Source organism: Mercenaria mercenaria, unplaced genomic scaffold, assembly GCF_021730395.1.
Source record: "Mercenaria mercenaria strain notata unplaced genomic scaffold, MADL_Memer_1 contig_794, whole genome shotgun sequence".
Lineage (NCBI taxonomy): Eukaryota > Metazoa > Mollusca > Bivalvia > Venerida > Veneridae > Mercenaria > Mercenaria mercenaria.
Window position 1 is genome coordinate 16,993 of NW_026463697.1, and position 60,972 is coordinate 77,964.

Sequence of the window (60,972 nt, forward strand, 5' to 3'; positions counted from 1 at the left end):
ATTGGGTTTTCTGCAATTTAAATTGCGTAAATACACAAATACGCAGCTTATCTGGAGCTCTTAAGTCATTCTTAAATTTTTCATTCTTGTATCCTTTGACCTCTAAGTGTGACCTTGACCTTAGACCTAGGGACCTGGTTCTTGTGCATGACACTCCGTCTCATGATGATGAACAATTGTGCCAACTTTCATCAAAATCCCTCCATGCATGAAGAAGATATGCTCCGGACAAAGTCATTCTAGAATTTGACCTTTGACCTCTAAGTGTAATCTTGACCTTAGACCTAGGGACCTGGTTCTTGCGCGTGACACTCCGTCTCATGATGGTGAACAACTGTGCCAAGTTTCATCAAAATCCCTCCATGCAGGTAGGAGATATGCTCCGGACAAAGTCTGTGGACGCCACTCCCCAGGGGCGTTCCCATAATACGTCCAGTTTTTCAAACGGGCGTATAAAAAATATTTGGAAGTTTGTTCAGATGTGGATTTTAAACTAGAAATGGAAAAAATGACCAAAGCTGTCCTGTACACCCTAAATCGACGCATATGTAAACAATGGCATGGAGAGTAAAAACACTTGAATTTCTACTAAAAGCTGAATGTTTTGAAAAATATAGCTGTTTTCTGTCCGAAATACAGAAAAAAACTACTAAGTTTCATTTCTATGAATTGGAAAACTGGAAAAATTAGTTAGCTATCCGCTATACCCTAAAGCACTGTAGGCCTAGTCATGACTGTTTATTGCCATCTACAAAATGTTGTAATGAAAATAAGAAAAACTCCAATATAATATGAGGTCATTTCCAAACGTAATCAGTCAAGTAGTTCTGAATTTATAATTTGGCCAAATGTGATTTCTTGGCAGTTTCAACAAAGTATTTCACCTGGTGACTCCTTTTTCTTATGTGAAAACGATATGCCATATGTGATTTCATCATGTCCATAGTCTATTACTATCATTTCAGATACAAAAGACTGCTAGAATACCAACCATTTATTTTTAGTACAAGAGGGTCATGATGACCCTGGATCGCTCACCTGAGTAATATGAGCTACATGTTTCAAATGTCAAACTGATGATAAAATATTAAGAAAGTCAGTAAGTCACATTCATGGTCAATGAAATTCAGTTTTACGATTTGTGTACAAAACTGTGTATGTCATCAAAATTTCAAGGCTGTATCTTAAAAAACAAGAAAGTAGGTCAGTAGGTCAAGGTCACAGTCAAATGACATCATATTACTTGGGGTCATCAGGTAATTATAATTAAACAGTCTTGGAAACAGGATCAGATGATTTTTAAGTATTTTTTCCTATATAACTCACATAATAACTAAGTGACCCCAGGGCGGGGCCTCTTTAACCCCAGGGGCATAATTTGAACAATTTTGGTAGAGAACTACTAAACAATGCATCATACCAAATATCAAAAGCCTAGGTCGCATAGTTTCAGACAAGAAAATTTTTAAAGCTTTTTCCTGTATAAGTCTATGTAAAACTTTGGACCCCCAGGGCAGGCCTCTTTTCACCCCACGGGTACAATTTGAACAATTGTGGTTGACGACCTAAGACAATGCTACATTACAAATATCAAAGGTCTAAGTGTTGTGGTTTCAGACAAGAAGATTTTTAAACTTTTTTTCCTATATGTCCTATATGTCTATATAAAACTTGGGACCCCCGGGGCGGGGCCATATTTGACCCTAGGGGAATAATTTGAATAATCTTGGTAGAGGACCACTAGATGATGCTACATACCAATTATCAAAGCCCTAGGCCATATGGTTCTGTACAAAAAGATTTTCAAAGTTTTCCCTATATAAGTCTATTCTGATTCTGAACCTCACTTGCGATTTTACGCGATCTATCTGTACCATGTCTTGGGAGTATTTCCAAAGATGCTTTACATTTCTTGGGGGAAGAAATTTATTATTTAAAGCATTTTTTGTTTATTTTCAGGCAAAATGGAAGAATTCAGCTGCATTAAATGCAAGTTCCGGACAACAAACTTTGGCGAAATCATTTTTCACAATTTGGAAACCCATGAAGTAAACAATCTAAAGATCAAAATTTCAAAATTCGACTTAAAAAGAAAGGAAATTATTACATACTCAAAAGACTTCAAAGGTATTGCAAAACAATTTAAAACACTCTAAAAGGACTTTAATTCCAAATGATGACACAAAAACAGTGAGAGTTTCAAAGCTAGAAGACGTTTCTCCCATTAAAAAGCTCCAAAACCAAAAACACCAGAGAAAGATGTTCACAAATTGCTGGAAGAATCTGAGGATATTGAGAGTTCAAGTGAAGATGAAGATACTATGCAGCCTGCTTTCCAGAATATGACTTTGCTAGAATCCACATCTTCAACGCAAACAAACCCTTGCTTTGTCCTGAGCACATGCGAAGAATCTGATATGTTCACCATTGAAAATATTATTCAACAGATCCCTGATGTTTTAGACTACCTTAAATCAGAAAATCAAATGGAAATGGTACATAAAATTTACAACATTACTCGCGGTACGGAAGATTCCTTCATCGACCAGAAGATTCTGTCATTACTTTCGCTGTGCCATCACTGACTTGTCTAGAAAAATATCTCATTTGGCTGAAAAAATGAAACAAAGTCGTCCAAACAAAGCCTGCAGTAGTCTTTAATATATGAACCTGAAAGCAATCCTCGGATAAATATTTTATAACTGCAAAAAGCGGGGTGATTCAGTAAATATGCCTGACAAAGTTATGTTTCTTAATGGTATGTCACTGCCCTTCGATTGTTTCAACGATTTACCTTCAATAGTACTGAAGACATGAAGTGGCACGCAAAACTTTAACCAGTATTTCTATGTACAAAGGTGATCAGTCAATCAAATGCTGGAGTTATGGTCCTTGATGGCAAGATACTGTTGACCCCAAAGACATGTGCATAGTTTCTACCAAAAACCTTCAGTTTTCTTGGAGAGATAAAGTTCCATGCAAAAAGTAAGCAAAGCATTACGCCGGCGTCAACACCAACGACGATGCATGAACACGTGAGTTGAATAGCTTAGACTATTCATTGAACCGTCGAATCAAAGAACAAAAGAACAATTGTTGCAAACGCAGAGGAGACATGTTACTAGTAGTTATTATATCGTATCAAGATATAATTCCTCTTTCCATAATTAATTATCAGCTTCATGTAAATATTTTTGTTTCCAGGTAGGTATGTGTTTAGGCAATAACCAGTCATTCTTTGTGCAGCTAATGCTTAACATTACTTATAGTACGTATAGTACCCGAAAACACTTTAGATGCGCCATATAATTGTTGTGGACACAGGAACTTCACATTCGGAGCGATAAAAGACAAAAGGTGAATATAAAGGCAATGGAAGTCCCCAACGTGACTCGCAAGATATGGTTCAGTGAACTCGCAAGTGATGTACAGATCATTAGATTGATATTTGCAAGACGGGTTCAGTATTCAAACAGTTGCCTTGTTTACCTTCCATAATTTTCTACATAACAAACATGGCCTGGTAGGTATATGTCGCCTGTTCAGTGAAGGAAATACATTAAACAATACCTTAAACACGAGTATTGGTATAGATAAAACGATTTTATGCATAAAATTCCTTGTTAATCGGCGAGTGTTGAAATAAACGTAACACGTTGAGAAGAGTACAGCGTATTATCGGCAGTTATAGGAGGAAAGCTGGCAAAGACTGAATTTATCCGGAAGGATAAAGTATTTCTTGATATGATACAATCATTTACATACCGCCTCAGCATCATTGCAACAAGTTGTTTATAATTATTTAGATAGTCCCACCTATTTTCGTCAGTTGGATCCTGAAATATGCTCGCAAGATCCGGTTGGGGTTCAGTTCGTTTATATACTGTGATAAGGTGTCCAAAGTGGTACAAAAAGTGCTGGTACATAAAGTGTCTGGTACATAAAGTGACACATTCACTAGCGTCACTATCAAAGTCAGTACTCAAAGTAGTGTCCGACAAATCAATTGCCCGGAGCCCGCGGGCTACCAGAAATTTTCGTCGGGCTACCAAAAAAATACTGGCGGAAGCCCGCCGGGCAACCATAAATTTGAAGCATCAGTAGCCCGGTAATTGTATATTTTACAAAACTCCCCAACAAAATCATCAACATCCGGTCGTTTACTCGATTGTAACTTGCAATAAACAACTTTCCATGTGTACTGATTAACGGGTCGTAAACCGTCCTATTAGTTTAACCCCGCCCATTTATCGATAAGGTAGCAGGGTACACTTTCGAATTTTGGCCCCCGTCAACATTTTTTATAAAGAGAACATCGTGATTTTGGATGTCTGTAAATTAAGGTGAGAGATAATGATTATTAATTCTTTAGAAAATTTATACAGCCGATACATGTAAAATTCTGATGTCAGTCGGAAAACTAACTGCTGGTAGCTTTGTATGATCAATGAGACTCCATTTCGCGGAAAAATTCAATTCACGGAAGGGTTCTGTGCTTGTTGATTGATACTCAGGAACATTTTCGTTATTTTCCGAAAAAACGAGCTGGATGGGCCCCCATTCCGTTTATGTCCTGACGTTCAGTAAGGACTATTAAATTAAGAAATGCAATAAAATTGGACAGTGTTCTTGCAGCGGGATCATTGTAGACTGTTGAAAAGGTGCAAAATTGATGATTCTGGCACGCTATTTTTCATGGATGATGTAAACCTTTCGCTTTGATAACTTTCTTTATTCTTGTATAAGAATCCTGATCTTGCCATTAATTAAAAGCACAAAACATGCACGCAATTTATAAAATAGCCACCCAAATTTTGCTCATAGGGGAAGTGCAATATTGCGACTCGCTACATGTAAGACCGTCCGTGCCCAAAATTTTCGCATCTAAGTGTACCTTGCTACCTTAAGGAAAATCTGCCAAAATTAAATTTTGAAAGAACTCTTAAATTTGTGCGGTTTCAAATAGTTTAGAACCTCTTCTTCAATATTCTAAACTTTCTGGGCACTTAAAACGCTACCTGACGGCACAGCAGCTCAAAAATTTACGGTGAGGACACATAAAAGCATAAAAGTCAATATACACGCATACGATTTTTTGGATTCTAGCTCCAGTAACAAGGTTCTGGTACAGTAAAAACATCATTTTTATCGTTATAACCCACACAGCGCATATCTGGCCCACCAGCTATGCAGTTCGTCAATCAGGGGATGGTCGGACGGTGGGGACCCCATGAAGTAAGAAAATAAGGGGTGGAGACATTTTATTTTCGCAAAATGGTGCAGAATTGCCCTTATATCATTCCCAATGACAAAATACGTTAAATCATGTCAGAAAATGGTAAAAAAAGATGTATTGTACGTTCTTTGTCTCGTAGCGACGACTTGTAAATTTTGGCTAAATTTGTGCATTAGGGGTGGGGCAAGTTTTAGAGTCTCTTATACAGACTTCTTTTCATGCTATTGAAAACATTTTATTGGTTGAATTGGCGAAAGACATATAAAAGTTCAGAACAAGTAAAACCCTCTTTTGTTCATTAACTGAAAAATCTTAAGGTAGCAGGTACACTTTCGAATTTGGCCCCCGTCAACATTTTTTATAAAGAGAACATCGTGATTTTGGATGTCTGTAAATTAAGGTGAGAGATAATGATTATTAATTCTTTAGAAAATTTATACAGCCGATACATGTAAAATTCTGATGTCAGTCGGAAAACTAACTGCTGGTAGCTTTGTATGATCAATGAGACTCCATTTCGCGGAAAAATTCAATTCACGGAAGGTTCTGTGCTTGTTGATTGATACTCAGGAACATTTTCGTTATTTTCCGAAAAAACGAGCTGGATGGGCCCCCATTCCGTTTATGTCCTGACGTTCAGTAAGGACTATTAAATTAAGAAATGCAATAAAATTGGACAGTGTTCTTGCAGCGGGATCATTGTAGACTGTTGAAAAGGTGCAAAATTGATGATTCTGGCACGCTATTTTTCATGGATGATGTAAACCTTTCGCTTTGATAACTTTCTTTATTCTTGTATAAGAATCCTGATCTTGCCATTAATTAAAAGCACAAAACATGCACGCAATTTATAAAATAGCCACCCAAATTTTGCTCATAGGGGAAGTGCAATATTGCGACTCGCTACATGTAAGACCGTCCGTGCCCAAAATTTTCGCATCTAAGTGTACCTTGCTACCTTAAGGAAAATCTGCCAAAATTAAATTTTGAAAGAACTCTTAAATTTGTGCGGTTTCAAATAGTTTAGAACCTCTTCTTCAATATTCTAAACTTTCTGGGCACTTAAAACGCTACCTGACGGCACAGCAGCTCAAAAATGTTACGGTGAGGACACATAAAAGCATAAAAGTCAATATACACGCATACGATTTTTTTGGATTCTAGCTCCAGTAACAAGGTTCTGGTACAGTAAAAACATCATTTTATCGTTATTAACCCACACAGCGCATATCTGGCCCACCAGCTATGCAGTTCGTCAATCAGGGGGATGGTCGGACGGTGGGGACCCCATGAAGTAAGAAAATAAGGGTGGAGACATTTTATTTTCGCAAAATGGTGCAGAATTGCCCTTATATCATTCCTCATGACAAAATACGTTAAATCATGTCAGAAAATGGTAAAAACGGATGTATTGTACGTTCTTTGTCTCGTAGCGACGACTTGTAAATTTTGGCTAAATTTGTGCATTAGGGGTGGGCAAGTTTTAGAGTCTCTTATACAGACTTCTTTTCATGCTATTGAAAACATTTTATTTGGTTGAATTGGCGAAAGACATATAAAAGTTCAGAACAAGTAAAACCCTCTTTTGTTCATTAACTGAAAAATCTTAAGGTAGCAGGGTACACTTTCGAATTTTGGCCCCCGTCAACATTTTTTATAAAGAGAACATCGTGATTTTGGATGTCTGTAAATTAAGGTGAGAGATAATGATTATTAATTCTTTAGAAAATTTATACAGCCGATACATGTAAAATTCTGATGTCAGTCGGAAAACTAACTGCTGGTAGCTTTGTATGATCAATGAGACTCCATTTCGCGGAAAAATTCAATTCACGGAAGGGTTCTGTGCTTGTTGATTGATACTCAGGAACATTTTCGTTATTTTCCGAAAAAACGAGCTGGATGGGCCCCCATTCCGTTTATGTCCTGACGTTCAGTAAGGACTATTAAATTAAGAAATGCAATAAAATTGGACAGTGTTCTTGCAGCGGGATCATTGTAGACTGTTGAAAAGGTGCAAAATTGATGATTCTGGCACGCTATTTTTCATGGATGATGTAAACCTTTCGCTTTGATAACTTTCTTTATTCTTGTATAAGAATCCTGATCTTGCCATTAATTAAAAGCACAAAACATGCACGCAATTTATAAAATAGCCACCCAAATTTTGCTCATAGGGGAAGTGCAATATTGCGACTCGCTACATGTAAGACCGTCCGTGCCCAAAATTTTCGCATCTAAGTGTACCTTGCTACCTTAAGGAAAATCTGCCAAAATTAAATTTTGAAAGAACTCTTAAATTTGTGCGGTTTCAAATAGTTTAGAACCTCTTCTTCAATATTCTAAACTTTCTTGGCACTTAAAACGCTACCTGACGGCACAGCAGCTCAAAAATGTTACGGTGAGGACACATAAAAGCATAAAAGTCAATATACACGCATACGATTTTTTTGGATTCTAGCTCCAGTAACAAGGTTCTGGTACAGTAAAAACATCATTTTTATCGTTATTAACCCACACAGCGCATATCTGGCCCACCAGCTATGCAGTTCGTCAATCAGGGGGATGGTCGGACGGTGGGGACCCCATGAAGTAAGAAAATAAGGGGTGGAGACATTTTATTTTCGCAAAATGGTGCAGAATTGCCCTTATATCATTCCTCATGACAAAATACGTTAAATCATGTCAGAAAATGGTAAAAACGGATGTATTGTACGTTCTTTGTCTCGTAGCGACGACTTGTAAATTTTGGCTAAATTTGTGCATTAGGGGTGGGCAAGTTTTAGAGTCTCTTATACAGACTTCTTTTCATGCTATTGAAAACATTTTATTTGGTTGAATTGGCGAAAGACATATAAAAGTTCAGAACAAGTAAAACCCTCTTTTGTTCATTAACTGAAAAATCTTAAGGTAGCAGGGTACACTTTCGAATTTTGGCCCCCGTCAACATTTTTTATAAAGAGAACATCGTGATTTTGGATGTCTGTAAATTAAGGTGAGAGATAATGATTATTAATTCTTTAGAAAATTTATACAGCCGATACATGTAAAATTCTGATGTCAGTCGGAAAACTAACTGCTGGTAGCTTTGTATGATCAATGAGACTCCATTTCGCGGAAAAATTCAATTCACGGAAGGGTTCTGTGCTTGTTGATTGATACTCAGGAACATTTTCGTTATTTTCCGAAAAAACGAGCTGGATGGGCCCCCATTCCGTTTATGTCCTGACGTTCAGTAAGGACTATTAAATTAAGAAATGCAATAAAATTGGACAGTGTTCTTGCAGCGGGATCATTGTAGACTGTTGAAAAGGTGCAAAATTGATGATTCTGGCACGCTATTTTTCATGGATGATGTAAACCTTTCGCTTTGATAACTTTCTTTATTCTTCTATGAGAATCCTGATCTTGCCATTAATCAAAAGCACAAAACATGGACGCAATTTATAAAATAGCCACCCAAATTTTGCTCATAGGGGAAGTGCAATATTGCGACTCGCTACATGTAAGACCGTCCGTGCCCAAAATTTTCGCATCTAAGTGTACCTTGCTACCTAATTTCAACGGTGGCTGCTGAAGCAGTCTCCGCCTACGAATATCAAATATGCAAACTATCGTGGACTGGTCTCCGCTCGACTAATCAATGTCGACCGATTTAACGATAGTTAAATATGACCGATGTACCAGTCAAAATCTCTAAATTCAATCGAATCCTCTCGTACATTACCGACGACTGATTATGATAGGTACCACGCTTTCACTGCTTCGACAGTTCAAAGGCTGGGAACCAGCGTAAAATGAGTTTTTTTAGTAACATGTCTGTCAGCATGTGCGAAAAACACGTAAAACATAAAAACTGTCAATTTACTACACGAGTCTTTTGTATAATGCCGATTTCTTTGGTCAATACCATTTCATGATTATGTGAACATTTAACTAGAGATTATAGAATGTTTATAGAATGTACACGTATTCAAGTTGATCTCAATATTGACACAGGTGGCAGTATCATTGATTGGCCACCCCTTCACCACCATAAGACCCCTGATACCACCCTGAAAAAAATTCTGACATTCTCAGGTGTTCCTTAGTATTCCCACCCTACAAGACCCCTGATACAATCCTGAAAAAAAAAATTCAACTATCAAAACAGTAGTTTGATAGTTGAAAAAAAAATTGCAGGGTTGTATCAGGGGTCTTGTAGGGTGGGGATATTTAGGAACACCTGAGAATGTCAGAATTTTTTTCCGGGTTGTATCAGGGGTCTTAGGGTGGGGAAGGGGTGACCAATCAATGATACTGCCACCTGTGAATATTGACAGTGACTTGCAATTTAAATACATTTTGTGAACATTATTTGTGATTACTGGTATAGAAAGTATAAATACTCAAGTTGATCTCAATACTGACAGAAATTTACAATTTTAAGACTTTTAAATTGTAAACTAAGAGATACTTGTGTGAAAATGTTTCTTTAATAAGATGTTGTATTAACTTCAACTTGTACTTCTATATTATGATTAAAGAGAATGAAATGTTTATCTTTGTGTTTTTAGATTTCTGTTATTAACAAAATATTGTTAAAGACCAATCTTATTCTCACATCTCAGTAAGTCGGATACGGATAGAGCAAGTTAGTACTTTCATGGTTAATTTTCTGGGCAACTACAAGAAAATGCTGGGCTATCAGAAAAAAATTCTGGTAGCCCAGTGGGCTACCAGTCAAATTATAAATTTGTCGGACACTGTAATAAAGTACATGTTACACATGTACTCCCATCCTCCCCATCTTCCTAGGCTAGGCTGCTAAGTCCAACAGGTTGGGAAGGTATCAAAATTAGCTAATTTAGCTATTTATAGCTAATATAGCTAACAAGAGATCACAGAGTGATCTTGGCGCCCACCAATGTGCCATTTTTGAGTGTTCCAAATTTCAAGACTTATTGACTACCTCAAGGTCAAATTTCATTTCCGTACACAACACTGTGCATGTGGTCCAAATTCGAAAGCTGTAGCTTGAGAAATGTGGAAGTAGGTCACTAGGTCAGTGTCAAGGTCAAAGTTTGTTTCGGTACACAATCCTATGCATGTGGTCCAAATTTAAAGCCTGTAGCTACAGAAATGTGAAAGTAGGTCACTAGGTCAATCTTAAGGTCAAAGTTAATTTCGGTACACAAAACTATGCAAGTGGTCCAAATTTGAAGGCTGTAGCTTGAGAAATGTAAAAGTAGGTCACTAGGTCAAAATCAAGTTCAAGTTCTATTTCGGAATACAAAACTATGCATGTGGTCCAAATTTGAAGCCTGTACCTTCAAAAATGTGAAAGTAGGTCACTAGGTCAATGTAAAGATCAAAGTTCATTTCGGTACACAAAACTATGCAAGTGGTCCAAATTTGAAGGCTATAGCTTGAGAAATGTAAAAGCAGGTCACTAGGTCAAAATCAAGGTCAAATTTTATTTCGGAATACAAAACTATGCATGTGGTCCAAATTTGAAGCCTGTACCTTAAAAATGTGAAAGTAGGTCACTAGGTCAATCTTAAGGTCAAAGTTCATTTCGGTACACAAAACTATGCAAGTGGTCCAAATTTGAAGGCTGTAGCTTGAGAAATGTAAAAGTAGGTCACTAGGTCAAAATCATGGTCAAATTTTATTTCGGAATACAGAACTATGCATGTGGTCCAAATTTGAAGCCTGTACCTTAAAAATGTGAAAGTAGGTCACTAGGTCAATGTGAAGGTCAAAGTTTTTTTCGGTACACAAAACTATGCATGTGGTCCAAATTTGAAGGCTGTAGCTTGAGAAATGTGAAAGTAGGTCACTAGGTCAAAATCAATGTCAAATTTCATTTTGAAACATGGAACTATGCATATGGTCCAAATTTGACGCCTGTACCTTCAAAAATGTGAAAGTAGGTCACTAGGTCAAAATCAAGGTCAAAGATTTTTCCAGTGCACAAAACTATGCATGTGGTCCAAATTTGAAGACTGTAGCTACAGAAATGTGAAAGTAGGTCACTAGGTCAAAATCAAGGTCAACTCATGTCAAGGTTCATCTTGCCACTCAAAAATACACATGTGGTCCAAATTTGAAGGCTGTAGCTACAGAAATGTGAAAGTAGGTCACTAGGTCAAAATCAAGGTCAACTCATGTCAAGGTTCATCTTGCCACTCAAAAATATACATGTGGTCCAAATTTGAAGGCTGTAGCTACAGAAATGTGAAAGTAGGTCACAAGGTCAAAATCAAGGTCAACTCATGTCAAGGTTCATCTTGCCACTCAAAAATATACATGTGGTCCAAATTTGAATGTTGTAGTTATTGACAAGAACATTTTAAAAGCTTTTCCCTATATAAGTCTATATGAACAATGTGACCCCTGGGGCGGGGCCATTTTTGACCCTAGGGCGATAATTTGAACAAACTTGGTAGAGAACTTCTAGATGATGCTACATTACAAGTATCAAAGCCTTAGGCTTTGTGGTTTGGACAAGAAGATTTTCAAAGTTTTTCCTTATGTAAGTCTATGTAAACCATATGACCCCCAGGGTGGGGCCATATTTGACCCTAGGGGTATAATATGAACAATCTTAGTTGAAGACCACTAGATGATGTCACATACAAAATATCAACGCCCTGGGCCCTGTGGTTTTGGACAAGGGGTTATTCAAAGTTTTTCCCTATATAAGTCATTATAAACTATGTGACCCCCAGGGCGGGGCCATATTTGACCCCAGAAAAATAATTTGAATCATCTTGGTAGAGGACCACTAGATGATGCTTCAAACCAAATATCAAAGCCCTAGGCTCTGTGGTATTGGATAAGAAGGTTTTCAAAGTTTTTCCTTATATAAATCTATGTAAAATATTGAAATAAACAAAGGACCATAACTCACTCATAAATTGTTGAACCAGTCTGATTTTCAGGGGGACACAACTAGGGTACCAATACATCATTCTGACAAAGTTTGGTCAAAATCCCCCCAGTAGTTTCTGAGGAGATGCGATAACGAGAAATTGTTAACGGACGGACGGACGGAATGACGGACGGACCATGGACGCAGAGTGATTTGAATAGCCCACCATCTGATGATGGTGGGCTAAAAATTGAACAAAAGAACTGCACGTTTCCATTAATTGCTCTTAAACTGTAGATAGGTGCATATTAGTTACTTGCATATTAACTGAAGTTGGCATCTGTAACATTTTAGAGAAATAAAATAAAATATTTACCGATGTGTTTTTTCAGAAATAATTTCAATTTATCCTTGCATCACACAAAGCAAATTATCTGATAAGTACACAAAACAAACATTATTTTTCTCAATTTTGCTAATTTTCAGCTCTTCTTTCCTAAGCACTCTTAACACATCTATGAAAATATGTTCCTAAAGTTGTGCTTTGTGAAAGATCTGTGATATCACACATCATGTTTTATAGCTGGCATGTATAATGTGTAATCAATCCAAGGGAGGTGAAAAGAATTGAATGAAGATTTAAACTTGCATATTTTTCATGAAAATTCCATGCAATAATACAGTTACACATGATTTCCTCCTACCAGCTTAATGTCATATATAAACACTGCATGGTCATCACATTGTTGTTAGGCTAAGACAAGTTGTTTTTGTGTTCAGTGTTTGTGTCAACAATAATTAACTGACATTAGTTGCAATTAAACAAAATTGTGCATACTTGTAGCATAAGATAAACGATCAAAATTTTAAGTAATATCACAATACTTTGAAATATATCTAGTAATGGGCAGAAAACTACCATTCAGGGGATGTTAAACTTTCATTCAATATACATTGGCCTTAAAGTCACTCTAGGTGTTTAATACAGGCTATTGTGGTTACTGGCACAACTGGGCTTAATTCTCCAATTAAACAAAGCAATTAACAATAACTGCATCGGTAAATGTTGTACTTGATTGATCAGTTCTGTGTAGAAAATTGTGTGAAATAGATGGACACAGTGACAGGATGCTCGTGTCAAAAATATGAGCAAGGGTGAGAAAAATATACATTTCTTTTGTTCACTTTTAGCCATATGTAGCTATATTAGCTATAAATAGCTAAATTTAATACCTTCCCCAACCTGTCCAAGAGAATCCAGATCAGGCACAACGTTAATCCTGAAAAGATCGGAAGTGTCTACGGGTACGGATCTGTACCTCTAGAATCTGATTCTAGAGGTACGGATCCGTACTTCTAGACAATCCTGTTAGGGGTTTTCTAGAGGTACGGACCTCCTTTTTCTAGAGATTTAGGGTTATATATATCTTAAATTCTGTTGAAAATAAAATAAAGAATAAGACTTAACCAATGTTCACTTAAAACTTGGATCTAAATGGTTTACAAATACCAGCGTTCACCAGATTGTTTACCTTCTCTTTCAAAACCTAAGTAACCGAGGAACGCCAAATGAATACACCGTTCCATGCCGATTAGTTTGTTGTAAAATAAACTGTTGATAACAGATATATGAGTGCATATTACCCTTAAACATGTTAAATGAAATTCAGCAGAAAAAATAATAAATTAAGCATAATAATATGCACCTATTAATTTTGGTGCCCGCCCGCTTAGCTCAGTAGGTAGAGCATGGATCACGGGTCGTGAGTTCGATCCTCGGGCGGGGCGTATGTTCTCCGTGACTATTTGATAAACGACATTGTGTCTGAAATCGTTAGTCCTCCACCACTGATTCATGTGGGGAAGTTGGCAGTTACTTGCGGAGAACAGGTTTGTACTGGTACAGAATCCAGGAACACTGGTTAGGTTAACTGCCCGCCGTTACATGACTGAAATACTGTTGAAAAACGGCGTTAAACCCAAAACAAACAAACAAACAAAACCTATTAATTTTGTTTTTTTAACAAGATATAATGATAATCGGCATGGAACTGATTGTTTAATAACCAATTAACCGACATAAAGTAAAAGAAACTGTTTGTGAAAACGTCCCTTGTATCTTGTAATGGCTACCAAATGTGTGGAAAACATAAATACCCTTATGGGTTAATTATCATTAAAAAATAGTTGTTCCCCAATATATTTAACATTATTTCGTTTAAGCTTTATATTTTTCTGCCAGTTCGAATCCTCATGATTTATTTGGTGTCCCTCGGTTATTTCGAAAGAAAATGTAACAAATCGGGTAAACGGTGTTATCTGTAAACAACTTACATGTAGATCCAAGTTTTAAGTGAATTCTGATGAAGTCTCATTTGTTATTTCATTTTCAACAAAATTTGAAATGTAAATGACCCTTAATTTCTAGAAAATCGGAGGTCCGTACCCCTAGAAAACCCCTAACAGGCTTGTCTAGAGGTACGGATCCGTACCTCTAGAATCAGGGAATGTCAGACGGTTTGACCCCTTGACACCTTGACCCCTTAAAATTTTTCACCAAAGATGACACCTTGACCCCTTAGTGACAACTTGACCCCTATTTTTTTTAATATGACACTTTGACTCCTTAGATTTTTTTGTGGTTAGGGGCATATTTTTCTGAAGTTTAATTTCTTAATGTGCATGTAAGTCATTGATAAAAGCTATATCGATGAACTTCTACAAGTTCTAGGCTATGAGTAGGTGACAAAGTATGGTCTACTGGTACTGATGATAAACCCTGAAAGAAAATGAGTTTTTTTACCTGTAACTTTTTTATTTCTGCAAATTGTTAACAATGGTTGGTATCAAAATAAAGCTTAACATTTGCTGAAAACTTTACATAATTCAAATTTATATTTAGTGAGCAAACTTGCATGAAGTGAGGCCCTGAAAGGGGTATGTAAAACGGGAACTGTACCAACGTTGACTGATGAAAAAAATCTATCACTTTGTCATTTACAAAATTGTCCTGATAGTATTATATTGAAACTTTCCCAAAAATGCTGCAACAGTCATTCCGGATAAATAATGAAAAGTGAGCCAATGTCAGGCCTTTATGTGTTGAAAGTGAGCATGCGTATAAAAACACCCTCTTCCCCAGTAATTTTGGATAAATATTTTGTTATATAGATAAATGTAAGTCATTTATTTATACAGACTATTTACCAATTTTGTTTTTGTTTACACCAGTTGGTGTTGTAAGTCGTTGCTATTAGATGGTGTGTTCAATTATATAAATAACCAATTGCAGTTGAATAATTCCAGGGTGGTCGGCTTTATCATCTGTTCAGGTTTATCATCAGTACCAGTATGGGTGTAGATTTATTCATGTTGATATTATTAACAATGATGTTTCACACACCTTTGCAATTATTTAAGAAATAATTTAGATGAAATTTCTAATCATGTTAGTAATTTTACATTTACTAATTGAACTAATAAAATAACTCTCTGTTTGAAACTTCACATTTATTAATAAACTACTTTATTCATAAATGTACATTTTATCTTCTATATCTATATATGTTAACTTTATATCATGCTAATAAAAAGATAAATAAATAAATACAAGTAGCGTTGAATCTAAATGTTTTTCTTTTCATTCATTTTTTCTTTCACTCATTTTTTCTCTCTTTTCATTCTCACATTTCTTTCATACAGTTAAATAGTTCAATAATCTAAAATTTATCAGTTTCTTTAATTATTTATTGAACATAAAACATAAAACAAGAAAGCATTTACAGAATATACATACTTGTATGATTACAATAAGGTAAATCAATACAACAGAACAGGTTAGACATCTCAATATGAAAATTTATTAATGAACTTCAAGAAAGATAAAAATAAAAATAAACAAGCACAATACAAGACAAAGGACATATTTTTTCATTCATTCATTTCTTTCACTCATTCTTTCTTAAGGTGTTAAAGGCCCTGTAACTAGAATTTTATTGTAAATTGTACCATATAAATTTTACTTTTTTAAACGATATAGATTACATTAATGTTGAACTTCATTATTTGATGACATAGTATTATTATGTGGTAGGCTCTGTCATACCACTTTCTGTGTGACTTGGTACTCCGTCAGTGATAAGGCAAATATGTGATTTTGCAAATATCATGTGATAGAACATGTAAAGATAATACGGCATTGCATTCTAAGACATCTCCGTTTACTGACTATTTGCTTTGAATACGTCTGAAGCATGTTAATAGAACCTTTAGCTGACACTTAACGGTTTCAACAGGCTATGTAATTGTAATGTTTTGGTAAATACCTCATTTCTGAAATTCTGTGATATCAGGAAGGTCTAATACAATAAATGCCGGTTTCCAGTCCCCGTATCAGTTGTTCCAGGTGATATTTATACTACAATATTAAATGTTAAAGACCAATTTCCTTTATGCAGTTTATACATGTAGAATCTTTGCAAAATCACATGCCTGGTCTTAAATATACATGTTTTTAGTCTTTTATACATGTGTTAAGCACTGAGATGAGGTATATTGAAAAGTTATTAACCTAGAATAATGTGTCTGAACATGCGTTAAGGACTGAGGTGAGGTGTCATAAAAAGTTATGTATTTACCTAGAACAACGTGTCTGAATAAACGTAAAGAATTGAGTTGAAATGTCTTAAAAAGTCATTCACCTAGAACAAAGGATCAGAATATGCGTTAAGGACTGAGGGTAGTTGTCTTGAAACGTTATTAACCGAGAGCAGGACTGAGACGAGGTGTCAATGACAATCATTTTTTCCAATAAAGTGTATAGATATGTTTTAAGCACTGAGGTGAGGTATCTTCAAGAGTCATTAACCTAGAACAATGGGTCTAAATGTGCGTTAAGGACTGAGGCGAGGTGCCTTCAAAAGTCATTTACCTAGAACAGTGGGTGTAATTATGCGTTAAGGACTGAGGTGAAATGTCTTGAAAAGTCATTTACCTAGAACAATGTGTCTCAATATGTAATAAGGACTGAGACGAGGTGTCATATACAACCATTTCTGTCCAATGATATGTATATATATGTGTTAAGTACTAAATATTCATTAAGGACTGAGGTGACGTGTCTTAAAATCATTTACCTAGAACAATGTGTCTGAATATGTAATTATAAATGAGAGGAGGTGTCATTTAAAATCATTTATGTCCAATAATGTGTGTAAATATGCGTTAAGGACTGAGGTGAGGTATCTTTAAAAGGCATTTACCAAGAACAAAATGTGCCTGCATATGTAATAAGGACTGTTACGAGGTGTAATTTACAATAATTCCTGTCCAATAATGTGTATCAATATGTGTTAAGCACTGAAGTGAGGTGTGTTAAAAAGTCTTTTGCCTGGAACAATGTGTCTGAATACTAGTATGTAATAAGGACTGAGACGAGGTGTCATTTACAATCATTTCTGTCCAATAATGTTTATAAATATATGTTATTCTCTGAGGTGAGGTACCTTGAAAAGTCATTTTCCTGGAATAATGTGTCTGAATATGCATTAAGGACTGATGTGAGGTCTCTCTTAAAAAGTCATTTACCATGAATAATGTATCTGGATATGTAATAAGGACTGACACAATTAAGGTGTAATTTACAACCATTTCTGTCCAATAAAGTGTATAGATATGTTGTTAAGCATTGAGGTGAGGTACCTTTGAAAAGTCCTTTTCCTAGAATAATGTGTCTGAATAGGCGTTAATGACTGAGGTGAGGTGTCTTTAAAATTCATTTACCTAGAACAATGTGTCTGAATATGCGTTCATGAGACGAGGTGTCATTTACAATGATTTCTGTCCAATTATGTGTATCAATTTGTGTTAAGCAATGGGGTCAGGTATCTTGAAGAGTTATTTACCTAATATAATATGTCTGAATATGCGTTAAGGACTGTGGTGAGGTGTCTTTAAAGGTCATTTACGTAGAACAATGTGTCTGAGTAAGAACTGACCGGAGGTGTCATTTAAAATCATTTCTGTGTAATAATGTGTATAAATATGTATTAAGCAGTGAGGGGAGGTGTCTTGAAATGTCATTAACCTAGAATAATGTGTCTGAATTTGCGTTAGAACTGACGTGAGGTGTCTTAAAAAGTTATTTACCACGAATAATGTGTCTGAATATTTAATGAGGACTGAGTCGAGGTGTCATTTGCAATTATGTGTGTCCAATCACGTGTATAATTATGTGTTAAGCACTGAGGTGAGGTATCTTTGAAAAGTCATTTAGTAATAGTTATTGTTGGAGGAATAGGTATGCACTGTGTTTAAAGACCTGTGAAGGATTTTGTGAACCGAGCGAGCGAAGCGAAGGATGTTTTCAAATATCCTCACTATCTTAAATTTAAACACTATGCAGACCTATTCCGAGAATGATAACTGAGTTACCTACATGCTTCCTTGTTTTACATTGTCAAATTTTGTTTCAGATTTGTAAAACGTTTGTATCATATATAAATAATTTGAAGAACAAGAAGGAAGAAGACAGTGTGTGCTATAATTTATCGGATACTATTAATATAACAAAATACGCACCTGTAAATATATCTGTCAGCAATTAGAACATGACATTTTGTTTTGCATGAAAAATCCTTGCATGTTTGCACGCCTGGTAAACTACAGAGCTACCTCTTTAAGAGGTATACGGTAAACTGCTCTGTCGGAACTTCCGAGGTTGTGCACGTCGCGATAAAAGAAGGTGAGTGTCATCATATCTTTTGCATTTTTACATGCAGTGTATCGAATATCAAAAATCCTGGAATGATAGGCGATGTAGATATGATATAACTTTACAGAGAACTTATGATCTATAGAAAATATAAATGTTAGTAGTTTTCGAGAGATACTGTAACGTTAATTAATTCCACGGGAATATACCCTGATCGGCGCTCGGCAAGAATGCACTGCGAAACTTGCTAAAAACTGCGCGCACACCATCGAGAAGATATGAAAACCTTTTATCTTCTTGGAGTACTACTAATTCAGAGGTTTGTAGTTATATGCCTCTGTTTTCAGTGACATGGCAGCGATTTCAATAAGCATTATCTCGTTAAAGTCGTTCTAGTCTTCCACATCCGATTTACGTCAGTTACTTGCGGATCTCAGTAAAGTCAATAAGAGTATAGAATCCAGAAAACAGACAGTTTTACACAAATGAAAGACTGTCATGTCGTCAAAACCTCATACATTGCAAAATATTTAAATGCCTAAAATTATCAACCGTTAATTTGTTATGATTTAACGACATTCAGCACAGCAAAATTGGAACATTTTTCAGAAAAAGAGAAACGTAAATTTTTTGTACTTTGACCAGCTTCTCACCAATTAGCACTACCTAAAAACTGCCTTTAAATGTTTAAAACTGTCAGTCATATTTCAGAGACGTCCGGAATATAGCACAAACATTTAATTGGGTTATTTTCTAAAATACAATTCCTTATTTATATTCTAAGTTAATTGTACAGAAATTCGTCCAAAGTCTTATAAGCAGACTAAAACTTAACTGGGAGGCAATTTTTGGTATTTGTATTTTTTGACAATTATATAATTGTCATTATTTCTTTTTAGTAAAATAAAATGGCGTGTTTCATGAACCAATCAAATGGTATACCCGTATTCACTTTCAGTCAGATATCAAGACCTCTTTAGAATTGAATGTTAAAGCTGTAGAGATATCAATTGTCAAGATAAGTAAAACTTATCTGAATTTTTTTCACTTAAAACTGACTTTTTTAAACAAGTGATACTATTATTTATGGAGTCAATCTCGGCAGCACCGAAAATGACATGCACGGACTTCTCATGATTCCACTGAATTTTGTTACGATCGCCTACCCATAACGTTAAATCTAATCAATGAAAACGGCGAAGTGTGTCGCACAATTTTGTTCAGTGTTTATAGCATTGGACTATGTCCGAGCGGTTTGCGTTCAGTCCCTCTATATGCACTTGAGATTTTTCGTCATAAATTTTTTTTTCGTGTAAACAGAAGAATTAGGATAGGTATGGTAATTGTAATACACCTCTAAAATGGCCTAAAAGGTGTTCATAGACAAAGGCGGTAGGTAACCTAGAATAATGTGTATGAATATGCATTAAGGACTGAAGTCTCATTAAAAGTCATTCATCCAGAACAATCGATGTTTCTGGATATATAATAAGGACTGAGACGAGATGTCATTTACAAACGTTTCTGTCTAGTTATGTGTATGTGTTAAGCACTGAGGTGAGGTATCTTGAAATGTCATTAACCTAGAATAATGTGTCTGAATATACGTTAAGGACTGGGGGAGGTGTTTTAAGAAGTAGTATACCACGAATAATGTGTCTCAATATGTGATAAAGACTTAAAAAAGACTTGGACGAGTGTCAATTACAATAATTTTTGTCCAATAGTGTGTATAAATATGTGTTAAGGACTGAGGTGAGGTACCTTGAAAAGTCATTAACCTAGGATAATGTATATAAGTATGCGTTAAGCATTGAGGTGAGGTGTCTTGAAAAGTCATTAAATTAACATAGAATAATGTGTATGAATATGCGTTAAGCACTGAGATGAGGTATCTTGAAAAGTCATTAACCTAGAATAATGTGTATAAATAGGTGTTAAGCCCTGATGTGAGGTATCTTGAAAGGTCATAAAACTAGAATGATGTGTCTGAATATTCGTTAAGGACTGAGGTGAGGTCTCTTAAAAAGTATTTTACCTACAATAATGTATCTGAATATGCGTTAAGCATTGAGGTTAGGTATCTTAAACAGTCATTAACATTAAATAAAGTGTATGAATATGGGTTAAGCACTGAGGGTAGGTGTCTTAAAGAGTCATTTAACCTTAAATAATGTAAATGAGTATGCATTAAGCACTGAGGTGAGGTGTCTTGAAAAGTCATTAACCGAGAATAATGTGTCTAAATATGCGTTAAGCACTGAGGCGAGGTGTCTTGAAAAGTCATTAACCGAGAATAATGTGTCTAAATATGCGTTAAGCACTGAGGCTAGGTGTCTTGAAAAGTCATTAGCCGATAATAATGTGTTTAAATATGCGTTAAGCACTGAGGCGAGGTGTCTTGAAAAGTCATTAACCGAGAATAATGTGTCTAAATATGCGTTAAGCACTGAGGCGAGGTGTCTTGAAAAGTCATAAACCTAGAATAATGTGTCTAAATATGCGTTAAGCACTTAGTTGAGATATCTTGAAAAGTCATAAACCTAGAATGATGTGTCTGAATATGCGTTAAGCACTGAGGTGAGGTATCTTGAAAAGTCATTAACCCAGAACAGTGTGTATAAATACGTGTTAAGCACTGAGGTGAGGTATATTTAAAGGTCATAAAACTAGAACAATGTGTCTAAATGTTCTTTAAGGACTGAGGTGAGGTATCTTAAAAAGTCATAACTTAGAATACTGTGTATGAATATGCGTTAAGCACTGAGGTGAGGTGTCTAGAAAAGTCATTTACCTAGAATGATGTGTCTGAATATGCGTTAAGCACTGAGGTGAGGTGTCTAGAAAAGTCATTTACCTAGAATGATGTGTCTGAATATGCGTTAAGCACTGAGGTGAGGTATCTTTAAAAGTCATTAACATTAAATAATATGTATGAATATGCGTAAAGCACTGAGGTGAGGTATCTTAAAAAGTCATTAATCTAGAAAAATGTGTCTGAATATGTGTTAAGCATTGATGTGAGGAATCTTAAAAATTCATCAGCCTTAAATAATGTGTATCAATATGCGGAAAGCAATGAGGTGAGGTATCTTAAAGAGTCCTTAACATTAAAAAATGTTTATAAATATGCGTAAATTTAGCACTGAGGTGAGGTATCTTATGAAGTCATTAACCTAGAAAAATGTGTATGAATATGCGATAAGGATTGAGGTGAGGTACCTTCAGGAGTCATTAACCTAGAATAATGTGTATGAATATGCGTTAAGCACTTGGGTGAGGTATCTTGAAAAGTCATAAACCTAGAATAATGTGTATAAATATGCGTTAAGCACTGAGGTGAGGTATCTTGAACAGTCATTAACCTGGACTAATGTGTATAAATATGTGTTAAGCACTGAGATGAGGTATCTGGAAAAGTCATAAACCTAGAATAATGTGTCTGAATATACCTTAAGCACTGAGGTGAGGTATCTTGAAAAGTCATCAACCTAGAAAAATGTATCTGAATATGCGTTAAGCACTGAGGTGAGGTATCTTAAAAAGTCATTAGCCTAGAATAATGTGTGTCTGAAAATGCGTTAAGAGGTGAGGTATCTTAAAAGAGTCAATAGCATTAAATAATGTGTTTGAATATACACTGAGACGAGGTATCTTGAAAAGTCATTAACCTAGAATAATGTGTCTGAATATACGTTAAGCACTGTGGTGAGGTATCTTAAAAAGTCATTAACCAAGAATAATGTGTCTGAATATGCGTTAAGCACTGAGGTGAGATATCTTAAAAAGTCATTAGCCTTTAATAATGTGTTTGAATATACGTTAAGCACTGAGGTGAGGTATCTTAAAGAGTCATTAACATTAAATAAAGTGTATGAATATGGGTTAAGCACTAAGGTGATGTATCCTAAAGAGTAATTAAACTTGAAAAAATGTGTATGAGTATGCATTAAGCACTGAGGCGAGGTGTCTTGAAAAGTCATTAACCGAGAATAATGTATAAAAATATGCGTTAAGCACTGAGGTGAGGTATCTTAAAAAGTCATTAACCTAGTATAATGTGTCTGAATATGCGTTAAGCACTGGGGTGAGGTATCTTGAAAAGTCTTAATCCTAGAATAATGTGTATAAATATGCGTTAAGCACTGAGGTGAGGTATCTTGAACAGTCATTAACCTGGACTAATGTGTATAAATATGCGTTAAGCACTGAGGTGAGGTATCTTAAAAAAGTCATTAACCTAGAATAATGTGTGTCTGAATATGCGTTAAGAGTCGAGGTATCTTAAAAGAGTCAATAACATTGAATAATGTGTATGAATATGCGTTAAGCACTGAGGTGAGGTATCTTGAACAGTCATGCCCCTCTAATAATGTGTATGAATATACACTGAGGTGAGGTATCTTGAAAAGTCATTAACCTAGAATAATGTGTCTGAATATACGTTAAGCACTGTGGTGAGGTATCTTAAAAAGTCATTAACCTAGAATAATGTGTCTGAATATGCGTTAAGCACTGAGGTGAGGTATCTTAAAAAAGTCATTAGCCTAGAATAATGTGTATGAATATACGTTAAGCACTGAGATGAGGTATCTTAAAGAGTCATTAACATTAAATAAAGTATATGAATATGGGTTAAGCACTGAGGTGAGGTATCTTGAACAGTCATTAACCTGGACTAATGTATATAAATATGTTTTAAGCACTGAGGTGAGGTATCTTGAAAAGCCATCAACCTAGAATAATGTGTCTGATTATGTATTAAGCACTGAGGTGAGGTATCTTCAAAAGTCATTAACCTAGAATAATGTGTCTGAATATGCGTTAAGCACTGAGGTGAGGTATCTTCAAAAGTCATTAGCCTAGAATAATGTTTATGAATATGCGTTAAGCACTGAGGTGAGGTATCTTAAAAGAGTCAATAGCATTGAATAATGTGTATGAATATGCGTTAAGCATTGAGGTGAGGTATCTTAAATAGTCATCAACATTAAATAAAGTGTATTAATATGGGTTAAGCACTGAGGTGAGGTATCTTAAAGAGTCATTTAACCTTAAATAATGTGAATGAGTATGCATTTAGCACTGAGGCGAGGTGTCTTGAAAAGTCATTAACCTTGAATAATGTATATAAATATGCGTTAAGCACTGAGGTGAGGTATCTTCAAAGAGTCAATAGCATTGAATAATGTGTATGAATATGCGTTAAGCATTGAGGTGAGGTATCTTAAATAGTCATCAACATTAAATTAAGTGTATTAATATGGGTTAAGCACTGAGGTGAGGTATCTTTAAGAGTCATTTAACCTTAAATAATGTGAATGAGTATGCATTAAGCACTGAGGCGAGGTGTCTTGAAAAGTCATTAACTTTGAATAATGTATATAAATATGCGTTAAGCACTGAGGTGAGGTATCTTCAAAAGTCATTAACCTAGATAAATGTGTCTGAATATGCGTTAAGCACTGAGGTGAGGTATCTTCAAAAGTCATTAGACTAGAATGTTTATGAATATGTGTTAAGCACTGAGGTGAGGTATCTTAAAAGAGTCAATAGCATTGAATAATGTGTATGAATATGCGTTAAGCATTGAGGTGAGGTATCTTAAATAGTCATCAACATTAAATAAAGTGTATTAATATGGGTTAAGCACTGAGGTGAGGTATCTTAAAGAGTCATTTAACCTTAAATAATGTGAATGAGTATGCATTAAGCACTGAGGCGAGGTGTCTTGAAAAGTCATTAACCTTGAATAATGTATATAAATATGCGTTAAGCACTGAGGTGAGGTATCTTAAAAGAGTCAATAGCATTGAATAATGTGTATGAATATGCGTTAAGCACTGAGGTGAGGTATCTTAAAAGAGTCAATAGCATTGAATAATGTGTATGAATATGCGTTAAGCATTGAGGTGAGGTATCTTAAATAGTCATCAACATTAAATAAAGTGTATTAATATGGGTTAAGCACTGAGGTGAGGTATCTTAAAGAGTCATTTAACCTTAAATAATGTGAATGAGTATGCATTAAGCACTGAGGCGAGGTGTCTTGAAAAGTCATTAACTTTGAATAATGTATATAAATATGCGTTAAGCACTGAGGTGAGGTATCTTCAAAAGTCATTAACCTAGATAAATGTGTCTGAATATGCATTAAGCACTGAGGTGAGGTATCTTCAAAAGTCATTAGCCTAGAATAATGTTTATGAATATGCGTTAAGCACTGAGGTGAGGTATCTTAAAAGAGTCAATAGCATTGAATAATGTGTATGAATATGCGTTAAGCATTGAGGTGAGGTATCATAAATAGTCATCAACATTAAATAAAGTGTATTAATATGGGTTAAGCACTGAGGTGAGGTATCTTAAAGAGTCATTTAACCTTAAATAATGTGAATGAGTATGCATTAAGCACTGAGGCGAGGTGTCTTGAAAAGTCATTAACCTTGAATAATGTATATAAATATGCGTTAAGCACTGAGGTGAGGTATCTTAAAAGACTCAATAGCATTGAATAATGTGTATGAATATGCGTTAAGCACTGAGGTGAGGTATCTTAAAAGAGTCAATAGCATTGAATAATGTGTATGAATATGCGTTAAGCATTGAGGTGAGGTATCTTAAATAGTCATCAACATTAAATAAAGTGTATTAATATGGGTTAAACACTGAGGTGAGGTATCTTAAAGAGTCATTTAACCTTAAATAATGTGAATGAGTATGCATTAAGCACTGAGGCGAGGTGTCTTGAAAAGTCATTAACCTTGAATAATGTATATAAATATGCGTTAAGCACTGAGGTGAGGTATCTTGAAAAGTCATTAACCTAGAAAAATGTGTCTGAATGTGCGTTAAGCACTGAGGTGAGGTATCTTGAAAAGCCATAAACCTAGAATAATGTGTCTGATTATGTATTAAGCACTAAGGTTAGGTATCTTCAAAAGTCATTAACCTAGAATAATGTGTCTGAATATGCGTTAAGCACTGAGGTGAGGCATCATAAAAAGTCATTAGCCTATAATAATGTGTATGAATATGCGTTAAGCACTGAGGTGAGGTATCTTAAAAGAGTCAAAAGCATTGAATAATGTGTATGAATATGCGTGAAGCACTGAGGTGAGGTATCTTAAAGAGTCATTAAACTTTAAATAATGTGAATGAGTATGCATTAAGCACTGAGGCGAGGTGTCTTGAAAAGTAATCAACCTGGACTAACGTGTATAAATATGTGTTAAGCACTGAGGTGAGGTATCTTGAAAAGCTATAAACCTAGAATAATGTGTCTGATTATGCATTAAGCACTGAGATGACGTATCTTGAAAAGTCATTAACCTAGAATAATGTGTCTGAATATGTGTTAAGCACTGAGGTGAGGTATCTTATGAAGTCATTAACCTAGAATAATGTGTCTGAATATGCATTAAGCACTGAGGTGAGGTATCTTAAAAATGTCATTAGCCTAGAATAATGTGTGTCTGAATATGCGTTTAGAGTCGAGGTATCTTAAAAGAGTCAATAACATTGAATAATGTGTATGAATATGCGTTAAGCTCTGAGGTGAGGTATCTTAGACAGTCATTACACTCTAAAAATTGTATGAATATACGTTAAGCACTGAGGTGAGGTATCTTAAAGAGTCATTAACATTAAATAAAGTGTATGAATATGCGTTAAGAATTGAGGTGAGGTATCTTAAAGAGTCATTAACATTAAATAAAGTGTATGAATATGCGTTAAGCATTGAGGTGAGGTATCTTAAAGAGTCATTAACATTAAATAAAGTGTATGAATATGCGTTAAGCATTGAGGTGAGGTATCTTAAAGAGTCATTAACATTAAATAAAGTGTATGAATATGCGTTAAGCATTGAGGTGAGGTATCTTAAAGAGTCATTAACATTAAATAAAGTGTATGAATATGCGTTAAGCATTGAGGTGAGGTATCTTAAAGAGTCATTAACATTAAATAAAGTGTATGAATATGCGTTAAGCATTGAGGTGAGGTATCTTAAAGAGTCATTAAACTTTAAATAAAGTGTATGAATATACGTTAAGCACCGAGATGAGTCTTTATAAATTAAGTTTGATAAAAATGTGGATAATGATGGACAAACCTAATTTTCAGACAACCCTTATGTCATAATGTAAATATTATATCTTTTTATTGCACTGAAAAAGTTCAAAGAAACCACAACAAAATTCTTCACCTTATTATCCTTTTATTATATCTCAGTATCATGTTTTCTGAAAAGTACTTTGAAAAAGTGTTCATACAAGAAAAATGTTTACAGAAGACAATAGAACAATCGATTTATTGTAATACTACAGAACATGTAATTTGATACATTTTATCATATACAGTGAATATGTATTAATATAGCTTATATCAATAAGTACAAAGAATGTTGTAGGAGGATGAACAATATCATTGTCAAAAACATTAAATGTACAACTGTCTTCTTTAAAACAAGAGGTCCATGATGGCCCTGTTTCGCTCACCTGAGTTAAGTTGCTTGCTTGAACAAATGTCTTTAATAACACTTCAAAAACAAGAAAGTAGGGCAGTAGGTCATATTCATGGTCACTAAAAGTCAGTTTAAAGATTATTGTGCAAAACTGCACATGTCATCCAAATTTCAAGGCTGCATCTTAAAAAAAAAAGGAAGTAGATCAGTAGGTCAAGGTCACAGTCAGATGACCCTCATCACTTGGGGTCATCGGGTAAATATAATTAAACAGTCTAGGAAATATGATCTGATAATTTTTGAACTGTTTTTTCCTATATAACTCATATATCAAGTGACCCCTGGGGCTCGGCCTCTTCACTCCAGGGGAATAATTCAAACAAGGCAAGGATACATACAAAATATCAAAGGCATAGGCCTTGGAACTTTAAGACAAGAAGATTTTAAAAAATGTTAACCAAGAAAACTAATTTTTTAAGTCCAAAAGGGGCAATAATTTTTGCAAAAAGCAGGATGGAGTTATGTTTCTTGATGTACAGGGTCAGCTTATGATGGTGAACAAGTGTTGCAAGTTTCAAAGCAATACCTTTGATAGTTTAGGAGAAAAGTTGACCTAAACATAAAACTTAACCAAGAAATCAGATATTTTCTAAGTACAAAAGGGGCCATAAATCTGGCAAAAAGCAGGATGGAGTTATGTTTCTTGCTATACAGGGTCAGCTTATGATGGTGAACAAGTGTTCCAAGTTTTAAAGCAATAGCTTTGGTAGTTTAGGAGAAAAGCTGACCTAGACATAAAACTTAACCAGGCAATGCCGACGCCCGCTCAAGTGATGACAATAACTCATCATTTTTTTTTAAAAAATCAGATGAGCTAAAAAAGTCAGTTCAACAACAAAAGCCTGTCAATCATTATAATCAAGTGGTCAAAGTTGCAAAGCTATATGACAAACAGGTTAGGCATAATATAGACTGGTACGAAAAACTTAACTGATTTCCAAAAAAGGGCCATAGTTCATCCAAAATAGTGGACAGAGTTATGTACTCGTGTCTATAGATATACATGTAAATCATGATGATGAATAATTGTTCAAACTTTCAAGCCTCATGTCAAATAGTTTTCACAAAACATGGACTTGCACAAAATTAGTACTAATTTCCAAGTCCCAAAAGGGCCATAATTCAGTCAAAATAGTTGACAGAGTTAAGTACTCTTGCCTACAGATAAAGACTGTTATTATAAACAAGTCATAAAAGTTTCAAAGCAGACGTCAAACACTTTACACAAAATGTGAACTGGTACAAAAAACTTAACCAAGATTTCTATGTTAAAAGGCATGGTGATGGTAAAAAAGTGTTGTGTCATAATGTAATTATCATAGCTTTATATTGCACTGAAAAAGTGCAAAAAAAACACAACAGAATCCTTCACCTTATTAGTAGCCTTTACTTATACCTCAGCATCTCTTAACATTTGTGTGACGCTCACACTCACGCTGATGCCAGGGCGAGTAGGATAGCTCCACTATTATATATTCATATAAAAGTTGAGCTAAAAAGTGGTCATGCAAGAAATGTTTACATAAGACAATAGAACAATCATTTTATTATAATACTATAACTGTAATTTTTTACAGTGTATGAAATGAATATGTATTAACATAGCATATTTCAATAAGTACAAGGAAAGTTGCACAAGGATGAACAATATCATTGTCAAACACTTTAAATCCACAACTTGCTTTTTAAAAAAAAAGATCAGTTCAACAACAAAAGCCTGTCAATCATTATAATCATAAAAATTTGAACATCCATAACTGCAAAACATTCTTTTCTAATAAAACCATACAATATATAATAACTTAAAAATGTGCATACTTTGAATATATCTAAATTTCAAAGCCTTATTTCAAATAGTTGATAGTATAAATATTGAATGGTATGCTAAACTTTACTACTTCCTATGTCCAGAAAAGGGCCATTACTGAACTAAATGCCTTGTTCTATGTAAGTAGACTATGAACTTCAGTGAAAACAAGTGGTCAAAGTTTCACAGCTCTATCAGAAACAGGTTATGCATAATACAGGCTATGAACAGTGTAAACAAGTGGTCCAAGTTTCACAGAAACAGGTTAGGCATAATACAGACTGGTACCAAAAACTTAACCGATTTTTAAGTCTAAAAAGGGCCATAATGTAGCCAAAACATTTGACAAAGTGATGTATTATTGCCTACAGATAGGAATCATGATAATAAATAATTCAATATAGTTAGCCCTCCCTGTTCTTCCAACAGTCTAACAAATAAGAGCTGTCCGTAAGACAGCACGCTCGACTTTTTGCAGTGCTTGACTCTGAATAAGAGCTTTGCCAGTAAAAAGTCTGTAATACTTTTAACTAAACAATTCTATGTTTAAAAGGGGCTTAACTCCATCAAAATTCAAATCAGAGTCAGAGTTATGGAGAGTGTTTCTCCTGGTGTTGACTTTCAGTAGTAAACTACTATTTTAACTTTCAAGTCAATAGCTTTGATAGTGATAGAAATATTCCACTTCATAAAAAAATAGTAACAACAAAGGGAAGTCATTCTATGTTCTTGCATTACGTCTCATGATGGTGAACAACTGTGCCAAGTTACATCAAAATCCCTCCATGCATGAAAAAGAAATGCTCTGGACAGTCATTCTTGTATTTGACCTTTGTCCTGTAAGTGTGACCTTGACCTTAGACCTAGGGTCCTTGTTCTTGCTCATGACTCTCTGTGACATGGTTGTGAACATTTGTGCCAAGTTACATCAAAATCCCTCCATGCATGAAGAAGAAATGCTCCGTACAAAGTCATGATTGAATTGAACCTTTGACCTCCAAGTGTGACCTTGACCTTTGAGATAGGAACCTGCAGTCTGTGCATGACACTTCGTGTCACTGAGGTTAACATTCATGCCAAATATGAACGAGATTGCTACATACATGTCGAAGTTATGGTCCGGACAAACAAATCCGGATGGACACACGCACCAAACAGCCATTTGGACAACTATGTCTTCGCATGCACAAGCGGGCTTGACAAAAAGAGAAAGTGTAAGAAAAACTTTCCATATTCTGTGTATAGTCCAGCTAAAAATGTCTCCAGTAAAACTAGCAGCGATGCTTCTTGTTTCTCTTAATAATATCGCTAAGGTTCACTTCCGTTTTTAGGCATTCGTTCTCAGATTTTTCTAAAGGCCAGTTCTTCTCGAAGCTAACTGACAATACCATATAGTCTTTAACTAAAACGTACATAATGTACTTAGTTCCAACTCTGAAAAAGGTTAGATAAATATTTCTTGATAAGTAGGTAATAAAAGCTGCTTACAGAAACAACTATTGCTACATTATTAACGAAAATGTACCTATTATGAGCATGACTTTTTTAATTTTAAGACATATTTATTTTCACTTATAATCCCTACTTATAATCCCTATTTCGGTAGAGGACAATACAAAACAAATCTCAAAGACCTAGGTCTTGTGGTTTCAGACAAGAAGATTTCTAAACTTTTTTCCTGTCTATGTTCAATTTGGGACACCAGGGCTGGGCCCTTTCTGACTCCAGGGTGATAATTTGAACAATCTTGGTATAAGACGGTATATATTATGATAGACAAGATATCAGAGCCCTAGGCCCTCTTGGTTGCCATGGCAAACTGAAGTTCTGCATGATATTAATTTCTTTGAACAATTTGGAAAGAGGGCAACCTAAGTTTCATTCCTTTCAAGCTGTTTGGTTTGGTGTATTTCTGACCAGTGGTTTTCCAGAGGAATTCTTTTTAAGAACTGTTGACCGACAGACCACTGGTGAACACAAAACGAAACCGATGACTTTGCCTCAAGTGAGCTAAAAATGAAACTGCTATACAGCAAATTAGGAACTGTTGACACACAAATGATGGACCAAAACTACCTAAGAGCACACAGTGCACAGGTGAGGTAAGAACAAGCTGAATTCTGAATTTATAACTTACAACTTGAAGTCTTTTAAAACCCTATCGAGCCTCGAGTTTTCTTTCACTATATTAAGGGTTGTAATCGGCAGGCCTGTTACTGGAAAGCTGAAAATCAAATTTGACGACAGTTAAAAAAAACGCAATAATGATCACGATTTTTTATACAAGCAAAACTAACATGTCAGGTGTGTCACAAGGTGAAAATGTGCATTTTTCAGGGGCCATAACCCTGAAAATAGGGGGCGAACCCAAATGAAAAATAGGAGGTGTGAAAGTTCATATCATGATTGAGACTCATGCAAGGTTTCATGGATCTATATCAAATACTTTTTGAGCTAGGCGCTTCATGAACTTCGGACAGAGGCACACATGAACAGGAGCAAATCTTTATGCCCCCACCACTCATAGGGGCACAAAAAGTAATAACATGTAAATACTTACTCATTTTCAATTAACATATTTTATCAACAAAATCTTTTCTCTTTTTTTTCCGATTCATTGTTTCTGCAAATGACATACATAAACCCATTAGGGCGGCAGAAACTCTTAACATAATAAACTCTGAAATATGAAGCCACTAACCTTGGATCTCTCTTTGTGCAAAGCAAATCCTTAGCCATCTTCATGTATAGCCATTGCTCATGCTGCAAGAAATAATTCAGAGTATTTCAGAATAGCCTAATTTTTTTCATCTGTGAAATAGAAAATGAACAGTTCAAAAGCAAGAATGTAGAAAGTGTTTGTAAAATTTCATTCGAATCTTACTGAACATGATTGGCTTTAGCTATATTGCTTTCAGTTCAAGAAACATATTTAGTATTTTATCTTTTCACTGGATAATTACAACACATTTCTGCTATACTAAACATATTGAATTATGTATTCGCCACATCAAATAAACAACTGAAAGACTCCTATGAAACCCTATGTGTAACAGAATTAGAACAAATAATGTACAAGTAAGGTAGTTTCCATGTACCTCAATTGTGAAAAAATCACGGCCAAAATGATGCTGTTTCTGGGAAGTCTGTATGAAATTTTCTGTGTCTTTGCAAAATTTGTGATGCCGCAAATGTTCTAAGTTGTCACTGAAATATGTTTTATAATTACTGGTTAAAGATATGCTCAGTACATCTAGAAACTGAATATTTTTTCCCATATTTTTTTTTACTTTTCTTGTACACATATATTTGAAGTTTTGGTGTTTAATTAAAGTATCGTTGAATTGGTAGAAACCTGACAATCATCCAAAGCAAAAACTAGAAAAAAATTAAATATGTTCAATTTTTGGTAAATTATTTAGTTCAGAATGTTGTCTGTAGACCAAGTGTTGCATTTCTAGATGTACTCAGTATATTAGTGCAGGATGAAGCGATTATAAAATAGTTACCATTGCAATAATCCATACATTCATGAATGAATTACACATGTAGATATATGACCCTAAAAACTGTGGTGACAAAATGTGTGCATTTAATTACACCAAGAGACTTGATCCTGAACATGGGTCTTGTATATGATATACTTTGGTTGTTACACCACAAATGATAGAATTATTTTCACCAAAAAAGTAAAGGTCAATGTTCAAATTCAGCAATTTTTACAAAATTCTAATGTGTCCGATGTATGTATTATTGGTTATTCAGAATATTAACATACCATTGTCGGTTATCACAAATTACTGTGTCTTTCAACTCATGTAGGATTTTGTTGTACTGAAATAAAAAGAACATTAAACTTTAAAACAATCATATATTTTTAGTGATGTCAATGCACTGGACAAGCGAACCTTATTATTAAGAAAGTCTAAGATTAGTATGCAAAACTGTACATGTCATCCAAAGTTCAAGGATGTATCTTAAAAAAAAAAAACAAGAGCTCTCCATAGGATGACACATGCCCCCGATGGCACTTTGAATGAATAGTTATGGCCGATGTTAGAGTTTAGGACCTTTGACCTACGGACCTGGGTCTTGCGCGCGACACGTCGTCTTACTGTGGTACACATTCATGCCCAATAATTTTAAAATCCATGCATGAATGACAAAGATATGAACTGGACACGCCCATACTTAAATGAAGGGCGTATGAGAGCTTTGTTCTGTAACTTGATGTATAATAAAGTTTATACAAAAGTAAAAAATGATATACATTTTTACACCAGTCTTTCTCTTCCTTGACTATCTCTACATCCCTGTCATCATTAGAGTCCAAAATTTCCTTGTTGTCATTGTTTTTTCCTTCTGATTTCGCCTTCAACTTTGCATCTTCATCGGTAGGCTGAAAATTAAACCAGTAATGTTTAAGCATTACTTTTAACAGTTCAGTGAAAAATTATATATATATATATATATATATATATATTTTAACACTAAATGGCGCAAATATTAATGACTTGATATATGCTCCTTTTGACTTCTGAATTACTTAATATTATTATCAGCTGATATTTAAACATTTGCCATTGTATGATATGTACCACACAGCATGGACAGAAATAATATTATTTTGGTGTAACACTCATATTCCACTTAACTAAGCCTCTTTTTTTGGAGGAAGGTGGTGACAGGCGAGTGGTCTGAGGTGTTTGTACTTTTCACTGCTTTAATATGGCATTGTTCCGCATGGGTTCAAATCTTGGTTTCTGACCTTCAACAGTGCCCTTGATCCATAATCATATGAATAATCTACTGATTTCCCTGTATCCAGGTAAGAAGTTTAATCACCTAGCTTGTATACTTCTTAACTAATTCCGGTAGACAGAATTAAGGATTAAAGAAGCAGACAGACAAAGGGCATTCCTGAATTATCCTACTGGTGTTCCACTGGTATGGGACTAAAAGATCATTGCTAACAGAGAAGATATTATAAATTGCACAATTATGTTTTTATTTACACTGCGCAATAAACTTGAAGACAATGTCTTAATTCATACTTTAAGTTATTCTTACCTTGTTTGAACAGTTGTTACAATAGAAATCCTCTGTTTCTTCTGTGACATTTAAGCATTCTGGGTGAAACCATTCAGAGCAGGTGTCACATTGCCAGTACTTCCTACAATTATTAAAAGATACACATGTGAAAGCTCTATGAGTCAGCAAAGGATGTGTAGATACTTTTAAACAGCAACTATTAAAATAGTCTGGAAACTGTTATTTCTATTGAACTGTATAGAATTAAGCAAAGGTTGTAAATTCTGATGGAAAAAAATAACTAACCTGCCATCGTCAGGCTTCTGGCAAACACAGTACGTTCTGGTGGCTCTTTTTAATTTTGGGTAGACAAATGACTTTCTCTCCTGCAAAAATAGTAGTGAAAAGAAAAGCTATATATACCTTGAATTTTTAGAATGCTGCATTTATATCCTTAACTTTGATATGATATAACACCCACTGTGAACTACATTATAGACTTACAACAAATCTGAGGGAAATTATTTGACTTAAATATATAGATTAATCTAAATTTTTGAGCACATATGTATTACAATGCATAAGGGTTTTGAATTAAATATATGTCAACTATAATACACTTACATGACTTCTAATATTCCTCAGCTTCACCTGAAATATTTCAAATATTAAATGTGGATAAGTTTGCATTCAATGTAAAACTTCAATTTTGCTACTATCAATATCTGGAAAAATCTAATTTTTTCCATAATGGCCATCAACGTTTTGATAGCATGCTATATGACTGTATACAAATATTTTGATGATGTACATACTGTGAAAGTACTGTAGTAATTTATCTTTTTAAACAATGTAATTTTTACAGTAGTACTAGCATATATTATTGTTAAAAATATCATCTGCTCAAATGATTACTAACTGAGGGTCATGATGGCACTAGGTCCCCCACCTGAGATACATTGGTTGCTTCAATAGTTTTGAAAGATAATTATGCAAGCAAAATGTCTGTGAAATTCTTATGGAACAGTGTATTTGTAAAAACTTGGTAAAAGCCAGCAGTTTCTGACAATGATTTTTAAGGTGTGCCAGCTGTTTCTTACAAACACTTTTTTTAAGTTCGCAGTAAACAGACGCACTGCCAACCATGTTTTAACAAATCAAAGTAAACTGAATCTTGGTACAGAGTCAATCTTGGTAGCTGGGCACACAAGGACAATTTATGCAAAATTTCATTTAAATTAGGGCCAGCAGTTTCATACAAGAAGATTTCTAAGGTTATTATTATATCTGCTATTTCCCAGGCTTTTAATATCAGACTAATATGGAACTACCTCAATACACATAAAAACTGAAGTCCATTTATGTACCTTTGATATTGTATCAGCTATGTAAAGTACAGCAATGCTTTAACTCAAACAGACCTAACGTAAGTGAAGTTTCTTAAACAAGAGGACCATGATGGTCCTGAATTGCTCACCTGCCCCCACATGAACTGAGTCTGACGTCGTTTTTTTCTCTTATTTGACATAGTGACCTAGTTTTTGAACTCGGTCTCAGCTGAGTTCGAAATTTTGATATTAATTTTTTGAAAGTTTCAACGTTAAATTCCAACTGAGACCAACCACCAAAACTCAATAGTCATTTGAAAATAGTTACTATTTTTATATTTCCTTTTAACTAGGCTATTAAGACACAAATGACAAATAAAGTTTCATTAACTCAGCTGAGACTGAAAGTGTTTTGTGAACACGGAGCCAAAAGAGCTTACACTTGTTCACTTCATGCTCTGGTGAGATAACAAAATATTGTGTTAAAATATAAATTAACCTTTTTGTTCCCAAGTCTTTTTTCTGCAGGCTTGTTTTCACCCTTTTCTGTACACTTTCCGTCCATGTTTTGACCCTCTTCTTTACATTTTTCGTCCATGTTTTCACACATTTCTGTACATTCTCTGTCCACGTTTTCACCCATTTCTGTACATTTCCCTTCCATGTTTTCACCCTTTTCTGTATGTTTTCCTTTAACGTTGTCACCGTTTTCTGTACATTTCCCTTCCATGTTTTCATCCATTTCTGTACATTTCCCTTCCATGTTTTTGTCCTTTTCTGTATGTTTTCCTTTCATGTTTTCACCCTTTTCCGTAGGTTTTCTTTTCATGTTTTCCTTCCTTTAAAGATATTTTTTCCTTAGTAATATGACATTTAATTGCAAGTCATGTTTATGTTTATAACAGTGATAAGAAACTATTTCAGAAACTTATTTCAGAAATGTCTACTGGTACTGATGATAAACCCGGATGATAAAGTCGACCACCTTGGAAATATTCGATTGCAAGCGGTTATTTATAAAATTGAACACACCATCTAATAGTTTCCACTTACAACACCAACTGGTGTAAACAAAAACAAAATTGGTAAATATTCTGTATAAATTAATGACTTACATTTATTCGTATAAAAAATATTTATCCAAAATTACTGGGGAAGAGGGTGTTTTTTTGTGCATGCTCACTGTCAAAACATGAAGGCCTGACATTGGGTCACTTTTCATTACTTGATCAGGAATGACTGTTGCAGCTTTTTGGGGAAAGTTTCAATATAATAAGACGAAGAAAATTTTGTAAATGACAAAGTAGTCGAATTTATCATCAGTCAACGTTCATACAGTCCCCATTTTACAAACCCCTTTCAGGGCCTCACTTCGTGTGAGTTTGCTTACTAAATATAAAATTTGAATTTTGTACAGTTTTCAGCAAATGTTAAGCTTTATTTTTATACCAATCATTGATTTCATTTTGCAGAAATAAAAAAGTTACAGGTAAAAAACCTCATTTTCTGTTCGGGTTTATCATCAGTACCAGTAGGTCTGCAGCTTCAAATACCAAAATATTCAGGGCATATACTGACACTTTTATAATACATCAGAAAGGACCTTTTAAACGATTTGACCCCTGTGGGATTGGTGTTTTTACTGGGTTAAACAGACATGTTGTGCTAAAGCGCAGGAATGTTCATATTGTTAGGATATACTCAAAATTGAATTCCCATCAGCAAAGTACATGTGCATACATGTAGAGGGGGACACAAGAGTATAGACCAATGCAAATGTGACTTTCATTTTCAAGTTTAGCCTGTTAACACTCATTTTCTTCACTTCCTGTAAAAGCTTAAGGTCATCTGCCATTACTTTCTGTTTTGTTAAGAACATATGTATGCATGGTCAGCTGATAAAAGTGTACCTATTAATGGAAAGCAAGCATTATGTAATTGAAGCTGAAAGTCATAATACCTTTTTTTAGAGTGAATTACTATTGGTGTTTGAATCTGCTCATCATTTGTTATCTGAACATCGGAGTAATCACTGACATGGTCCTGCAAAAATATATTTAAATTTATTATTCTTGGTAAATTCAGTACATAAGTTTTTTAAACAGTTTTATGCTATTAATATCAATACATGTGTATCTTAAATATATGCCCCTTTACATTATGGGGATTATTCATAGAATACTGCATAACAATAGTCAGCATGGAATATTTCTAATGTAAACAGACCTAATTTTCTGCTGAGATACTTTGCAGTTGTCTATAATTTCCAATGAAATGAAACATTCTCTTAACTCATTATGCATCATCATTTTCTGTCGCATACTACATGTTACAATGTCCGAAATTCATTCAAAGCTGATTAAACTAGAGATGCTTCTGAGAAAAGCGCATGTCTCCTACAACTGCCTAATAATCTATATAGCAAGTCAGTCTTTATATACTGTTTACTTAATCCACATGTGCATGCACTTTCTTGACACCAAAAGGACGCCTATACTACTAGCAGTATAGGCGTCGGTTTGGGGGCAAAACTGCGCAAGAAATCTGAGTGTTTTTGGTAATGCAAGTGCCATAATTCTGAAGTGCCTAGGCCAATTTGGCTAATTATCGAACTTGGCCGAGCACTTATTGGCAGACAGCTTTTGTTGAAGTTTGGTGAAAATCTGATGAGAAAGGTTCGACTTAAAGAGTGCTGACAAGCTTTGTGACAGACACACGCACAGACAGACAGACAGAATGGAGTAAATCAATATGGGAGACATAATAATAAACATTTATGTAAAACTGCAAGAGTATTCAGAAGTAAAGCATAATCATATTAGATAATCAATTCATAATGGAAACAAGGAACTGCTCCTCACAGAATCCACTGGAGTTGTCTCTGGAACCATCCCAAACTTTAATATCCTCAGAGCTATTCTCTCTCTCTCCTGCTTTATCATGTCTGGTGTCCATCCCAGCATTAATGTTCTACCAAAAAGGTAGTTTTCAGCCACCAAAAAGAAAGCAAGCATTACGAAAATTAAAATAAATGCATAATTATTTAAGTAATATCTAAATAATTAATTCAAAACTTTATTCTGTTCAACTTCCCTAAGGCTACATTGTAATTTCTCTTTAAGTAAATATAGATGAAGGTTGAAAACAAATGATTCCAAGGAATTTCTCCATAGTGTACCCTTGTAAAATTTATGGCATATCATTATCTAAGCTATGTAACTGAAGTAGTCAACCATTCTCAACTTCAGTTTAGGTAAAAATTCAACTGGCAGAATTCTTCACAACTTTAATTATGTTCCTTTATATTGCTGAAGTCAATGCTCTAAGAAACTGATGGCAGAAAGCACAATTAGATTAGTACTTATGTTCATGCAAAGTTTCACTTAATTGTGGCAAGTAGTTTTTGAAATTAAGTGAACACAGTACCTTGTTCAAAAACTATATTGAAGACTTAAAAATATCCTATTATTCATGCTTTGGAAATGAAGTTCTTTATGCTGTTTCTGTGTAAGTATTTTTAATAAAATAACATCAAGATGTTGTCTTAAAAGTTTTAGACACTTAACAAGAAACTTTTCATAATATATACATGTACTGTTGTCCATTAAACATCATGTGGAATTGGTATCTGCCTTATCGTTCTGTCAAAGTGTTCAGTACAGAAAATTTACAAAGTTATGGAAATTTGTGATTTTAATACAAAGAAGGACAAATCCTGTTACCTTTATTACAAACACACCACAGGAGTCTGTGTCTCTCTGTTTTGAATGGGGTACAGAGGTGACTGTCCATCCAGAAACTTCACTGTTTTCTATTCCTCTTTCAACTCTTCCTTGCATGAATTCACTGTAATAAACAAAGGCAGACATTACATTTCAGAGAAAAAAGTTCGAACATCATCAAATCATGGAAAGAAAACATTGTTTTACATGAAAATTTAACAGCATATAAAACATTTATTCTATTCTACAAAACCATTGTCGATTTTTCATATATGAAATCTGTTAAAGAATGACGGCATGAAGGTGCCATACTTCTGGACAGTTAAGCGCTTGTAAAAAATCACAAATTTTAAAAAGCTTTAACATGTCTTCATTTGGATGCGCAACAAAGCATGAATGTTTGACCTTATCGACAAATGTTTACATTTATTTCTTTAAATTTGGCATTAAATATCTGTTGTTTTGTGATATACTTCTTAACCTTAATGACAAGGGATGTCTGCTATTGAAATCCTATTTGTACAGATCCTTAACAAGTATTAAATTCCTTATGTGAGTTTCAGGGGACATTTTCCATAACATTGTAAATAGCTGTAACCTTTTTCCCTGTGACAAGCATAAGGATATTAGCATATGCATACCCGGTACTCTTTGCTCAAAGCCTCATGAAATACCACTTTCCGTTTGTATGCATTGAAAGTTAGATCAACTGAAAAAGTCAGTTAAAGAAAAAATGACAATGCAACTCATAATTGATACAAATTTATAAAACATTTGAAGTATCATTGTCCTTTTCTGAATACTTTAAAACAAATATAAAAGGAATGAGGAAAGAACAGAATTAACTAGTAATACATTTAACAATAGGAAAAACTAAACAAACTAGAGCTATCACTAAAGGTGATGAATGTACCCCCCCCCAAACCCCCCCACCCCGCATGCACTGACACAGTACATTGCAATTTGACGTACACAAGATTGCATAATTATGTCGTCTGTATGTGTAAAGACTGTGTATGTATAAACTCCTGTTCCAATTGTAGAAACCAAGTTATCAAGTTATTTAATGTAGACTACGGTCCAGAAGACAAACATGTGCAAAGCCATATAACCAACTTCATAAAAATGGCATTAACAATAACTGTGCAACTGTAAACTCTGGTTTCACTTACTACCAATTCTGTAGAATTGTCTGTTTTGTACTTTCTAATTCTCCCATTGGATTAATATAAACTATGGTTTTTGTAGCTGGTCTTATAATCTAATTGTATAAAAATTTCCAAGTAAACTTGATAATGGACATGATATAAGTAAACATTTATATTCTTACCAACTTTAATCCACATATGTAGAAGACAAACAACAATTTGTCACTTTTAGAATAATTAAGCAAGATTAACATTTAACAAAACTGACTTCTAGTCTCATATTTCCTGAATAGGAAAGTCAGGAATATATGTAGAGTATATTTTTTTTTATGTCCACAAACCTTCACAGAAATACAAATTCAGTGGAGGACTAGTTGATTGATAATTAATACAATTTCTCAATGCCATCTATCAATACTGCACATGATGGCTATTGTATAAAGTTTTTTCAGAGAATTTATTTTACCATTATTTTCAATGAAAGAGACATTAAACTATTGAGAAACAATTTTAAAACATAAAATAAAGCTGTCACTGCCTTTTTTTCCTAGGACATCTCAAGTAAATTGATTTCATGCGATAGAATTGCAACTCCAACATTGAAAAATTATGGTCTAGTACTGTGGGCCTGTTTAATGTTTGTTTTACTCCATTTGAAAGTATGATTGGGGGCAGAAGCTGAAGTTGAAATATACTGTCAAATTTAACTCTCTAGAACAACAACCTCTATATAATAGTCAATATTTGTATCTCCAAAAGGGTATTGCTCTACAGAGATTGCACTCGACAAAAGAACACCACCCGGTATCTTATACCTTATGATGTAATTGAACAAGTGATAAAAGCTTATTAATGAGAAAATTTAATTTCAAATCATTTGAGGTTAGAAAATGTGAAGTTAAGGATGAAATTAGAAAAAGAAAACTTACTATTAACACCCAATGGTATCCTCCTACTTTGACTGCAGCAATGCAAAATTCATACTGGTTTAAATTTTCCTAGAAAACAAAATAAAAGCCAGATGCATTAATCACAAGATTATACTGGTTTCCCAGTAGTTTCCGGACCCAAATCGCTATCTTTTGCCAGTAACTTTAAAACAAAACATAGTAGAAACAAAATTTTCACAGAAAATAAGCTAGGTTCTTCATTATCACCATGCAGCATTCGTATTGCTATTGCGTTCATAACACAAATGTAGATGAGGCCTCAAAAGGGGCAATTAATTCAATTAATATCTCAGTTAGTCCTAGTAGTTTTCCGGATCTTTCATTGTAACAGATTGTAACCTTTCTCTAAAAGCAAACATTTCCGATTACATTAAATATATTTAAAATTAAAGCATAATTCTAAGGCGTGATGATGTTTGAAAAGTATATTTCAAGAATTTAACAAATAATAGATTTATAATACGCCCATTACAGTTACGTCTAACTACGTTTGAATGAAGTTCTAAGTAAACATATTTTTAAGTTGTTATAAAACAATAACCTGTACTAAGTAATTGTGTACACTTCTTTGCCCTTGAAAAATAGCAGTTGCAACAATCAAGTCGATGTGCAGAACATTTCTGCTGCTCATCTTCACAAAAACTGAGAGTGTAGCATCTATGACCTATACAACAGAAAAAGTCAACAAAACAAAATAATAATTATTAGTACATATGTTTAAAGACACATCTGACAGTTTCCCATATGATTTGTATGTATATATGCCAAGAATTTCTTACAGACAGAATTACTTTAAACTTTCTGTTCTTAAGAATGTTTCCAATATACATATAGGAAACTGTCAGATGTGCCTTTAGGTTTGTGTATGTATTATCATGTGAACAAAGTTTGCTTAGTTTCATACATATAACATGGAATATGTGGCCTATACTTACTTCATAAGGTTTGCTTTGATTTGACTAAACAGCCTACAACAGATGACCAAGATTCAAACTATACCATTTGATTTAATTTTCGTGTAAAAAAAGAATCATAAAATGCAGACTGTACTTATTGGCATTTAACTTTTTAACCCTAATCATATTTGACACAACTGATTCTGCCTTTTTGACTTGTGAAGGTCATGATTAGTCTACAAATCTGACAGTATATTTTTTTTTGCCTAGCTCCCTCTTTGACAGTCATTGGCACAAAATGGGCAAAATCCTTATAAAAACATAGCAGGGTTAGGGTTAAATGGAGCAAAAGCTCATATTATGATACCTATGTAAGGTTGGTAAGCAAGCATTCAAGGGTTAAGTCAGACAGAGACATTGTTTTTCCTGCTTTAACTGGATGAGAATACATTATAATACTGGTATCATATTATAATATCTTTTTACAGTAGTAATTGCAATTAATATATAAGTACCTATTTAAAGGTAATAATTTTGTGAAAGAAGTACAAAATAACATTTTTCAAATAGGACAAATGAATGACAGTCAGGCAGACAGCTGGAAGGTGTCTTAATCCAGTTCATCATAATTTATTTGTGACCAGAAAGTAAAAACTCCTGAAATAACTTGTTTAAAATTAACTAACATCATCAGGCATTAAAGACTGTATATAGTGCAGACTTCTTTTTGTTATTGTATGAGGTCCTATCTGTACCACTGGCAAGTCATCTACTGGTTCTGCCAACAGTTTCTTAAGCTCTGCAAAGATATATTTATCATCATTGAATAACTTGTATTAAGTGCTTCTTTGCATTATTTGAATATATTATTTTAAAACAATGATATACTTTTGTTCATTTCGTTTTATATTTTTCCAATGGTTATATGAACTATAATAGTTGATTGATCACAACAAAATAAAGTTCCTATTCATGCAGGGCAATTATCAATGTCTTTTACATGGATAAACATCAGAAATTACTCCATGAGAAGGTGTAGACTAAACAACCATCACATATTAGTAAACAACTTTCAAACTATTCAATCTAATAACTGGCAATTCCTGGCATTTTTAACAGTAAATGCTATTGCCATATACCATCCTCTTGTGTGCCCCATTTTCAAAGTTATAACCATATAGCTTTGAACAAAGTTATGAAATTAACAGTTACATCTTTAAATTCACTGGTAGTAAACATTTCAACTATAGCCAGTCAATAAAAATACTGCATTCAACAAATAATAGACATATCTGAAATTACCGTGCAATAAAACCTTGTCACTCTGAAATGACTCGTCTTCTGAACAGGCCACTGTACAATCTAGATCTGCTGAAGCTGCATTTCAAAGAGTTAAGCACACTGTTATAAGCATCTACACCCCCATCAATCCTAGACCTTAACACAAGGTTAATTTCACACATGTTTACATTATAGATTACAGTTTCTAGTTAAAGCAGACTGTCATCTGATGCACTGTTTTTACAAGACAATATTTGTATCTGTTGTTGAGTTAAAAACCTTCAAATGCATAAGGAATCCTGTTTGTTCTTCAAACTGTTTGAACTTAAACTTACAAAAGTTTTTTTCTAAATATTCCAGTTCAGTAAAATCATTGTATAGCAGTGCCATAAAACATCCAATAATCTATATGAAATTGTTGTAGTAATATATAACTGTGTAACCTTGTTTTGGTAACATGTACCTACACTGCCAAAATATATGTTAGGAAGACATTTATCAATATTTTTATGTAGATTTAGGTCTTTGTTTGTATCATACCAAAATGATCTTCCAATATACGGAATACCCAACAGAAGCATTTCATAAACACCAGGAATTAATGTTTTATATGAATTTTTTACCTTCTAATGTAATTCCTTCAGGTATGACACTCCTGTCGTCAACTTCTTTACTGGCTTTACTTTTCTTTGCTCTTTTTTGTGGTCCCCCAGTTTGTTTGGTAAGACGACGTCTCTTCCTCTTTTTATTAACAGATGTGCGCAGTGGAAGTCCACTTATCTTTGGAATATGCTGTGCTAGCATTTCATCTGCCTGACTTAACAATTTTCCAACATCTTGTAATGTATGGAGGTCTTCAACACAGTAAATACTTGTCTGAATAGTTTTCAAAATGGACAAACATCTGTACTTCTCTTTTCTCAAACAATCTTCATCACTTGTTTCAAGATTATCAACCATTTCTACACATTTTGCATTCAGACATACAACTGGGCTTGATTGCTTTGTACTTTCTGTCCCTACAACACTGTCATCTACATTAAACCATGGTAGAGATCTATATTGCACTGAGAGCGTATTCCAGTCAATGTCCTCGATATTTTTGAAAATGGCCAACATATGTTTGCATGGCCAGTGGAACATTTCCCAATCAGGGCATGTACAAGATGGAATTTCCTCAGACAATATAACATGATAATTTTGCCCTGATGGTGATCTCACTTCGTATCCAGAATCTAATGGAGTAATGTTGTCTGCATTAATGTCAAGCTCTGGGGTCATCCTTTTCAGGCAATGCATAACAAATTTTTTGGGCCTATTTACCAAAAACTCTGGTACATCCTCTGAGTATTTCTTAAAAGTGGATAAGCACACAATGTTGTTCCGTGTGTACCTGAAACAAAATATCAGTTATGATTTTTTGTATACAGACACCAACACCAACATGAACAATAACCTGCATAACACAGTTCTATAATCTGTCAACTCAGCAAAATACCTTGGCACAGATATCTAAACTGATCTCTTGTGGGACGCCAACAAAAAACTGGTCAACCAACAAAAGCTGTCCATAAGACAGCATGCTCAACTTTTGTCAGTGCTTGACTCTGAATTAGAGCTTTGACAGTAAACAATTCCAAGTTAAAAAGGGACATAACTCTATCAAAATTGAAATCACAGTAATGGCGATTGTTTCTCATGGTGAAGACTTTGATAGTAAATAACTATTTTAATTTTCAAGTCAAAAGCTTTAATAGTAACAGAGATATTTGACTTTATCCAAAAATGTAACAAAAAGTTCTTAGTAAAAAAGAGGCATAATTCAGTCAAAATTCAAACCAGTTATGGGAATTGTTTCTCCTGGTGTAGACCTTGTTGGTTAATAACTACTTAAAGTTTCAAGTCAATAGCTTTGATAGAAACAGAGATATTTCACCTTATCAAGACTTTAACCAGAAATTTTATGTTAAAAAGGTACATAATTCTGTCATAATTCAAAGCAGAGTTATGGGGATTGTTTCTCTTTGTGTAGACTTTGACAGTAAATAAGTATTTTAAGTTTCAAGTCAATAGCTTTGACAGTAATAGAGATATCTGACTTATCAAAAACTTTAACCAATGGCGACGCTAATGCCGACACCGGGCCAAGTGCAGTAGCTCTACTTTTTATTCGACAAGTCGAGCTAAAAAGGCAAATCAAACTGAAATCTGGTTTCTTTTGCAGGAATATAAAGGTTGGCTCCAAACAACTCAAATCCATGTCATTTCAGACCCTTGTCAGACCACAGCTGGAACAGCTCCAAAGTACCTCAGCATTAACAACATTTGGACAAATACAGTATCACCTGGTTCCCATGCACCTAATGGTTTATAACTAACTTCATTTAAGTCAGGTTCTAAAACATTTAAAACAATTGCATAGATATCAAGTTCAATCCGTAGACCAATCCTCTTACCTACTGAGCTAAGTGGGCGGGCTAGGTCAGCAGGTCAAGGTCACTGTCAAGTGACAACATATTACCATCAGGTAATTATAATTATTAATTAACAGTCTTGGAAATAGGATCAGATGATTGTTTAAGTATTTTTCATATATAACTCACATAATAACTAAGTGACCCCAAGGCGGGGCCTCTTTTAACCCCAGGGGCATAACTCGAACAATTTTGGTAGAGGACTACTAGAAAATGCATCATACCAAATATCATATAATAAAAAGACATCAATACTCACAGGTTTTGGCTGTCTGGCAAACATTTTTCTACCATCACCTTGGCTAAACTTGACAGAGTGCTTCCACTATTAAAGTTCTTCAAATAGGAAAACTTCAGTTTCTTGTTCAACGATTCCACTCCATTTGTTGTTCCGACTTTAATGTTAACTGTATCTTTACGGAAGCAGTATACCCATCGCTGTAAAGGAATAATGTGACAGGAGTACCACCTTGCAGGTGTAGATGCTTATCTGATTTTTTTGTCTCTGTGTACATGTATTGTATATCTGTACCATGATTTTCAAAGTCCAAAGAGGGCCAAAATTCTTTCAAAATGCAATGTAGAGTTATGGTATTTGTTGTACAAAGTCAGCTTTTAATCATGAATAACTGCTCCAAGTTTTCAAGCAAAAGCTTTGGCTGTTAAGGAGAACTGTTGACCTAAACATTAAACTTAACCAAGATATCTGATATTTTCAAATTATTACATACTCATTTCTATTCCCCGTTAAGTTACACTGGTACAGGAAACGTCAATATTTTTCCATACACTGACGCCTGATTTTCATATCGGGTGCGTGACGTAATTCAGTATGTGTTGTCGCACTATTTTTTCTGTTTAGTTCAGTATTATCAGTCCTATTCAGGCTATTGAGCATATTTATGATATTAACATAATATTTATAAGTGTAGATGAGTATGTAATAAAAAGGTTATTATCTCTGCATCGGAAAATATGCACTCGTTCTTCAGCGGAAGAATATTGCGCTCCTAAAGTCGCACAATATTTCCGCTAAAGAACTCGTGCATATTTCCAGATACAAAGCTAATAACCTATAAGTACAAAATGAGCTATAATTTTCACAAAAAGCAGGACTGAGTTGTATTTCTTGCTATACAGAATCAGCTTTTGATGTTGAACTAGTGTTGCAAGTTTTGAACCAATAGCTTTAATAGTTTAGGAGAAAAGCTGGCTTAAACACAAACTTAACCACTAAGTTAGATTTTCTAAGACCAAAATGGAATCATTCATCCTCCATTTCTGGTTATGTTGGAAAGTAAGTACTTCATTTCGAAGAAAAGGTTTGAAATGTATTGGTACAAAGTTATGTCAACTGCACACCAATACTTATTTAAACTGAAATACTGTTGAAAAAAAAGCATTAAACCTAAAACAAACAAACAAAACTGTTGGGGATATGACTAAAATGTACCTTCTTCTCCATTAACCACTGTTTGTCTATCCATTTCCTAAATCCCATATTTTCTTCATATAACTCACTGGACTTAAGCATCTGAATCTGATGTAAACACTCCTCTTCAGTCCTTGCATGTGCGATACTTCGAAGTCTACAAAGAGCAAAATTGTTACATGGAGAACCAGCCAATTATGGAAAGACAATGAATACAAATCTTCAGCAAGTACATTTTCTTATTTAAAAGAATTTTGTTAATGTTCTTTTTCAATGCACATAAAGCCTCTACTAGATGATAAATATATATAGCAAATTGTACTCATGAATGTTATCTTTTATATGATGTAGCAAAATTGCAAAAACTGTTACCAAGTGAGCTTTTACAAGTCATCAACCACTGGGTTATGGCCCAGCACTTCATGTTATTACCTTCGATTTCACATTACTAGTACATATAGGTTATGATTCCTTAAAATACAACAATATTCATTTAAATGTAAATAATGCCAATGATAAAACTTTTCACTGAGGAACATAATATCAAAAGAATGAGTATATTGTCCTAAAGTTATATTATGTAAAAGAGTTTCAATTCAGATACCATCGCCAGGAGGAGTAGAATAAGCTGAGCTAATAAATATAAATATTGTTTTAATGGGTTCGTTCTTTAACTGAAGAGAACAAACTGCACCTACAGCTTCAATATTGATTCTTTGTGGCTGCCTGCACCATTTTCACCTCTGGTAAGCCATCTCTGCCACGACTGTTCACGATGAAAATTGCAGATATAAACTTCAATTCCTGAAAATAAATTAAATACATGTATATCACCAGAGGTTTAACTCTGCAATTTCTATCAATTTCTTTCATGTTTCCCACCAAAGTAGAATGAGATAGAAGAAATATATGACAAAAGGTTATATCAGAGTGGCACAGAAGCCGAATTTAAAGAAATAACAAAATTGCAAGAAATATTTTTGGTGGGAGGGGTGGATGATAACTAATGCTTTTATAATTCCTCTTCCACATGTAATGTGTTCATTAGTACATTAGTACATGTAATGTGTTCAATAGTACATTAGTACATGTAATGTGTCATTAGTACATATAATGTGTTCATTATTACCTTCAAAACAATTTTCTAGCGCTGACACTTCGGCCTTATCAAAGTCACACATGAATGAAATAGGTTCCCAGTCTTCATTCCATCTTTTCATTACATTTAATGCCTCAGAGATGCCTTCTATGGTTTCTCTGCTGAGTAAAAAAAAGCACACTGGATAGTACCCAACATTGGTGTCCACACAAATGATGAAGAGTGGGACGTCATATTTGGTGCTTTTATATGTACTATCTATCACGACCATTTGTTGACCATATCTCCGTAGAAGGCATCTCTGAAATTCTGTCTGGTGAATAAACAGTAATGATGTGTTTACATCTGTATCTTTATCTTGACCACTGAAAAATTATCAAAGGATCATGTAAAGAGATCATACCTCAACAGATACTGATATTAACTATAAATGTGTTCACTGAACACAGAGGCCCCCATTATCTCATCTTGAATATAGCTTCACTTTCTACAGCTTTGTCAACTGAATGAATATAAATGTCGAAAAAATGAAATTTTTCTGACAAGGTTTCCAAACAGTACTCAGCTATGACCTTGACATATTATCTATCAATCTGAAAAGCAAGCGGTCTTTTTCTCATCAAAAAGTATAGGCCAACTTTGATATCCTAACCACTTCAGTAAGAATCTTACTTCAAAACTTTTCTAAAACTATTTTACTGTGACCCTCAAATATAAACTATGACCAATAGAATTTATAGATGGTTTCATGTGTATATACCAGTGTACAACTTGTAAAGCATTTATAGTATTTTTTTTCAATTTAAAACAGCAGCAAAAGTAAGTAAAGCTGTCTGGCAACTGCATTGGTTAAGACCAAACAAGGATTACATCAAAATTTTTAAGTGATTATCTGTTATATGTAAGTTGATTAAAAGTGATCCTCAGCCTAAAATAACTGACATAAAACAATTTCAAGTACTTACGCTGGGCGAAAGAAAATACTGTCTTCAGGCTTGTCAAGTTTCCACTGATTGACCATAGCAATCAAATTCTTCTGATCATCATCACTAAAACTTTGAAAGACAAACAGTTATCATAAATAATGCTTAAATATTTACTTCTAAATGTGTTAGTATTACACTTGATTGAAAATAAGCAGATTTTGTAGGACAAATTTGTTGAGCATTGGCAATTTTCAGTTGATCTAACATTAAATGCTGGAACAAATAATGGTAAGTTCAATGACTACACCAAATACTAGGTTGTCTAGCAGCAAATACTTGTCAGCAGTGACTGGGAAACCCATGAGACATGAGCCATAGTCACATAAAAATAAAAAATGTCACATAAGTTTTAAGTGCTGATGAGCCCTGTGTCACATGGCTAAATTGTATTGAATGCAAAAGGAGTGAGTGATTTGGGTTTTACGGCGAATCGACACAAAATGGTCATATATGCAAAAGGATGATACTATTTAATAGTGCAAATCTTATGTAAAGGAATGTAACCAGTGTGCAGATTCAAAGTGCTTCCAGTGTTTAAAAACATGTGTTAACATCGTATTTTATTCTAGACTTTGATTTTTATGTCAGTTTCCCAATATTTGCCTCCAAGAAAGAGGAAATTGTTGCTAGTAAAAGGGCAAAAAAGTTACCTTTAAGTTTTAGTTTTACGAAAAGGATATCAAATGAGGAATTGACTTGCGATGAAAATAACAACACCCTGTTTTTAAATATATTTATTTTTGTTGAAGTTTTTATTATAAATAAACAAGCAGTATGTGCTCTTAGTGTAACACCTAGTCTAAAGCTGAGTGGATGTCTACTGCTACATGTAAAGTTCTCTGTGTTTTTAAATGATTGTTCATAGAAGTACTGGTACACTTAGTCTGCTTCTTCTTCCAAAGTATTAAATGTTGACAAATTTTACTTTTGTCACATACAGGTACATTGCTGTAAAATTCTTTTAAGAATGTTATCCAGGGTATGATTAGAGCATTGTTTGGAAGACTTAAATTTATTATCAGTGGTATAAAGGAGTACTCTTCAGTTCTACCAGGAAAGTAGAGTACACTAACTCTGAATTACACAGTATCAAATGTAAACTGCTTTTTGAACTTTGATATTAAAGCTGTGAAGCTGTTACAGTTTTAGTTACTATACTTGTATTTAATTAAGAGCTTCTTTAATCTGAAATATATACATACTACAGTGCCAATTCCTAGTACACAAGTCGCAACTGTCACATAGAAATTTCTGAATGTCACATAAATTTTTTAAATGTCCCATAATTTATTGTGTATGACGGGCCATTGTCCCATGGACAAAAATTCTTTCCCAGTCACTGTGTCAGTGTACAATATTTTTAATATCCCTTAAGACTTTCAGATTAAAATTTGCTTTTATTATTTACCATTTCCGTTTCAAGGCATGGGTGACATGACTTCTGATGTCCCTGGATGTTGGTCTGAAACGTCGATTTGTCACTGGCGCATCTGTTTCACGCTCTAGGTGACGCCCAATCTCACCTACATTGGTGACGCCATCATCTACTAACGACTGGATCTTCTGCCTCACCTCTGTATGCAGAGTTAGCCCATACCCAGAGAACTGCAATAAGAAATGTTCCAGTGCTTAAACATAATACAAAAATGAATCAATCTAATTTATCATAGTCATTTTATTTATAAAGGGGCTTAACACAATCTTTTTGTGTACATGTCATCCAAATTTGAAGGCTAAAAACAATAATGTAGGTCAGTAGGTCAAGTTCACAGTATAGTAACCCCTGATCACTTGGGGTCATCAGGTAGTTATAATTAAACACTGCAGGAAATATGATGTGATAATTTTAGAAATATTAATTCTATATAACTCATATAACAAGTGTTAACTAGATAAGTCTATGTATAATATGTGACCCCCAAGGGAATGGCCTCTTTTCACCCCAGGGGCATAATTTGAACAATTTTGGTAGAGGACCACAAGGCAATGCTACATACAAAATATCAAAGGCCTAGGTCATGTGGTTTTAGACAAGAAATTTTTTGTGCACGACACATCGTCTCATAATGGGGAACATTTGTGCTAAGTAATAGTAAAATCCTCTTTATGGATGACCAGACAGAAAAAAAAAGTTGTTAACCTTTGACCCCCAAATGTGACCTTGACATTTGAGCCAGTGTTTGTGATCTGCACATGACATGTCTTCTCATCATAGGGAACATTAATTTGTGCCAAGTGATATTAAAATCCTTTAAATGAATGACCAAAAAAGAGACTGACATTGTTACTCATGTAACTAATCATATACGGCAATAGAAATATAAAAAGAAATGTTTTTCATCTATGTAAGAATCCCTTGTCATAAAACAATAATTACAAACCTCTCCAACCATGTGACCTTCATGATTATCCTGGATCTTTAAATAAACTTGAAAATCCTGCTGTGTACTGGCACTAAACTCTTCTCTCAGCTTATCTGACACTATTCTTTTCTTCCACTGTGAAGCATGCCCATCAATCTAAATATCAGGTTTTAATTTTTAATCATATACTGACTTTACTGTTAACATTTCAATCATGGGTTCAATCTCTGCTAATGACTTTGTTCTTTTACGAGAGAAAGCTGGCACTTCATTATAGAGATTTGACCTCTAATTTCACATCATTGAAGAACACAGTAAAAGCATCTAAATTTGTAGGTATGTTACCACTCGACAAGACTGTGGTCATGAACAGGGCTCTGGTTCATTGTTTTTCAAAATTTACCAGTTAAACAGATTAAAACACAATTCTGCCAGGACGGAAACTCCAACCACTGATATACTAGTGGCCAAACCCCAGTCAAGATCAAATGACACCCCAATCCCTAGACAAGTAATGACCAACCCGGCTCTACTTTGACTCAAAACTTTTCTTTCTTAATTTCATATTTATAAAATTTATATCACAAATATACCTTATACTCTGGAAATCTAACAACCATTTTCATTCTTATCGAAGCCTGGCAGTTCATCTTCTTTGTTGCTTGTATCCTCCGTCGGCTGCTTCCATACACATGATCTCCAACTATCTACAAAATATTACAAGACAGCCTAGATGACCTCATATTGCTTGCTTTCTGGAGTGCCATTTGTGTTAAAGAACAATTACTAAGGCAATAGAAAAATAAAAACTTCAGTATATGATTCTCAAACATGCTAGACCACCAAGTCTTTACATATCTGATAACAAAAGTAAACAAGAGGACCATGATGGTCCTGAACTGCTCACCTGTCCCCACGTATGACGTCGTTTTTTTCTATTATTTGACATAGTGACCTAGTATTTGAGCTCATGTGACCCAGTTTTGAACTTGACCTAGATATCGAGATAAAAATTCTGACCAAGTTTCATGAAGATCCATTGAACAAGAGGACCATGATGGTCCTGAATCACTCATCTCTTTCCACATGACCCAGTTTTGAGTATAACGTCGTTTTTTCTATTATTTGACATAGTGACCTGGTTTTTGAGCTTATGAGACCCAGTTTTGAACCTGACCTAGATATTATCATGATAAAAGTTCTGACCAATTTTCATGAAGATCCATTGAAAAATATGGTCTCTAGAGAGGTCACAAGGTTTTTCTATTATTTGACCTATTGACCTAGTTTTCGAAAGTATGTGACCCTGTTATGAACTTTACCTAGATATCATCAATGTGAACATTCTCACTAATTTTCATGAAGATCTCATGAAAAATATGGCCTCTAAAGAGGTCACAAGGTTTTTCTATTTTTAGACCTACTGACCTAGTTTTTGACTGCACATGACCCTGTTTCGAACTTGACCTAGATATCATCAAGATGAACATTCAGACCAACTTTCATACAGATCCCATGAAAAATATGGCCTCTAGAGAGGTCACAAGGTTTTTCTATTATCTGACCTACTGACCTAGTTTTTGAAGGCACGTGACCCAGTTTTGAACTTGACCTAGATATCATCAAGATGAACATTCAGACCAACTTTCATACAGATCCCATGAAAAATATGGCCTCTAGAGAGGTCACAAGGTTTTTCTATTATTTGACCTACTGACCTAGTTTTTGATGGCACGTGACCCACTTTCGAACTTGACCTATATATCATCAAGATGAACATTCTGACCAACTTTCATACAGATCCCATGAAAAATATGGCCTTTAGAGAGGTCACAAGGTTTTTCTATTATTTGACCTACTGACCTAGTTTTTGATGGCACGTGATCCAGTTTCGAATTTGATCTAGATATCATCAAGATGAACGTTCTGACCAATTTTCATGAAGATCTTGTGAAATATATGGCCTCTAGAGAGGTGACAAGGTTTTTCTATTTTTAGACCTACTGACCTAGTTTTTGAAGGCACGTGATCAAGTTTCAAACTTCATCTAGATATCATCAAGGTGAACATTCTGACCAATTTTCATGAAGATCTTGTGAAATATATGGCCTCTAGAGAGGTCACAAGGTTTTTCTATTTTTAGACCTACTGACCTAGTTTTTGACCGCAGTTGACCCAGTTTCAAACTTGACCTAGATATCATCAAGATGAATACTCAGACCAACTTTCATACAGATCCCATGAAAAATATGGCCTTTAGAGAGGTCACAAGGTTTTTCTATTATTTGACCTACTGACCTAGTTTTGGAAGCACGTGACCCAGTTTCGAACTTGACCTAGATATCATCAAGATGAACATTCAGACCAATTTTCATACAGATCCCATGAAAAATATGGCCTCTAGAGAGGTCACAAGGTTTTTCTATTATTTGACCTACTGACCTAGTTTTTGATGGCACGTGACCCAGTTTCGAACTTGACCTAGATATCATCAAGGTGAACATTCTGACTAATTTTCATGAAGATCCATTGAAAAATATGGCCTCTAGAGAGGTCACAAGGTTTTTCTATTTTTAGACCTACTGACCTAGTTTTTGACCGCAGTTGACCCAGTTTCGAACTTGACCTAGATATCATCAAGATGAACATTCTGACCAACTTTCATAAAGATCCCATGAAAAATGTGACCTCTAGAGTGGTCACAAGCAAAAGTTTACGCACGCACGCACGGACGGACGCACGGACGGACGACGGACGCTGCGCGATCACAAAAGCTCACACTGTCACTTTGTGACATGTGAGCTAAAAAAAACAAGAGCTGTCGGAGGACAGCAACGCTCGACTATTCAACAGCCTTGTCGATTGAATGAATACGGAAGTCGAAAAAGGGACATAATTTAGTAAAAAAGCAAAATAGGGTTATGGAACCTGCATAGTGCTTATCAGCTCATGACAGTGGACAAGTGGCATAATTTTGTAAAACAGCAAAATAGAGTTATGGAACCTGTGCAATGTAAGTCAGTTTATCACAGTAAATAAGTGTGTGAAGTTTCAATCCATTCCCACAAGTGGTTACTGAGATACCAGCTTACATACAAAACCTTAACCAAAAATTTCTAAGTCGAAAAAGGGGCATAATTTGGTAAAAAAGCATAATAGAGTTATGGAACCTGTGCAATATAGGTCAGTTTATCACAGTGAATAAGTGTGTGAAGTTTCAATCCATTCCCATAAGTGGTTGCTGAGATACCAGCTTACATACAAAAACTTAACCAAATCGGGATGCGGACGTGGACGCCGACGCATGGGCGAGTCCAACAGCTCTACTATTCTATGAATAGTCGAGCTAAAAATGTATTTGTGGATCTGCATAAGTCTTGCAGTATGTGGCAATGTGTGACCATGACAGTAGTAAGTACATGTATTCCAGTTTTGAAGCCCATATATCAAACAGTTTTGACAAAACATGGAATGGTATGCCAAACTCCACTCTTTTCTATTAAAAAGGGCCATATTTCAACTTAAGTCTAAACTATGATGGTTAATATGTGGCCAGAGTTTCAAAGCCATTCGACAAACAAGTTAGGTATAATAACGACTGGTATGAAAAATTAAACTAATTTCAGAGTCCAAAACAGCCAAAACTTAGCAAAAATAGTTGACAAACATATGTGTTCTTGCCTACTGATGGACATCAGGACAATAAACAAGAGTTCAAAGTTTCAATGCCACATGTCAAATTATTTTAAAAATGCTGACATGTACAAAAACTGAGCCAATTTTCAAGTCCATAAAGTGCAATAATTCAGCCAAAATTCTTGAGAGTTATTCACTCTTGCTTACTTTATAGACTTATATCATAAATACATGTTCCAAGTTTGAAGTAAATATCTTAGATGGTATACAAAATATTATCATTTTATCTCCATATACTTCAAATAGTGAAACTACAATTTATATATCATTTTGCCATACCTTCATCTACAGCATAATGCTGAATAATATAATTATCTATTAATACAAGTTTTACATTTGTATTATATTGTAGAATAAAGAGCGAATAACTATGTTCCAGTCGGTCACACATTAAACCGGAATCCACCTAAAAACCGGAATACACCGGAATACACTTTCCATAACCGGAATACACCTGTATTTTTTAAGTTAAAGGTATTTTTGAAGGGTTTTTGATTTAATTCAATCATATATATCATAAATAATTAACATACGAAAGGAAAATAAAATACGTTTACGCAAAATGATTTTATACGAGAATGAAGTTCGGCGACCGCGTGGGAAATTTCCATAACCGAAATACACCCGTATTTTATTAATAAATGGTATTTTTGTAGGGTTTATTGCAGTAATCATTCGTGTATAATATAAATAATAAGTTTACAAAAGGAAAATAAAATACTTTAACGCAAAACGATTTTATACGAGATTTGGATTTATAACTTTACGATCTTACGGAAATGTTTTACGCTTACGTCGCTATGACTAGATACCGGAATGTTGATTATTAAAATTTATTTAATTGTTTCTTCAAATAATAAAAAAATAATTTTAGACAAAAAATATCAATATTTGATTTTAAATGAATCATAAACAAAATACGGGTCCCGACATAAACCGCGCGGATTGGAAAGGGCTTAACATGATCGGAAAGGGCATGTCACATGTTTATTATTGAAACTTATTTAATTGTTTCTTCATATTTCATTTAACAAATAAAAAAGAAAATAAACTATGAATGATAAAATAGCAATTTTTGATTTTTAAATGAATTATAGACAAAATACGAGTGGCATAAACCGCGCTGATCGGAAAGGACATAACAATGTTTTAATATTTTATTTTTAACATGATCGGAAAGGGCATGTCACATGTTTATAATTGGAAATTATTTAATTGTTTCTTCATATTTCGCATTTCGTTTAACAAATAAAAAAGAAAATTAATTAAGAAAAAATATCAATATTCAATTTTTAAACGAATTATACACAAAACACATGTCAGTGCATAAACCGCGCTGATCGGAAAGAACCGGCCGTATGTTTATTATTGTAACTAATTGAATTATTTCTTCATGTTTAATTTGATAATTTAAGAAGAAAATAAATTACAAAAAATCAGTTTTCAAAAGAATTATATTATGTTTAATATATAAATATAAAAACGTTTACTGCGCTTATTTCCAAAGCACAATTAAGATCCTTTGAATATATGCAGCGTAACAAACACGTGCCTCTGATTAGTCCTGATAGAGTTTGATTGGATTATCACACCTATTGATTATATCAATTAATCAGTATATTTGTAAGCACACATGTGCGACATGTGACAAATAATGTCTGACAAGGTAAGTGCAGTTAAATATGATAAGCTTTTGTTTAATTTCATACTTGTCGTTATAATTGCAAATTGAAAAATTGAAGGAAAACCGGTACATTCAGTATAATTTTTTATTTTTCATGTACTTTAAGGTATCAATACAAATTCAATGTTTTGCTAAAACAGCGATGTATTGTAGATTTAAACATTTTCATTCCTCCTTCCTTCTCTCCAGGATGCACTATGTCTCGATCATAATGTCTCTGGTATCGTAGTCGTTTTCCTGTATCAACATAGTCTTCCTTTAAATACTTTTTCAGTGTTTCATTTACAGAATTCCTTATTTTGTTAAAATCAGTTTTATTAATTCCAGTCCACTCCGGAAATTTAGGAAAAGAGTTTTTACGTCGTAACTTTACCAAAATTCAGAAATTACATCGTGAAAAACGTCAACAAACTTATTATTTGGATTGACTGGAATTAACCCGGGAATCGTAAAGATACAAAACATCATGCCGGTAATTTTCCATTCGACGAGCACGTGCGACCTATCGTAATATCTAATTTACATCGCTCGACGTTACTTTTGTTAATCAACACGTACAAAAAAAAACGCGCGTAGTGTATTTATTTTTTAATATTATCGCTTCAAGTTTTCAACACCGCTTAAGAAGTAATACAATTTGAATTCTATAACGATTTTAATAAGATATCGACAGTAATGTAGGGAAAATTCTATAAAAACGGTCGAATTTTCACATAATTATTTGTAAAACTTCAAACAGCGCGATCTTAATTACTTATTTCTTTCTAAAAGTAAATAAATAATACATACTATGGCCATAAAATTCAGACTTTTGACCAGAAAGTACAAAGAACAGAATAAAAAAATCTTGAATAATGAAAAAGCGGCAGCAATTTAAATAAATGGAGTAAAACGATTTTTGGCAAACAGATTTCTGTTAGTGTACGTGACCTCGTGAACGTAAATAGAAATGTGGTTTTAAATAAAGCAATACGATGTCGTTGCGGATTTAAATGCATCTTTGTATATGTATATTTTTGTAAATTAATTATTTATTTTAGATATGATTGATTTCTATCATAAACCCTAACAAGAGTGCAAGAATGTCACAATATACGCCCGTCACAGCAAATTTCTTTACTCTAGCACCTGTATTTGCAAATGGAATTTTAATTTTGTGGTTGTTTAGTAATAACTAAGTGTTTTGTTTTTCTAAGTCCACAAAAAAACTCCTTACCAGGTAGAGATACCTTAAAATACACCTAAAATTGGAAAGTAACATCTGTGTTGTACCACAGAAAAGTGGTCTTGGTTTTTCCCTACGGTCAGTTATAAAAAAGTTACAATATAAGTTATTTATAGTAACAACTAAGGGAAGTAAATCTTAAAAGAAAAAAAAAAAAAAAAAAAAAAAAAAAAAAAATCAAAAAAAAAAAAATTGTAAGTCCTCACAAAAATCTTTACCAGGTAGAGACTGGTCAAAATACACCTCAAAATTGGATGTAGCATGCATGTTGTACTACAGAAAAGTGGTCTCGATTTTTCCCTACGACTAGTAATGAAAAAGTTACAATATAAGCTATTTATAGTAACAACAAAGGGAAGTAATTCGAAAGAAGGGAACTGCGCATGACACTTCGTCTCATGATGGTGTATAATTGTGTCAAGTTACATCAAAATCCCTCCATGCATGAAGAAGAAATGCTTCGGACAAAGTCATTCTTGTATCTGACCTTTGGCCTCTAAGTGTGACCTTGACCTTAGACCTAGGGACCTGGTTCTTGCGCATGACACTACGTCTCGTGGTGGTGAACATTTGTGCCAAGTTATATCAAAATCCCTCTATGCATGAAGAAGAAATGATCCGGACAAGGTTTTCATTCTTGTATCCTTTGACCTCTAAGTGTGACCTTGACCTTAGACCTAGAGACCTGGTTCTTGCGCATGACACTCCGCCTCATGGTGGTGAACATTTGTGCCAAGTTATATCAAAATCCCTCTATGCATGAAGAAGAAATGCTCCGGACAAAGTTTTCATTCTTGTATCCTTTGACCTCTAAGTGTGACCTTGACCTTAGACCTAGGGACCTGGTTCTTGCGCATGACACTCCTTCTCATGATGATGAACAATTGTGCCAACTTTCATCAAAATCCCTCTATGCATGAAGAAGATATGGTCCGGACAAAGTCATTCTTGAATTTGACCTTTGACCTCTAAGTGTGACCTTGACCTTAGACCTAGGGACCTGGTTCTTGCGCATGACACTACGTCTCGTGGTGGTGAACATTTGCGCCAAGTTATATCAAAATCCCTCTATGCATGAAGAAGAAATGATCCGGACAAGGTTTTCATTCTTGTATCCTTTGACCTCTAAGTGTGACCTTGACCTTAGACCTAGAGACCTGGTTCTTGCGCATGACACTCCGCCTCATGGTGGTGAACATTTGTGCCAAGTTATATCAAAATCCCTCTATGCATGAAGAAGAAATGCTCCGGACAAAGTTTTCATTCTTGTATCCTTTGACCTCTAAGTGTGACCTTGACCTTAGACCTAGGGACCTGGTTCTTGCGCATGACACTCCTTCTCATGATGATGAACAATTGTGCCAACTTTCATCAAAATCCCTCTATGCATGAAGAAGATATGGTCCGGACAAAGTCATTCTTGAATTTGACCTTTGACCTCTAAGTGTGACCTTGACCTTAGACCTAGGGACCTGGTTCTTGCGCATGACACTCCGTCTCATGATGGTGAACAACTGTGCCAAGTTTCATCAAAATCCCTTCATGCATGTAGAAGATATGCTCCGGACAAGGTCTGTGGACGCCGCCCGCCCGCCAGGGGCGTTCCCATAATACGTCCCGTTTTTCAAACGGGCGTATAAAAATATGATTTATTTAAAAAATACGGGTGTACATTAGAGAATTTTAGGGCATGGAAATTCATTTACGAATACGCAAATTTCCAGTGCCTTCGCCGATTTTCAATCATGTACAAAACGTAATGCGCAAAAGTATTTTAATTTCATTTTGAAAATTAATTATTTTTATTTTATGTTTTTCGGTGGTTTATCGAAATATAACTGTGAATTATATCCTGATAAACTCACTGGCCACTCAGTGAAAATTATCAAATCTGACACCCGGATTAACGTCAAAAAGTTTACCGAGCGTACTGAAAGCCGGAAACAATATGACGATGACGTCGTTAAAATGACGTCATCTTTGCGATGCTTCCTGATAAAAATTCCCGCAAATTTCGACATTTTATTGAAATAAACACAACAAAAGTAGAGTTTTAGACATAAAATAAACAGAAAAATTGTTGGTATCGATGTAATATCACGGTAATTTCACTCGTGAACACCAAAAGTTGTTATTTTCACTCGTGGCTGCGCCACTCGTGAAAATATCACTTTTGGTGCCCACTCGGTGAAATTATAACGTGATATTACACCGAAACCAACAATTATCCTCTATATGATATATATTTTTGAATTCAGTCATAAACCACTTCAAAAATAGCATTTGTTGAAGAAATACGGGTGTATTTCGGTTATGGTAATTTCCCGCGCGGTCGCCGAATTTCAATCTCTTATAAAATCGTTTTGCGTGAACGTATTGTATTTTCCTTTGGTATGTTGATTATTTATGATATATATGATTGAATTATATCAAAAAACCTTCAAAAATACCTTTAACTTAAAAAATACAGGTGTATTCCGGTTATGGAAAGTGTATTCCGGTGTATTCCGGTTTTTAGGTGG

At 34.5% G+C, this 60,972-nt stretch overlaps 2 protein-coding genes across 3 annotated transcripts; both read right to left on the reverse strand.

Annotated features, from left to right (window-relative positions):
- Window positions 1-27,008: 27,008 nt before the first annotated feature.
- Window positions 27,009-39,955, reverse strand: LOC128554834 (death-inducer obliterator 1-like). 2 transcript variants are annotated; one of them, XM_053536143.1, is made up of 14 exons: window positions 39,858-39,955; window positions 39,217-39,340; window positions 38,356-38,464; window positions 37,455-37,537; window positions 35,994-36,333; window positions 34,791-34,817; window positions 34,473-34,552; window positions 34,206-34,308; window positions 33,406-33,534; window positions 32,914-32,969; window positions 32,234-32,342; window positions 31,837-31,898; window positions 31,273-31,359; window positions 27,009-30,569 (listed from the first exon to the last, which is right to left on the reverse strand). In XM_053536143.1, exons 3-14 carry the CDS (start codon window positions 38,455-38,457, stop codon window positions 30,407-30,409), a joined length of 1,341 nt encoding a protein of 446 aa, XP_053392118.1. In that variant the 5' UTR covers window positions 38,458-38,464; window positions 39,217-39,340; window positions 39,858-39,955; the 3' UTR covers window positions 27,009-30,406. The 2 variants fall into 2 exon arrangements, with proteins under 2 accessions (XP_053392118.1, XP_053392119.1); XM_053536144.1 differs by lacking the exons at window positions 39,217-39,340; window positions 39,858-39,955 and having other exon boundaries at window positions 38,356-38,484.
- Window positions 38,795-52,552, reverse strand: LOC123539246 (uncharacterized; the record flags this gene model as incomplete). Its single annotated transcript, XM_053536142.1, has 16 exons — window positions 38,795-38,824; window positions 39,217-39,340; window positions 40,389-40,477; window positions 41,180-41,362; window positions 41,856-41,978; window positions 42,897-43,009; window positions 43,513-43,587; window positions 44,115-44,884; window positions 46,225-46,403; window positions 47,419-47,554; window positions 48,096-48,201; window positions 48,527-48,861; window positions 49,462-49,551; window positions 50,891-51,087; window positions 51,864-52,001; window positions 52,439-52,552. Coding segments are annotated over 16 exons (2,802 nt in total), but the record flags the coding sequence as incomplete, so codon positions are not given.
- Window positions 52,553-60,972: the final 8,420 nt, after the last annotated feature.

Coding starts and splice junctions, on each gene's coding strand:
- LOC128554834 (XM_053536143.1), bottom strand. CDS start 38,457: ATGCTGGGATGGACACCAGACATGATAAAGCAGGAGAGAGAGAGAATA. Junction 37,538..38,355: donor AGACAACTCCAGTGGATTCT/GTGAGGAGCAGT, acceptor ATATTTTTGCAG/GACCATGTCAGTGATTACTC. Junction 31,360..31,836: donor TGCACAAAGAGAGATCCAAG/GTTAGTGGCTTC, acceptor TTTGATTTTCAG/CTTTCCAGTAACAGGCCTGC.